The sequence below is a fragment of the Cyanistes caeruleus genome, chromosome 32 (genome assembly GCF_971803275.1).
Source record: "Cyanistes caeruleus chromosome 32, bCyaCae1.hap1.1, whole genome shotgun sequence".
NCBI classification, from domain to species: Eukaryota; Metazoa; Chordata; class Aves; order Passeriformes; family Paridae; genus Cyanistes; species Cyanistes caeruleus.
Window position 1 is genome coordinate 3,188,694 of NC_141733.1, and position 72,089 is coordinate 3,260,782.

General features: G+C 47.9%; 1 protein-coding gene across 2 annotated transcripts; it reads left to right on the forward strand.

Annotated features, from left to right (window-relative positions):
- Positions 1–20,563: 20,563 nt before the first annotated feature.
- LOC147647949 (septin-2-like) lies at positions 20,564–46,217 on the forward strand. 2 transcript variants are annotated; one of them, XM_086870458.1, is made up of 12 exons: positions 20,564–20,578; positions 21,722–21,842; positions 25,890–25,976; positions 27,134–27,257; positions 37,303–37,437; positions 37,676–37,793; positions 39,069–39,170; positions 39,464–39,609; positions 40,272–40,355; positions 42,056–42,113; positions 43,118–43,230; positions 43,634–46,217. In XM_086870458.1, exons 1-11 carry the CDS (start codon positions 20,570–20,572, stop codon positions 43,220–43,222), a joined length of 1,089 nt encoding a protein of 362 aa, XP_086726584.1. In that variant the 5' UTR covers positions 20,564–20,569; the 3' UTR covers positions 43,223–43,230; positions 43,634–46,217. The 2 variants fall into 2 exon arrangements, with proteins under 2 accessions (XP_086726584.1, XP_086726585.1); XM_086870459.1 differs by lacking the exon at positions 37,303–37,437.
- The last annotated feature ends 25,872 nt before the right edge of the window (positions 46,218–72,089 follow it).

The following is a 72,089-nucleotide window of genomic DNA, read 5'->3' on the forward strand; positions in this document are numbered from 1 at the left end:
ACACCTAAGCACACCTGGGCAGACATGGGCACTCCTCAGACTACCATGGCACCCATGGGCATATCTGGGTACATCTGGGCACTGCTGTGACGCTGCCCGCTGTGGCCCGTAACGCTTTAGGCTAGCTCTGCTCACTGGCCGCTTGCAGCGTCAGGAGTGGGGAACGGTCTGGGAGCTGTTTTCCCCAGACCGAACCTTCAGAGCCCTGGTGCCACTATAGGCTCTGCGGAATCACAGCGTCGTCGGCTTCGGCGAAGAGATGGAGGAGACCCAGAGTCTAAGCAGCTTTCCAGGAAGAAGGATTTATTAAGGGAAAGGGAACAGTGACCGGACAAGGGCTGGAAAGGTGCACAGGAACCCCAAGGCTCTGGGCAAGCAGCACCTCTGTGCGCCTCAATTTAAGGTGGGGAGGGTACAAACACAGGAACCAATCAGGGCATCTCAGGGGAGGAGTTGGGGGGAGGGCTTACAATGTTGGGGACCAATAGGAATAACCTGTGGGAGGGGCGGCAATCACAATGCCAATGGGGCCTCGAGTGAGGGATGAATGACAGGGAAGGAGCTAGAACAAGAGGTGGGGTTTACACAGATTGATGGGGTTCAGGGGCAGGAACAGGGTGATGGACAAGGTAGGTTCAGGAAAAAGGGGAGGGGTTTACAAAACTGACAAGCGGGTAAAACCATTACAACCCATGGGGGGAATAACATCAGGAGCAAACCATTTAAATTAATAACCAGAACAAAATGAGCAGGCGGCAACACTGCTGGGCGCACCTGGGACTACCTTGGCACCCCTGGGCGTATCTGGGCACATCTTGGCTCACATGGGCATATCTGGATACACTTGGACACACCTGGGCACACATGAGGTTTCATGGGCACATCTGGGCATAGCTGGCACACATGAGAACACACGGGCAAATCTCGACACACCTGAGCATATCTTCTACATCTGGGCATGCCTAGGCACACATGGGCACTCCTCAGACCACCTTGGGTCTCCTGGCCATATCTGGGCACTCCTGGGCACATCTGGTCTCACATGGGCACTGCTGGGCACGACTGGGCACTGCTGGGCACACCTGGGACCACCTTGGCACCCATGCGCCTATCTGGGCACATCTTGGCTCACATGGAGTCATCTGGATACACTTGGGCATACTTGGGCACAGCTGGGCTCACTCGGGCACTGCTGGGCACGACTGGGCACTGCTGGGCACAACTGGGACCACCTTGACAGCCATGGGCCTATCTGGGCACATCTTGGCTCACATGAGCTCATCTGGATACACTTGGGCATACCTGGGCACAGCTGGGCTCACATGGGCCAATCTGGGCACACCTGGAAACTGCACGGCACCACTGGGACCGTCTTGGCACCCCTGCACCTATCTGGGCATATCTTGGCTCTTGTCACCTCATCTGGGTACACTTGGGCACACCTAGGTTCTCATGGGCACACCTGGGACCACCTTGGTACCCTTGGCCACAGCTCAGCACATCTGGGCCCACATGGGCTCACCTGAGCACACCCAAACACATGTGGGCATAACTGGGTTGCACACATGGCTACACCTCAGACCACCTTGGCACCCCTGGCCATATCTGGGCACACCTGGGCTCACATGGGCTCATCTGGGCCAATCTGGGCACATCTAGGCACTGCTGGGCACACCTGGGACCACCTTTGCCCACCTGGGCATATCTGGGCACATCTTGGCTCACATGGGCTCATCTGGATACACTTGGGCATACCTGGGAACAGCTGAGCTCACATGGGCACTGCTAGGCACCACTGGGCACTGCTGGGCACAACTGGGACCTCCTTGGCACCCATGCGCCTATCTGGGCACATCTTGGCTCTCGTCAGCTCATCTGGGTACACTTGGGCACAGCTGGGCTCACATGGGCATATCTTGGCATTCCTGGGCACACCTGGGCTCTCCTCAGCACTCCTGGGCACACCTGTGAAATCCTCGGCACACTTGGGACTCTTTCAGAAACCCTCGGCCTGTCTGGGCACTTCTTGGCTTGCATGGGACCATCTGGGTATACCCAGGCACACCTGAGCACACCTTGACTCTCCTGGGCACACCTGGGTCACCCTGGGCACACCTAAGCACACCTGGGCAGACATGGGCACTCCTCAGACCACCTTGGCTCCCGTGGGAGCATCTGGGCACACCTGGGCACTGCTGGGCACACCTGAGACCTCCTTGGCACCCATGTGCCTATCTGGGCACATCTTGGCTCACATGGGCTCATCTGGATACACTTGGGCATACCTGGGCACAGCTGGGCTCACCTGGGCATATCTGGGCATTCCTGGGCACACCTGGGCTCTCCTCAGCACTCCTGGGCACACCTGTGAAATCCTCGGCCCGCCTGGGACTCTTTCGGAAACCCTCGGTGTGTCTGGGGGGTTCTTGGCTTACATGGGACCATCTGGGTATACCCAGGCACACCAGAGCACACCTCGACTCTCCTGGGCACACCTGGGCCACCCTGGGAACACCTAAGCACACCTGGGCAGACATGGGCACTCCTCAGACCACCTTGGCTCCCGTGGGAGCATCTGGGCACACCTGGGCTCACATGGGCCAATTTGGGCACATCTGGGCACACCTGGGCACACCTGGGACCACCTTGGCACCCCTGGGCATATCTGGGCACATCCTGGCACTTCTGGGCGCAACTGGGACCACCTTGGCCCCCCTGGACAAATCCCAGCACATCTAGGCCCACATGAGCTCACCTGAGCACAACCAAACACACATGGGCATACCTGGGCACACATGCGTGCACCTCAGACCACCTTGGCACCCCTGGCCATATCTGGGAACATCTTGGCTCACATGGGCATATCAGGGCACTCCTGGACACACCTGGGCTCTCTTCGGCACTCCTTACCACACCTGGAAATTCCTAAGCACACTTGGGTCTCCCTTGGCACCCCTCGGCCTGTCTGGGCACATCTTGGCTTACATGGGATCATCTGGCTATACCCAGGCACACCTGAGCACACCTAGGCTTTCCTGGGCACACCTGGGCCACCCTGGGCACACCTGGGCTCACATGGGCTCATCTGGGCACGCTTGGGCTCAGCTGGGCTCACATGGGCTCCACTGGGCACTCCTAGCTGTGCCTGGGCATACCAGGGCACACATGTGCCCACCTCATACCACATTGACACACCTGGGAATATCTGGGCACATCTTGGCTCACATGGGCCCATCTGGGGACATCTGTCTACACCTGGGCGCACCGAAGCACACATGGGCATACCAGGGCATATCTGGGCACACATGGGCACACCTCATACCACATTGACACACCTGGCAATATCTGGGCACATCTGGATTCACATGGGGACATCTGGGTACACCCAAGCACACCTGGGCACACCTGGGCTCTCCTGCACACACCTGGGTCACCCTGGGCACACCTAAGCACACCTGGGCAGACATGGGCACTCCTCAGACCACCATGGCACCCCTGGGCATATCTGGGCACATCTGGGCACTGCTGGGCGCACCTGAGACCACCTTGGCACCCCTGGGCATACCTGGGCACATCTTGGCTCACATGGGCATATCTGGATACACTTGGACACACCTGGGCACACATGAGGTTTCATGGGCACATCTAAGCATAGCTGGCACACATGAGAACACACGGGCAAATCTCGACACACCTGAGCATATCTTCTACATCTGGGCATGCCTAGGCACACATGGGCACTCCTCAGACCACCTTGGGTCTCCTGGCCATATCTGGGCACTCCTGGGCACATCTGGTCTCACATGGGCACTGCTGGGCACGACTGGGCACTGCTGGGCACACCTGGGACCACCTTGACAGCCATGGGCCTATCTGGGCACATCTTGACTCACATGAGCTCATCTGGATACACTTGGGCATAACTGGGCACAGCTGGGCACACCTGGAAACTGCACGGCACCACTGGGACCGTCTTGGCACCCCTGCGCCGATCTGGGCATATCTTGGCTCTCGTCAGCTCATCTGGGTACACTTGGGCACACCTAGGTTCTCATGGGCACACCTGGGACCACCTTGGCACCTTTGGCCACAGCTCAGCACATCTGGACCCACATGGGCTCCCCTGAGCACACCCAAACCCACATGGGCATACCTGGGCACACATGGCTGAACCTCAGACCACCTTGGCACCCCTGGCCATATCTGGGCACACCTGGGCTCACATGGGCTCGTCTGGGCACGCTTGGGCCCAGCTGGGCACACCTGGGCTCACCTAGGCTTTCCTGGGCACACCTGGGCCACCCTGGGCACACCTGGGCTCACATGAGCTCATCTGGGCACTCTTGGGCTCAGCTGGGCTCACATGGGCTCCACTGGGCACTCCTAGCTGTGCCTGGGCATACCAGGGCACACATGGGCACACCTCATACCACATTGACACACCTGGGCATATCTGGGCACATCTTGGCTCACATGGGCCCATCTGGGAACATCCGAGTACACCTGGGCGCACCGAAGCACACATGGGCATACCAGGGCATATCTGGGCACACATGGGCACACCTCATACCACATTGACACACCTGGCAATATCTGGGCACATCTGGATTCACATGGGGACATCTGGGTACACCCAAGCACACCTGGGCACACCTGGGCTCTCCTGCACACACCTGGGTCACCCTGGGCACACCTAAGCACACCTGGGCAGACATGGGCACTCCTCAGACCACCATGGCACCCATGGGCATATCTGGGTACATCTGGGCACTGCTGGGCGCACCTGAGACCACCATGGCACCCCTGGGCATACCTGGGCACATCTTGGCTCACATGGGCATATCTGGATACACTTGGACACACCTGGGCACACATGAGGTTTCATGGGCACATCTGGGCATAGCTGGCACACATGAGAACAGATGGGCAAAACTCGACACACCTGAGCATATCTTCTACATCTGGGCATGCCTAGGCACACATGGGCACTCCTCAGACCACCTTGGGTCTCCTGGCCATATCTGGGCACTCCTGGGCACATCTGGTCTCACATGGGCACTGCTGGGCACGACTGGGCACTGCTGGGCACACCTGGGACCACCTTGGCACCCATGCGCCTATCTGGGCACATCTTGGCTCACATGGAGTCATCTGGATACACTTGGGCATACTTGGGCACAGCTGGGCTCATTCGGGCACTGCTGGGCACAACTGGGCACTGCTGGGCACAACTGGGACCACCTTGACAGCCATGGGCCTATCTGGGCACATCTTGGCTCACATGGGCTCATCTGGATACACTTGGGCATACTTGGGCACAGCTGGCTCACATGGGCATATCTGGGCATTCCTGGGCACACCTGGGCTCTCCTCAGCACTCCTGGGCACACCTGTGAAATCCTTGGCACACCTGGGACTCTTTCAAAAACCCTCGGCCTGTCTGGGCACTTCTTGGCTTACATGGAACCATCTGGGTATACCCAGGCACACCTGAGCACACCTTGACTCTCCTGGGCACACCTGGGTCACCCTGGGCACACCTAAGCACACCTGGGCAGACATGGGCACTCCTCAGACCACCTTGGCTCCCGTGGGAGCATCTGGGCACACCTGGGCTCACATGGGCCAATTTGGGCACATCTGGGCACTGCTGGGCACACCTGGGACCACCTTGGCACCCCTGGGCATATCTGGGCACCTCCTGGCACTTCTGGGCGCAACTGAGACCACCTTGGCCCCCCTGGCCAAATCCCAGCACATCTAGGCCCACATGAGCTCACCTGAGCACAACCAAACACACATGGGCATACCTGGGCACACATGCGTGCACCTCAGACCACCTTGGCACCCCTGGCCATATCTGGGAACATCTTGGCTCTCATGGGCATATCTGGGCACTCCTGGACACACCTGGGCTCTCCTCGGCACTCCTTAGCACACCTGGGAATTCCTCAGCACACTTGGGTCTCCTTTGGCACCCCTCGGCCTGTCTGGGCACATCTTGGCTTACATGGGATCATCTGGGTATACCCAGGCACACCTGAGCACACCTAGGCTTTCCTGGGCACACCTGGGCCACCCTGGGCACACCTGGGCTCACATGGGCTCATCTGGGCACGCTTGGGCTCAGCTGGGCTCACATGGGCTCCACTGGGCGCTCCTAGCTGTGCCTGGGCATACCAGGGCACACATGGGCACACCTCATACCACATTGACACACCTGGGCATATCTGGGCACATCTTGGCTCACATGGGCCCATCTGGGAACATCCGAGTACACCTGGGTGCACCGAAGCACACATGGGCATACCAGGGCATATCTGGGCACACATGGGCACACCTCATACCACATTGACACACCTGGCAATATCTGGGCACATCTGGATTCACATGGGGACATCTGGGTACACCCAAGCACACCTGGGCATATCTGGGCACATCTGGGCACTGCTGGGTGCACCTGGGCACACCTGGGCACCCTGGGCATATCTGGGCACATCTTGGCTCGCATGGGCATATCTGGATACACTTGGAGACACCTGGGCACACATGAGGCTTCACGGGCACATCTGGGCATAGCTGGGCACACATGAGAACACACGGGCAAATCTCGACACACCTGAGCATATCTTCTACACCTGGGCATGCCTAGGCACACATGGGCACTCCGCAGACCACCTTGGGTCTCCAGGCCATATCTGGGCACTCCTGGGCACATCTGGTCTCACATGGGCACTGCTGGGCACGACTGGGCACTGCTGGTCACACCTGGGACCACCTTGACAGCCATGGGCCTATCTGGGCACATCTTGACTCACATGAGCTCATCTGGATACACTTGGGCATAACTGGGCACAGCTGGGCACACCTGGAAATTGCATGGCACCACTGGGACCGTCTTGGCACCCCTGCGCCTATCTGGGCATATCTTGGCTCTCGTCAGCTCATCTGGGTACACTTGGGCACACCTAGGTTCTCATGGGCACACCTGGGACCACCTTGGCACCCTTGGCCACAGCTCAGCACATCTGGACCCACATGGGCTCCCCTGAGCACACCCAAACACTCATGGGCATACCTGGGCACACATGGCTGAACCTCACACCACCTTGGCACCCCTGGCCATATCTGGGCACACCTGGGCTCACATGGGCTTTTCTGGGCACGCTTGGGCCCAGCTGGGCACACCTGGGCTCACCTAGGCTTTCCTGGGCACACCTGGGCCACCCTGGGCACACCTGGGCTCACATGAGCTCATCTGGGCACTCTTGGGCTCAGCTGGGCTCACATGGGCTCCACTGGGCACTCCTAGCTGTGCCTGGGCATACCAGGGCACACATGGGCACACCTCATACCACATTGACACACCTGGGCATATCTGGGCACATCTTGGCTCACATGGGCCCATCTGGGAACATCCGAGTACACCTGGGCGCACTGAAGCACACATGGGCATACCAGGGCATATCTGGGCACACATGGGCACACCTCATACCACATTGACACACCTGGCAATATCTGGGCACATCTGGATTCGCATGGGGACATCTGGGTACACCCAAGCACACCTGGGCACACCTGGGCTCTCCTGCACACACCTGGGTCACCCTGGGCACACCTAAGCACACCTGGGCAGACATGGGCACTCCTCAGACTACCATGGCACCCATGGGCATATCTGGGTACATCTGGGCACTGCTGGGCGCACCTGGGACTACCTTGGCACCCCTGGGCGTATCTGGGCACATCTTGGCTCACATGGGCATATCTGGATACACTTGGACACACCTGGGCACACATGAGGTTTCATGGGCACATCTGGGCATAGCTGGCACACATGAGAACACACGGGCAAATCTCGACACACCTGAGCATATCTTCTACATCTGGGCATGCCTAGGCACACATGGGCACTCCTCAGACCACCTTGGGTCTCCTGGCCATATCTGGGCACTCCTGGGCACATCTGGTCTCACATGGGCACTGCTGGGCACGACTGGGCACTGCTGGGCACACCTGGGACCACCTTGGCACCCATGCGCCTATCTGGGCACATCTTGGCTCACATGGAGTCATCTGGATACACTTGGGCATACTTGGGCACAGCTGGGCTCACTCGGGCACTGCTGGGCACGACTGGGCACTGCTGGGCACAACTGGGACCACCTTGACAGCCATGGGCCTATCTGGGCACATCTTGGCTCACATGAGCTCATCTGGATACACTTGGGCATACCTGGGCACAGCTGGGCTCACATGGGCCAATCTGGGCACACCTGGAAACTGCACGGCACCACTGGGACCGTCTTGGCACCCCTGCACCTATCTGGGCATATCTTGGCTCTTGTCACCTCATCTGGGTACACTTGGGCACACCTAGGTTCTCATGGGCACACCTGGGACCACCTTGGTACCCTTGGCCACAGCTCAGCACATCTGGGCCCACATGGGCTCACCTGAGCACACCCAAACACATGTGGGCATAACTGGGTTGCACACATGGCTACACCTCAGACCACCTTGGCACCCCTGGCCATATCTGGGCACACCTGGGCTCACATGGGCTCATCTGGGCCAATCTGGGCACATCTAGGCACTGCTGGGCACACCTGGGACCACCTTTGCCCACCTGGGCATATCTGGGCACATCTTGGCTCACATGGGCTCATCTGGATACACTTGGGCATACCTGGGAACAGCTGAGCTCACATGGGCACTGCTAGGCACCACTGGGCACTGCTGGGCACAACTGGGACCTCCTTGGCACCCATGCGCCTATCTGGGCACATCTTGGCTCTCGTCAGCTCATCTGGGTACACTTGGGCACAGCTGGGCTCACATGGGCATATCTTGGCATTCCTGGGCACACCTGGGCTCTCCTCAGCACTCCTGGGCACACCTGTGAAATCCTCGGCACACTTGGGACTCTTTCAGAAACCCTCGGCCTGTCTGGGCACTTCTTGGCTTGCATGGGACCATCTGGGTATACCCAGGCACACCTGAGCACACCTTGACTCTCCTGGGCACACCTGGGTCACCCTGGGCACACCTAAGCACACCTGGGCAGACATGGGCACTCCTCAGACCACCTTGGCTCCCGTGGGAGCATCTGGGCACACCTGGGCACTGCTGGGCACACCTGAGACCTCCTTGGCACCCATGTGCCTATCTGGGCACATCTTGGCTCACATGGGCTCATCTGGATACACTTGGGCATACCTGGGCACAGCTGGGCTCACCTGGGCATATCTGGGCATTCCTGGGCACACCTGGGCTCTCCTCAGCACTCCTGGGCACACCTGTGAAATCCTCGGCCCGCCTGGGACTCTTTCGGAAACCCTCGGTGTGTCTGGGGGGTTCTTGGCTTACATGGGACCATCTGGGTATACCCAGGCACACCAGAGCACACCTCGACTCTCCTGGGCACACCTGGGCCACCCTGGGAACACCTAAGCACACCTGGGCAGACATGGGCACTCCTCAGACCACCTTGGCTCCCGTGGGAGCATCTGGGCACACCTGGGCTCACATGGGCCAATTTGGGCACATCTGGGCACACCTGGGCACACCTGGGACCACCTTGGCACCCCTGGGCATATCTGGGCACATCCTGGCACTTCTGGGCGCAACTGGGACCACCTTGGCCCCCCTGGACAAATCCCAGCACATCTAGGCCCACATGAGCTCACCTGAGCACAACCAAACACACATGGGCATACCTGGGCACACATGCGTGCACCTCAGACCACCTTGGCACCCCTGGCCATATCTGGGAACATCTTGGCTCACATGGGCATATCAGGGCACTCCTGGACACACCTGGGCTCTCTTCGGCACTCCTTACCACACCTGGAAATTCCTAAGCACACTTGGGTCTCCCTTGGCACCCCTCGGCCTGTCTGGGCACATCTTGGCTTACATGGGATCATCTGGCTATACCCAGGCACACCTGAGCACACCTAGGCTTTCCTGGGCACACCTGGGCCACCCTGGGCACACCTGGGCTCACATGGGCTCATCTGGGCACGCTTGGGCTCAGCTGGGCTCACATGGGCTCCACTGGGCACTCCTAGCTGTGCCTGGGCATACCAGGGCACACATGGGCCCACCTCATACCACATTGACACACCTGGGAATATCTGGGCACATCTTGGCTCACATGGGCCCATCTGGGGACATCTGTCTACACCTGGGCGCACCGAAGCACACATGGGCATACCAGGGCATATCTGGGCACACATGGGCACACCTCATACCACATTGACACACCTGGCAATATCTGGGCACATCTGGATTCACATGGGGACATCTGGGTACACCCAAGCACACCTGGGCACACCTGGGCTCTCCTGCACACACCTGGGTCACCCTGGGCACACCTAAGCACACCTGGGCAGACATGGGCACTCCTCAGACCACCATGGCACCCCTGGGCATATCTGGGCACATCTGGGCACTGCTGGGCGCACCTGAGACCACCTTGGCACCCCTGGGCATACCTGGGCACATCTTGGCTCACATGGGCATATCTGGATACACTTGGACACACCTGGGCACACATGAGGTTTCATGGGCACATCTAAGCATAGCTGGCACACATGAGAACACACGGGCAAATCTCGACACACCTGAGCATATCTTCTACATCTGGGCATGCCTAGGCACACATGGGCACTCCTCAGACCACCTTGGGTCTCCTGGCCATATCTGGGCACTCCTGGGCACATCTGGTCTCACATGGGCACTGCTGGGCACGACTGGGCACTGCTGGGCACACCTGGGACCACCTTGACAGCCATGGGCCTATCTGGGCACATCTTGACTCACATGAGCTCATCTGGATACACTTGGGCATAACTGGGCACAGCTGGGCACACCTGGAAACTGCACGGCACCACTGGGACCGTCTTGGCACCCCTGCGCCGATCTGGGCATATCTTGGCTCTCGTCAGCTCATCTGGGTACACTTGGGCACACCTAGGTTCTCATGGGCACACCTGGGACCACCTTGGCACCTTTGGCCACAGCTCAGCACATCTGGACCCACATGGGCTCCCCTGAGCACACCCAAACCCACATGGGCATACCTGGGCACACATGGCTGAACCTCAGACCACCTTGGCACCCCTGGCCATATCTGGGCACACCTGGGCTCACATGGGCTCGTCTGGGCACGCTTGGGCCCAGCTGGGCACACCTGGGCTCACCTAGGCTTTCCTGGGCACACCTGGGCCACCCTGGGCACACCTGGGCTCACATGAGCTCATCTGGGCACTCTTGGGCTCAGCTGGGCTCACATGGGCTCCACTGGGCACTCCTAGCTGTGCCTGGGCATACCAGGGCACACATGGGCACACCTCATACCACATTGACACACCTGGGCATATCTGGGCACATCTTGGCTCACATGGGCCCATCTGGGAACATCCGAGTACACCTGGGCGCACCGAAGCACACATGGGCATACCAGGGCATATCTGGGCACACATGGGCACACCTCATACCACATTGACACACCTGGCAATATCTGGGCACATCTGGATTCACATGGGGACATCTGGGTACACCCAAGCACACCTGGGCACACCTGGGCTCTCCTGCACACACCTGGGTCACCCTGGGCACACCTAAGCACACCTGGGCAGACATGGGCACTCCTCAGACCACCATGGCACCCATGGGCATATCTGGGTACATCTGGGCACTGCTGGGCGCACCTGAGACCACCATGGCACCCCTGGGCATACCTGGGCACATCTTGGCTCACATGGGCATATCTGGATACACTTGGACACACCTGGGCACACATGAGGTTTCATGGGCACATCTGGGCATAGCTGGCACACATGAGAACAGATGGGCAAAACTCGACACACCTGAGCATATCTTCTACATCTGGGCATGCCTAGGCACACATGGGCACTCCTCAGACCACCTTGGGTCTCCTGGCCATATCTGGGCACTCCTGGGCACATCTGGTCTCACATGGGCACTGCTGGGCACGACTGGGCACTGCTGGGCACACCTGGGACCACCTTGGCACCCATGCGCCTATCTGGGCACATCTTGGCTCACATGGAGTCATCTGGATACACTTGGGCATACTTGGGCACAGCTGGGCTCATTCGGGCACTGCTGGGCACAACTGGGCACTGCTGGGCACAACTGGGACCACCTTGACAGCCATGGGCCTATCTGGGCACATCTTGGCTCACATGGGCTCATCTGGATACACTTGGGCATACTTGGGCACAGCTGGCTCACATGGGCATATCTGGGCATTCCTGGGCACACCTGGGCTCTCCTCAGCACTCCTGGGCACACCTGTGAAATCCTTGGCACACCTGGGACTCTTTCAAAAACCCTCGGCCTGTCTGGGCACTTCTTGGCTTACATGGAACCATCTGGGTATACCCAGGCACACCTGAGCACACCTTGACTCTCCTGGGCACACCTGGGTCACCCTGGGCACACCTAAGCACACCTGGGCAGACATGGGCACTCCTCAGACCACCTTGGCTCCCGTGGGAGCATCTGGGCACACCTGGGCTCACATGGGCCAATTTGGGCACATCTGGGCACTGCTGGGCACACCTGGGACCACCTTGGCACCCCTGGGCATATCTGGGCACCTCCTGGCACTTCTGGGCGCAACTGATACCACCTTGGCCCCCCTGGCCAAATCCCAGCACATCTAGGCCCACATGAGCTCACCTGAGCACAACCAAACACACATGGGCATACCTGGGCACACATGCGTGCACCTCAGACCACCTTGGCACCCCTGGCCATATCTGGGAACATCTTGGCTCTCATGGGCATATCTGGGCACTCCTGGACACACCTGGGCTCTCCTCGGCACTCCTTAGCACACCTGGGAATTCCTCAGCACACTTGGGTCTCCTTTGGCACCCCTCGGCCTGTCTGGGCACATCTTGGCTTACATGGGATCATCTGGGTATACCCAGGCACACCTGAGCACACCTAGGCTTTCCTGGGCACACCTGGGCCACCCTGGGCACACCTGGGCTCACATGGGCTCATCTGGGCACGCTTGGGCTCAGCTGGGCTCACATGGGCTCCACTGGGCGCTCCTAGCTGTGCCTGGGCATACCAGGGCACACATGGGCACACCTCATACCACATTGACACACCTGGGCATATCTGGGCACATCTTGGCTCACATGGGCCCATCTGGGAACATCCGAGTACACCTGGGTGCACCGAAGCACACATGGGCATACCAGGGCATATCTGGGCACACATGGGCACACCTCATACCACATTGACACACCTGGCAATATCTGGGCACATCTGGATTCACATGGGGACATCTGGGTACACCCAAGCACACCTGGGCATATCTGGGCACATCTGGGCACTGCTGGGTGCACCTGGGCACACCTGGGCACCCTGGGCATATCTGGGCACATCTTGGCTCGCATGGGCATATCTGGATACACTTGGAGACACCTGGGCACACATGAGGCTTCACGGGCACATCTGGGCATAGCTGGGCACACATGAGAACACACGGGCAAATCTCGACACACCTGAGCATATCTTCTACACCTGGGCATGCCTAGGCACACATGGGCACTCCGCAGACCACCTTGGGTCTCCAGGCCATATCTGGGCACTCCTGGGCACATCTGGTCTCACATGGGCACTGCTGGGCACGACTGGGCACTGCTGGTCACACCTGGGACCACCTTGACAGCCATGGGCCTATCTGGGCACATCTTGACTCACATGAGCTCATCTGGATACACTTGGGCATAACTGGGCACAGCTGGGCACACCTGGAAATTGCATGGCACCACTGGGACCGTCTTGGCACCCCTGCGCCTATCTGGGCATATCTTGGCTCTCGTCAGCTCATCTGGGTACACTTGGGCACACCTAGGTTCTCATGGGCACACCTGGGACCACCTTGGCACCCTTGGCCACAGCTCAGCACATCTGGACCCACATGGGCTCCCCTGAGCACACCCAAACACTCATGGGCATACCTGGGCACACATGGCTGAACCTCACACCACCTTGGCACCCCTGGCCATATCTGGGCACACCTGGGCTCACATGGGCTTTTCTGGGCACGCTTGGGCCCAGCTGGGCACACCTGGGCTCACCTAGGCTTTCCTGGGCACACCTGGGCCACCCTGGGCACACCTGGGCTCACATGAGCTCATCTGGGCACTCTTGGGCTCAGCTGGGCTCACATGGGCTCCACTGGGCACTCCTAGCTGTGCCTGGGCATACCAGGGCACACATGGGCACACCTCATACCACATTGACACACCTGGGCATATCTGGGCACATCTTGGCTCACATGGGCCCATCTGGGAACATCCGAGTACACCTGGGCGCACTGAAGCACACATGGGCATACCAGGGCATATCTGGGCACACATGGGCACACCTCATACCACATTGACACACCTGGCAATATCTGGGCACATCTGGATTCGCATGGGGACATCTGGGTACACCCAAGCACACCTGGGCACACCTGGGCTCTCCTGCACACACCTGGGTCACCCTGGGCACACCTAAGCACACCTGGGCAGACATGGGCACTCCTCAGACTACCATGGCACCCATGGGCATATCTGGGTACATCTGGGCACTGCTGGGCGCACCTGGGACTACCTTGGCACCCCTGGGCGTATCTGGGCACATCTTGGCTCACATGGGCATATCTGGATACACTTGGACACACCTGGGCACACATGAGGTTTCATGGGCACATCTGGGCATAGCTGGCACACATGAGAACACACGGGCAAATCTCGACACACCTGAGCATATCTTCTACATCTGGGCATGCCTAGGCACACATGGGCACTCCTCAGACCACCTTGGGTCTCCTGGCCATATCTGGGCACTCCTGGGCACATCTGGTCTCACATGGGCACTGCTGGGCACGACTGGGCACTGCTGGGCACACCTGGGACCACCTTCGCACCCATGCGCCTATCTGGGCACATCTTGGCTCACATGGAGTCATCTGGATACACTTGGGCATACTTGGGCACAGCTGGGCTCATTCGGGCACTGCTGGGCACAACTGGGCACTGCTGGGCACAACTGGGACCACCTTGACAGCCATGGGCCTATCTGGGCACATCTTGGCTCACATGGGCTCATCTGGATACACTTGGGCATACTTGGGCACAGCTGGCTCACATGGGCATATCTGGGCATTCCTGGGCACACCTGGGCTCTCCTCAGCACTCCTGGGCACAACTGTGAAATCCTTGGCACACCTGGGACTCTTTCAAAAACCCTCGGCCTGTCTGGGCACTTCTTGGCTTACATGGAACCATCTGGGTATACCCAGGCACACCTGAGCACACCTTGACTCTCCTGGGCACACCTGGGTCACCCTGGGCACACCTAAGCACACCTGGGCAGACATGGGCACTCCTCAGACCACCTTGGCTCCCGTGGGAGCATCTGGGCACACCTGGGCTCACATGGGCCAATTTGGGCACATCTGGGCACTGCTGGGCACACCTGGGACCACCTTGGCACCCCTGGGCATATCTGGGCACCTCCTGGCACTTCTGGGCGCAACTGAGACCACCTTGGCCCCCCTGGACAAATCCCAGCACATCTAGGCCCACATGAGCTCACCTGAGCACAACCAAACACACATGGGCATACCTGGGCACACATGCGTGCACCTCAGACCACCTTGGCACCCCTGGCCATATCTGGGAACATCTTGGCTCTCATGGGCATATCTGGGCACTCCTGGACACACCTGGGCTCTCCTCGGCACTCCTTAGCACACCTGGGAATTCCTCAGCACACTTGGGTCTCCTTTGGCACCCCTCGGCCTGTCTGGGCACATCTTGGCTTACATGGGATCATCTGGGTATACCCAGGCACACCTGAGCACACCTAGGCTTTCCTGGGCACACCTGGGCCACCCTGGGCACACCTGGGCTCACATGGGCTCATCTGGGCACGCTTGGGCTCAGCTGGGCTCACATGGGCTCCACTGGGCGCTCCTAGCTGTGCCTGGGCATACCAGGGCACACATGGGCACACCTCATACCACATTGACACACCTGGGCATATCTGGGCACATCTTGGCTCACATGGGCCCATCTGGGACCATCCGAGTACACCTGGGTGCACCGAAGCACACATGGGCATACCAGGGCATATCTGGGCACACATGGGCACACCTCATACCACATTGACACACCTGGCAATATCTGGGCACATCTGGATTCACATGGGGACATCTGGGTACACCCAAGCACACCTGGGCATATCTGGGCACATCTGGGCACTGCTGGGTGCACCTGGGCACACCTGGGCACCCTGGGCATATCTGGGCACATCTTGGCTCGCATGGGCATATCTGGATACACTTGGAGACACCTGGGCACACATGAGGCTTCACGGGCACATCTGGGCATAGCTGGGCACACATGAGAACACACGGGCAAATCTCGACACACCTGAGCATATCTTCTACACCTGGGCATGCCTAGGCACACATGGGCACTCCGCAGACCACCTTGGGTCTCCAGGCCATATCTGGGCACTCCTGGGCACATCTGGTCTCACATGGGCACTGCTGGGCACCACTGGGTACTGCTGGTCACACCTGCGACCACCTTGGCACCCATGCGCCTATCTGGGCACATGTTGGCTCACATGGGTTCATCTGGATACACTTGGGCATACTTGGGCACAGCTGGGCTCACTCGGGCACTGCTGGGCATGACTGGGCACTGCTGGGCACAACTGGGACCACCTTGACAATCATGGGCCTATCTGGGCACATCTTGGCTCACAGGAGCTCATCTGGATACACTTGGGCATACCTGGGCACAGCTGGGCTCACATGGGCCAATATGGGCACACCTGGAAACTGCACGGCACCACTGGGACCGTCTTGGCACCCCTGCATTTATCTGGGCCTATCTTGGCTCTCGTCAGCTCATCTGGGTACACTTGGGCACACCTAGGTTCTCATGGGCACACCTGGGACCACCTTGGCACCCCTGGCCACAGCTCAGCACATCTGGGCCCACATGGGCTCCCCTGAGCACACCCAAACACACATGGGCATACCTGGGCACACATGGCTGCACCTCAGACCACCTTGGCAGCCCTGGCCATATCTGGGCACACCTGGGATCACGTAGGCTCATCTGGGCCAATCTGGGCACATCTAGGCACTGCTGGGCACACCTGGGACCACCTTTGCCCACCTGGGCCTATCTGGGCACATCTTGGCTCACATGGGCTCATCTGGATACACTTGGGCCTACCTGGGCACACCTGGGCTTACATGGGCACTGCTGGGTAACACTGGGCACTACTGGGCACAACTGGGACCTCCTTGGCACCCATGCGCCTATCTGGGCACATCTTGGCTCACATGGGCTCATCTGGATACACTTGGGCACACCTGGGCACAGCTGGGCTCACCTGGGCATATCTTGGTATTCCTGGGCACACCTGGGCTCTCCTCAGCACTCCTGGGCACACCTGTGAAATCCTCGGCACACCTGGGACTCTTTCGGAAACCCTCGGCCTGTCTGGGTTACATGGCCTGTCTTGGCTTACATGGGTCCATCTGGGTATACCCAGGCACACCTGAGCACACCTCGACTCTCTTGGGCACACCTGGGCCACCCTGGGCACACCTAAGCACACCTGGGCAGACATGGGCACTCCTCAGACTACCATGGCACCCCGGGGCATATCTGGGCACATCTGGGCACTGCTGGGCGCACCTGAGACCACCTTGGCACCCCTGGGCATATCTGGGCACATCTTGGCTCACATGGGCATATCTGGTTACCCTTGGACACACCTGGGCACACATGAGGTTACATGTGTACACCTGGGCATAGCTGGGCACACATGAGAACACACGGGCAAATCTCGACACACCTGAGCATATCTTCTACATCTGGGCATGCCTAGGCACACATGGGCACTCCTCAGACCATTTTGGGTCTCCAGGCCATATCTGGGCACTCCTGGGCACATCTGGTCTCACATGGGCACTGCTGGGCACCACTGGGCACTGCTGGGCACAACTGGGACCTCCTTGCCATATGACCCCTGGCCATATCTGGGCACATCTTGGCTCACATGGTCATATCTGGGCACTATTGGACACACCTGGGCTCTCCTCGGCACTCCTTAGCACACCTGGGAATTCCTCAGCACACTTGGGTCTCCCTTGGCACCCCTCGGCCTGTGTGGGCACATCTTGGCTTACATGGGATCATCTGGGTATACCCAGGCACACCTGAGCACACCTAGGCTTTCCTGGGCACACCTGGGCCACCCTGGGCACACCTGGGCTCACATGGCTCATCTGGGCACGCTTGGGCTCAGCTGGGCTCACATGGGCTCCACTGGGCACTCCTAGCTGTGCCTGGGCATACCAGGGCACACATGGGCACACCTCATACCACATTGACACCCCAGGGCATATCTGGGCACATCTTGGCTCACATGGGCCCATCTGGGAACATCTGTCTACACCTGGGCGCACCGAAGCACACATGGGCATACCAGGGCATATTTGGGCACACATGGGCACACCTCATACCACATTGACACACCTGGCAATATCTGGGCACATCTGGATTCACATGGGGACATCTGGGTACACCCAAGCACACCTGGGCACACCTGGGCTCTCCTGCACACACCTGGGTCACCCTGGGCACACCTAAGCACACCTGGGCAGACATGGGCAATCCTCAGACCACCATGGCACCCCTGGGCATATCTGGGCACATCTTGGCTCACATGGGCATATCTGGATACACTTGGACATGCCTGGGCACACATGAGGCTTCATGGGCACACCTGGGCATAGCTGGCACACATGAGAACACACGGGCAAATCTCGACACACCTGAGCATATCTTCTACACCTGGGCATGCCTAGGTACACATGGGCACTCCTCAGACCACGTTGGGTCTCCTGGCCATATCTGGGCACTCCTGGGCACATCTGGTCTCACATGGGCACTGCTGGGCACGACTGGGCACTGCTGGTCACACCTGGGACCACCTTGGCACCCATGGGTCTATCTGGGCACATCTTGGCTCACATGGGCTCATCTGGATACACTTGGGCATACTTGGGCACAGCTGGGCTCATTCGGGCACTGCTGGGCATGACTGGGCACTGCTGGGCACAACTGGGACCACTTTGACAGCCGTGGGCCTATCTTGGCACATCTTTGCTCACATGGGCCCATCTGGGTACACTTGGGTATACCCGGGCACAGCTGGGCTCACATGGGCCAATCTGGGCACACCTGGAAACTGCACGGCACCACTGGGACCGTCTTGGCACCCCTGCACCTATCTGGGCATATCTTGGCTTTCGTCAGCTCATCTGGATACACTTGGGCATACCTGGGCACAGCATTGTACCCACACCCACATTGAAACAACTTTATCTTGTGCCTGACACAGGAAGTTTGGCTTCTGCTGTCTAACGCTGGGGCAATTTGCTTTGACTCCAAGATGTCTCTGCTGGGAGGAACAGACTGAGGGGTGGTGCACACTGACCAGTTTGGTGTAATTTCACACAAAGCTGAACTTGCTGACAAAATCTGCATGGAATATGGAAAGAATTGGGTCATGATAATTTCAAATCTGTAGAATTAAGGTACGAGTGAGCTAGGTAAGAGGTGACTGTGAGCTTTGGGAGTGGGAACAGGTTCCTTGTGCTAAGAGGGTGAGCCAGGGGAGGGACTAGAAAGGGGAATTGAGCTCTTATCACTTGCAGATACAGCATATGCTGTCATTTTTATGTTGCCACAGTAAATCACAATCTTTTGAAATCATGCATGTTAGTGGTTGGTGAGTCTTTGTTACGAGACATTTTTGCATAGGAATGTTAGATAAGAAATATTTTAAAAAAATTTTTTTTTGTGCCTGACTTTTATATTTCACATGCAGCTAGCTACATATGGAAGTTTTATATTGGTAAACAGAAGGTAGAATAGCTGAGTTTGCAAGCATCTCGATAAAAGAAGAAGAGAAAAAGTTTCATTTTGAAGCTCTTAGCTCTTTACAAAACACTTGAGCATTGGTGGAAATGTTGAGGAGAAAGAGGCTTGAAAAAAAATAATACATGAGTTAAGGGGTTTTTTTGGCTTTGAAGAAACTGTTTCCTCTAAAGGGCAAGGTGTTTTTTAGCAAGGTGTTTGGTTTGGTTAGTTTCCGGAAAGGATGTGAACTTTCAAGGCTTCAGAAAGGTTTGTCATGTATCTGGTGTCTTCAGCTCCCCACATTCATATTGCTTGAATTTATTGTCTGACTGTGTTTATAGGAGCAACAGTAGCTGAAAATTCTGCCCCTTGTTAGTACAGAGGAATCAAATACTCTGTGAAGAAGTTGACACTGTTTCAGAATGTGGCATCCAATCAGGGATGCTCCTTTTTCAGTTTAGTTTGCAGCAGCAGATATTACAGTGGTTTGTGGGTGACTTTTCCTCATACAATGTTTAATAAGCTGAAAAACATTACTATTTTTTCAGATTTTTTCCTATCCTTACCTGAAAATGTCCAAGGTAAGAATAACGTTTCTGTCTTTCAATGTAACAATGTGGAACACATTTTTTGTTTTTAAATATTAATCTTCAATGACAAATTGTGCAACTTGCTTCTGTTTGATGGTGAAGGGTATTCTAAATTTACTGTCTATAGGAGACATGATATTGAAAGATGAGTGATGTAAAACATAGATTAAAGTAGTTTCATGCAAGTATAAATCTCTGCAGTTAACTAACACTTTTGGAAGGATTAAATTTTGGTCAGAGTTGTGTAAAAGCTCCCTGGTGCATCTTCATTGAAACTTCTTTTCTGCGATTCTGTTTAGAGCAGGCATCATTTAAGAAAATGGTTTAGATTTCTTTTCTTTCTTTACTAATAGAATCAACTGGCTTTCCAATAAAATCCTTCATTTTCATTTCCAATAAAATCATTCATTTCATTTAAAATATTGTAACCTAAAACATTATTGTCATGCCGGGATTCATTTAATTCTCGGTCCCGAGCATTGGATATGATGGGTAAAACATCCATTTTGGCTTATTGGAGTGAAATGAATGCTAAAGGGGGCTTGAGTAATGTGTTTGAAGAGGGAAGTAAGACATGTAAAGATTTCTCTGCTATATCTGTAGCAATGAGCGTTCTAAACCTTATTGAAAATGTAAATTCCCCTTCCCCACACTTGAAGACAGCTCTCTGAAGAGTACTTCCAGCAGCTGGCTGTCACTTCACAAGTTGCTCAGGGATTTTCTTTGGATGTGCTAAAAATGGATTGGAAATGGTAATCTCTTTATTCAAGTCCATAGAATACGATGTTATTTTAACTGTTTGTGGAAACTGTTCAAAAAGTGATTAGTACCCACAATTCATACTTTGTCATACTTTGATAAATAATTATTTGGGATTTTATTTCTGTTTTACTTAAGGTGATCTTGTCTGGATAACTGAACAAGCGAAGCTTTGTTTTTTAAGCTCTAGGTCAATGTACTTGTTCTGCATTTCTTTGTGAAACTGTTGAGTAGTGGGAACCTCTGAGTAGTTTCCTCTCTGTCACATAGCTTCAAACCTTTCGAGCTAAGTGAGGAAATCAGTTATACAAACTAGTAAGTCTTGAATGGTTGCTTACTATGTCTTATTTTATTTTTATTTTATTTCATTTTTAGCAACAGCCTGCTCAGTTTACCAATCCAGAAACTCCCGGCTATGTTGGATTTGCAAACCTTCCCAATCAGGTTCACCAAAAGTCTGTGAAAAAGGGGTTTGAATTTACTCTTATGGTGGTTGGTAAGGAAATTTTATAAAGGAAGTTTTATAGTTTTTCTCATAATTAGTACTTGCTCACAGGGAATTTGAAGTTAAAATGAATGTTACTTGTGCTATTCTTAGGCTTCAGCTTGCAGCAGAAATTTTCCTGTACTGTTGCATTTGACTTTCTTTTATATTTCGTTCATTCTTCCAGCAGTTGTTTACCAGATTACAAACCATACTTGAATATATTAATAAGTTTGTGGGTGAAGAAATTTTATTGTGCACTTCAGCAGTCTTTCCTTCCTTCCTTTCTTCTCCCCTGTCTTACAGGATTCCAGCACTCCATTTAAAATGTAGTTTAAAATTGGTTTTACATTTGAATGCAGTCTTAGTTCAGTTGTGTGTTTTGATTAAGAGACCAGTATTAAGGAGACCATTCTATTTAAAATGTTGCTTACACTTCTTTAGTTCAAAAGAATCTGAACTCCAGTCTTTTCAACCCTTCCAAAGACTCTTGTAAAAGAGTGAGAATTGGACCAGTTGGTTTTGATGTGAGGTATTACTTCTTTCTTTGATTATATGTTAGCAGTTGTAATCTAAAGTGTTATTCTATTTGATAATTCATGGGGAGTCTGTGTAGGTGTCTGGAATGGAAAGAAAAGTCTAGTGTCTGCAGAGGAAATACCTTGATCCTTTGAGAAATCTTTTAAGTGGACTCCCAAATCAGGCTTGGGTGTCTTCTCTGTCTCTCTGTGAGCAATAAATTGTGAGTTTTGGAGTTTGTAATTCTTGCTTTTAAATAGGCTTTCTCAAAAAGTGAATGATAGAATAAGGCTCTTCATTACCTGGCACCACAAGACATAAATCCCATTTGTGTGCTAGATTTGCCTAAGAGAAATCTTAGGATTTCTCTTAGGCAAATAAAGAAGAGAGATCACAGTGAGAACAAGCAGGAGAGGTGAGATAGTGCATAATAGGAGGTGTTTAACTTCCTAATTGTTTTGGATTTCAGTAGTTACAGGGAGAGTCTATCCTCAAAGCTTTCATTAGTTTTGCCAAATGACAGCCCTAGCACTGATTATGTCCTACTTCTGTATTTTGTTCTTCAGTGTTGTACAGTTTGCCCTTATTTTTGTCTTCCTAGAATTTTATTCTGGTTTTTTACTGTATCTTTCATTGGATTTGATTTGGATGATACCATAAAGGATATCTCATAAAATCTAAGAGGAAAACCAAACTATAAGTAGCTGCTTCAAATTACGCTGTCAACTTTAACTCCTCAGAATTTACTATTCAGTGATTATTGGTGTAAATAAACACACTCATGGTGAGAGACTTCTCCAGGGTCAGGCTGTTCAGGTATAAGCAGTTTATTATTTAGGTAGAGGGTGGAAGAGATCTGTTTATGCTGCCAGCCACAGCGTAAACATGCTCAGAGAGGGAGAGAGAGAGTGGAGAGACGGGTTGGAGAGCATGAGGGCTGAAGGTAATTAAGGGGGTAGAGAGAGAGGGGCAAGGGGGGGTGTAAGAGCAGGGAGTAAGAGAGGAAGTTAATAGAGGGGAAGAGAGCAAGTTAAGAGAGCAGAGGAAGTTAAGAGAGGAGTGGGTAAGAGCAGAGTGGAGAAGTTAAGAGACGAGCTTAAGAGAGAGTAAGAGATGAGTGAGTCAGAGGGTAGGAGCAGGTAAAAGACAGTAAGTTAAGAGAGCGAAGTTCTTTTTAGAATACATTGTATCTTCTTCTATAGTGAATATTCTAATTCCTAGTGACTAATCAGTATACTACACACATCCTATAGAATTTACATGTAGCCTTTAAGAACTACCACATTACCATACAGTGTTACATTTTAAACTCTAAAAGCTACTTTTCAAATTCTTCTCTTGCTGCTTGACCTTTGCATTCGCTATCTGCAGAAGGGTATTGTTTCATCAACAGGGATTCTCTTTCAGCTGGCTGGTCTATTGTTCTTTGCTTATATAGTAACTAACACTCAGTATCCTATAGCTTAAAGCTAGTTTTCAATTCTATTTTGATCCTAGGTTTCATATTTTCAGAATCTTTTGCTAAACAATCATATTCATAAGATTTCCTTGTTTCATCTTCCCCAACAAGTGATCCTAAAAGTGTGAACAGTTTTGAGAAATAAAAGGTGTGCTTTCTTTTCTTTTTTTTTTTCTTTTTAGCTGTAGCTAAACTTAACTTCCAGATCTCTTTGAATTTTAATTGTAAATAGTGCCACATAAAACAATTCTGGAAGAAAGCAATGCAAAATTATATAGACCAACAGTTGTTTCTAGCCTCGTGTAAAATAGAAATAGAGGGGAAATGACATGGTGTAAGAGTAACAGAAAGGCAATTAATCCACCCATGTTGGAGTAAAGTGGAACTTTATGGTTGCTGCCTGCCAGTATTTTAAGAGATAAATGAAAACTACTGGAAGAGGACACGGAAAAAAATAATTTCATTGAAAATTTGGAGTAGTATTTTAAGATACACTAGCAGGGGGAAGCAGCTGATGTAAGATAAAATAAACTGTGCTTTAAATTGTTGATTATTTCAACAGTTTGGAATGTGAATTAATTCTCTTCAAATATGCACAGAGTTTATGTTCTCTCATGGGCTGTGTCACAGTGCCTGTTTTGAACTATCATTCTTCTTTAAGTTGCCATCCTTCTTCATTTCTGAGCAGGATAATACTTTAAAAGCTGCCTGTGCTGACAGAATCCTAATCAATGATTTTGCTTTTTCACACAGCTTTTGGTTATGGGTTTTTTTCCTGCTATTGTTTACTGTGGTATCTGAAAATATGAGCTGGAGTTTATAAGAATTTGGTTGCTTGGCTGTGTTGCTCCCAAATAAATCTCAGTCACTTATATTTATTTTTATGTTCATTCTCATTATTAAGTTATGACTTAATCTAAATTGTTGTTTCAGTTGAGTCATTAAACTGCTGTAGCCAATATAATCATTGACAGTGACTATGGAAGCTGATTTGGTTTATGTGCAATATTTACTCATACTGAAACCGTGGAATGTGGTACTGGATGAAATCAAACTTTTTTGGTTTTGCTGAAATGATTCCATGTGACTGTTGAGTTATTCTGGGTGCATGTCATCTTCACTGGTGAAGGCTGCACTGGCACAATCTGATATTGAAAGCTGCATTTTATAGGGCATTAAAAACTGGCAGCTCCTAATCAAATCTTCATTTTAAAACAATTTCCATCCTTTTATTTTCTTTTGTTCAGATGTTTTTGTCATATTTGTATTGCAGAATAGTCTGTGTTGCTCAGAGATTCCGTGGTCCATCATTTTTTGACATCTAATTTTTTAATTTAATTCTATCAACACCTGAAATAAAACTAAAATTCTAGAAAAAGATCTCTTCAGTGAACTCAACTACTGAGCATTTCAAGTTGCTGCTCTTTTTTATGCTATGAACATTTGTTCTGATTAAAATCTTGATCTTTAAGTGATTAGCTGACCTCTGAATTTTCCTCATGGCCATCAGTATCTCTGGAACAAAAATATATTTACAGTACAATTTGGTGATCTCCAAGTTCATCAGTATAAAATAATTGCTCAGTGACCATACTACTCTTGCTTTGAGTTCTTGTTTGCCATATTGGCATAAAAACCAGAAATTAATCCCACTTGATGCCTGCCTGTACAGAAGGTCAGTAATGTGTTTTTCATTGTTTAAATCGATGATAAAGCCTTGACTGGATCAAGGATTTCTCACTGGATATATTTCACATTCTGGAGCCATAACAGAAAACCATGTCTTAAAAAAAAAGGAGACATGAAATGGGAAATCTTAAGTATAAATGAGTCACAACTCCACTTGACTAGAAGCATTAATTACACATCATCTGTGAAAGCTCTGGGAAAGTGCATTACAAAGCCAAGATCTAAAAAATTTTTTCAACCTTTTTGTGCAAACTTAGCTAATCCAAAATAAAAATTTGTAGATTTTTAATTTGAAAGAAATATGAAAAAAATATGTAGTCACATAATACCATCAGGTACTCTTGAAATTATTTATGTAAATATGTTGAATTTATCTTTATATTGAATCAAAGGTGAATCTGGATTAGGAAAATCTACATTAATAAACAGCCTCTTCCTGACAGATCTCTGCCCAGAAAGGATAATCCCAGGAGCTGCTGGTAAATACATCTTTATTCAATGGTTTTTGGACTAGAATGCTTTTATCTTTGAATTTTAGTAACAGCCAGCAGTGATTTCTAGCTGTAATAGTTTCTAAGGTATTTCTTGACACTTGAGCTGTTTGATAAAACCATTTTCCCCCTCACCCAGGATGTCTCTTGGGTTTTTGTTGTTTAGTCCTTGGCTGTATTCATATTAACACCTAGAAGTTTGTTCCCTTCTTTTGCTTAAAAACAGTCATTGTGTCACAGTGAAATAAACAATCGACTAAAACAATCAGAGAATTTATTCAGTTTTTAATTTGTTGCAATTATAAACATATGAATTGTTTATACCTGCTTGCACCTTGATTCATTTGCTTTGGATTGATATTTAGTGGATGAGAATTTCACTTCCTGTTCTTCTTCATTTCCTTGTCCTATTTTTAATCTGTTAACCAAGGAATGCAATAATCCAACAAAAGAGAATATTGTAATAAAATAAAAGATGCATTTTTTCTCTTTTTGCTACCAGTTGAATGACTTGCTTTAATGGTTTTATCATGTTTGCGGATGATTACTTATAACTTCTAACCCTAGGAAAAAAATCCATTACATATAATTTTGTACTGTTCTCCAGTTACCTATGGTTTTGTCTTGTCACCCTGAAAACTAAACCTTCTGATCTTGTTTTCATAGTTTTAGTTACTTTCCCAGGAAAGTAACTATAAACATAAGTTGTTTACACTTTCCTTCTAAGAAATGTTCCTTGATGGATGTTTCACATGACCAGTGTGATTGGGAAGGTGGCAATTTAGTTATCCAATCCTTGGTCATAGTCAAGAATCTATAAATACTGGAGTCAGAAAATTACTTCTTTTTCCTGTCACACCACTGAGACGTGTTTGTGTGAATCATTCTGTGTCCGTTAGCGATGTTGTCTTGGTCCCTTTTGCCATAATTTCTACATTATTTTTAAGAAAAGTATGAAATCTCATACAATCCTCTAATAACAGCTAAAGAATTTATTTCTGAGTCTTTTTGTTATCAGGCCTTAGAACGTAATCGACAGAATAATATTTATGATGTTCTATCTGCCAATTCATCTTTGGAGCTTATCTCAGAATGACATGGTCTTGCAAATTGGATTCTGAAAGATGGAGTTTGTTGTCTTTCAGATAAGATTGAACGCACTGTGCAGATTGAAGCCTCAACAGTTGAAATTGAAGAGAGGGGCGTGAAACTGCGCCTGACAGTTGTGGATACTCCAGGATATGGAGATGCCATCAATTGTCGAGACTGGTATGTGCACAGAGAATACCTCTTGATTTATCTGTGGAGACTGACATAGATTTCTTATCTGTCCTGTGGGGGTGGAAATATGGTGTGTGTCTGTGAAACGCTGAATTTGAGGTGGGATTTTTTGTTTTCTAATTCTGAGGAAGCTTAATTTTAGTGTTATGAATTAATTCCAGTACATGTGAAGAGGCATCAATAACTTTGACACAACTTGAAATAAATTTTGTGGCACTTTTTTTTTTCTTCTTTAACTTCCATTTTGCTTGAAAGAGCTTTAAGTGAACAGTGACCTTGGCTCTTAATAATACTCTGAGAAAGTAAATCACCTACTCTTCAGTGCAAAAATCCACCCCTAGATCTTGTCCACATTCACTTGAGCATTCTCAGATTCTGTGGCTAATTTTTAAGTGCTTTTCATCATCTTAGATTTTGTTTGTTTGCTTGGGTTTGTTTTGGTTTTTTTAAAATTTACATTGTAGTAAATACTGAGAAGTAATCAGTGGCAATCAGTTTTCAGTGGTATTCCCTTTTCCCACATCTCTCAAGCCCCTGAACCTCAAGGTAACCTCTGGCTTTCCCCAGAGCTTTGGAAATCAATGCCTCCTGATAAAGTGAAAATCATGTTCAAGACCAAGTGTCCTGTCCTGGTGAGCCCAAGAGCTACTACATGAACAATCTCCTGTTTCATTTGTTCAAAACTTTGTTGTTGCTCAGAACTTCACCTGAAATAATTTTTCTTCTGGGTCACGATAGGCCTTACAATCTGAATGTACTCTGGAATATGCACCTTACAAAAACCCACAGCACTGGGAAAACCTGAGCTTCATTGCTTCTGGTCACTGGGGACAGAGCTGATGTTTTGTTGACCACATCCACTGGAGTCTGACAATGCCTATTTTGCCATTTTACTCCTAAAACCAGAATTTCCCAGGCAGGTCCCTTGACCTTACTTTGTTTTATGGCAAAACCAGCCTTCAGGAAGATCTGGATTTTCTCTCCTTGCTCAAAAACTTCCTCTGCCATGTTTCCCCACACGTTGATGTCATAAATGTACTGCAAGTGTTCTGAAGCCTTACACTTCAGAAGTAACATTGGCCCTTCTGCTCTGAGTACTTGCCCACTGGAAACTGGAGCTGTGTTTATGCTTGAAGAATTTCCTGTGGTGGTTGCACTTCCTTCTCAACTCCTGTACCCATGCTGCTGAGGCAGTGGTGGGTTTTCCATCCCACTTCCTTATGTCTTTTCTCTGGTCATGCAGGTAAAACCACAGGTTATGTCGTGTATATCCTGTCTCTTGAGGATGCTGGTGTTTGCTCACAATAGCAGAGTCTGGCCCGTACTGGTGGAGTATAGAATATTTCCTCTCTAGTTTGCTCAAGTTTTTGAAATCTGTTCTTAATCTTGGACAGTCTTTTCACAACTGAGGTGCAGGTTAGTAAGGAAAAACCCCTGATATTCATGTTGCCAGAGATGGGTCACCTGAAACTCTGTTTGCTCTCCTTCTTTCATTGGCAACAAAGCCAATGAGTTGATGTACAGAAGTGGTGCACTCTATACAAACTTCTGCCACGTGGATTGTGTACAGTGGACCTCATTTGGATCTACAGGGGACTGATGGTTATTTGGACCCCTATAGATTGCCTCCAGTACAGCTACTTCTGTCGGTACTGGATACCTTCTTCCATGGCCTTCCACCTGCCTGGTCACCATTAGATGATTCTTGAGAGAATACCTTTCCCTCACTTTTGACAGAAGTTGCCACCAGAGCTGAGGGTTTCTGTCTTCTTCCCAATCCCCTTGTCAATGCCTGTTGCTATCCAGCTCCCTGCTGGGACCCCTCTGTCCCACCCCCCGTGGTGCCTGCTCGTCTCTGGGCACAGGCGGCGGAGGGGGTCCTGGAGTGGATACAACACGGACTCAAAGTATCTAGACACAGGAGGCTCAAACTTGCTGGAATAATCCCGGGTTTATTGTCTGTCGTCCATCCGGGGCAAGAGAGAGAGCGAAATGCTCTGGATCTTATCTCTTATACCAGGGGGCAGGGGTGATTAGGGGATGCAGGGAGGTCACAGCCAATGGGAAGAGGGGGGAGGGAAAGAAGGTTTTCAGGTAGGAACTAACATTACACAAACCAGAGGTGAGTTTTACCCTTGGGAGGTACCAAGATTTCTAGATGCACTACAACACCTCACCCTTTTCTGTTATACAAAAATGAGAAACATGGATTTGAATAAGAGGTAAGTTATTTCAAAAAAAGGAAACAGAAATTTTTTTAAAACATATTCGCAGCCAAAGTATGCAGGTCAGGGGCTAGGGAGGTTTCTTCTTGCTCTCTTCAGCGGCGTCTTCTCTTGGAAGCGACAGCCACTTGCTTCTCTTCTCTTCTTGCTGGTGCTGGATTCTTTGGAATAAAAGGTTTTACCCATTTCTGAGGGATCCATCGGGGGCCTGAAGGGGTGGATACACACGCGTAGCCACGCCCCCAGGTGACAAGTTCATAAGGACCCTTGGTTTGCCAAGTTTCAGGGTCCCTGATTAACACCGGTGGATGCTGTGACAATTTAAACTGATCACCACTGTTAAAATGCCGAGTTACAGGAGGATTCATGTTTTCAAATGAGCAGTTTAGGAAGTTAATGGTGAACAGAGCTTTACAGAGTTTCTGTTGGGGAGACATCCACACTGCTTCGCTACCTTGCCTGGCTAGGACTTGTTTGAGCGTCTGGTGTGTACGCTCGATTACAGCTTGACCTGTGGGGGAGTGGGGGATGCCGGTTTTATGTTCCACTCCCCACTGCTGGACAAATTCCAGGAACTCCTTGGATTTATACGCTGGGCCATTATCTGTTTTAATTTCTTTAGGGATTCCCAATACAGAAAAGGCTTGTACTAAGTGTTGTTTAGCATGCACAGACTTTTCTCCTGCATGAGCAGAGGCATACACCGCTCCTGAGTATGTATCGATACTCACATGTACATACTTAAGACGACCAAAACTGGGAATGTGAGTGATATCTGTTTGCCACACCTCACAGCTCTTAAGGCCTCTGGGATTAACCCCGATGCCTAATGATGGCACTGCCTGGAGCTGACAATTGGGACAGGTAGCCACGATGGCTTTGGCCTGATTCCGTGTCAGCTGGAACTGACGAATCAGTCCTGGCACATTTTGATGATATTGTTGGTGACTTATTTTTGCCTGCTGAAACACATCAGGGAGACATACCTTTTCGGCTGGGGCAGCAAGGGAATCAGCCTTCCGGTTCCCCTCAGCAATTTCACCTGGCAATGAGGTGTGCGATCTTATATGCATCACATAGAAAGGTTGTTCTCTATTCGAGACCAAGTAAATCAGTTTTGAAAGCAATCTAAAGAGATGCTCATTCTCAATGTCCTTGAGAACTGCCTGCTCCGCCCTGGACACCACTCCTGCTACGTAGGCTGAGTCAGTAACCAAATTAATCGGTTCTGAAAATTTTTCAAAGGCTCTCACGACCACTGCTAGTTCAGCTATCTGGGGTGACCCCTCTACAAACTCAACATCAGCTTCCCAAAGCTGAGTCTGTGGATTTCTCCAAGTCATCACCGACTTGTTGGATGTCCCAGATGCATCAGTGAACACTGTGAGAGCTTTGAGTGGCCTCCGGCTCCTTTTCTCACGAGGAATGAGATGGAATTCCTCATGAAACAATTTGTGTGATGGTGCACGAACTGAAATTTGCCCACTATAGCTGTCCAGAGCTAACTGGAGGTTAGCATTGCTCTGCAGCAGATGCTCAAACATCTCTTTGGTCAGTCTCTCAGGGGAGTTTTTCCCTTCTCCAGAGAGCCTGACTGGGAGCAAGGCCTTTTGTGCCTTTTCAATTACAGTTTTCGCTTCTGGAGTTAGCACTCTGGGAGACAGTAATTCTCTCTCCCCTTTTAATAAATTGAGTAGGGGGCCCAGGTCTTCATTGGTGAGACCTAGCCAGGGTCTGACCCAGTTTAGTGACCCGCACAGAGAATGAAGATCTGCTAGAGTTTTAGGATTACTAATAATTTCCAATTTTTGTGGAACAACAGTCCGTGCTGTAATTTGCAGGCCCAGATATTTCCAAGGTGGCATCCTCTGAACTTTGTCTTCCTGCAATTGGAATCCAGCAGAGGTTAAAACTTTAACCACTAGGTCAAGGGTATCTTTCAGTATGTTGTTATTGGGACAGCATATTAAAATATTGTCCATGTAATGCAAAATGATAGCCTCTCTCTTTTCAGCACGCACTGAGGACAGCAATGACCCCACATACCACTGGCAGATGAAGGGGCTGGCTTTCATCCCCTGAGGTAGAACTGTCCAGTGGTACCGTTTCATTGGGGCTTCCCTGTTAATGGTAGGAATGGAAAAGGCAAACCTTGGTGCATCCTCTGGATGCAGGGGAATTAAAAAAAAGCAATCTTTAATATCCAGTACTGCTAGTAGCCAATCTTGTGGTAGCATGGTTGGGGAGGGCATTCCTGGTTGGAGAGATCCCATGTCTTGTATTTTTTTGTTTATTTCTCTTAAATCTTGAAGGAGACGCCATTTATCTTTCCCTGGCTTTTTTATTACAAACACCGGGGAATTCCAAGGGCTGGTTGTTTCTACTATGTGTCCCTTAGCCAATTCTTCTTCTACTAATTTTTCTAGCGCCCCAAGTTTTTGTTTGCTGAGAGGCCACTGGTTCACCCAAATTGGATCATTATCTAGCCAAGATAATTTTTGGACAGGACGCTCTACAGTGGCCTCTATCAAAAATCCTGAGGTGTCTCAGGAATAGTCAGTTTCACCCCCCACTGCAACATGGTATCTCTCCCCCACAGGGGGCACTTGTAGTCAATTACAAAAGGTCGGACACTAGCTATCCTACCATCCGGACCTTCGATCTGGACGATATCTCTAGCAATTTTTGCCAGTTTCATCCCTCCAACACCCTGTATTTTTCCTGCCACTGGTTGTAGTTCCCAGTGTGAGGGCCACACCTTTTCCGGTATGATGGTCACATCTGCCCCAGTGTCAATTAACCCTTCTACATGAAGATGTTCTGATTTATGTGTTAAATTGCATCCTATAATTGGCTTGTTTTCACCCACTACTTCTGCCCAGTAAACTCCCGGTGCTTTGTCATCTACTGGGACTTCTGTTGGAACAGGGATTACCTGGGCTATTACCTGCCCTTTGTCTATATAGAAAGGGGGTTGGGGGCACCTAGCTAAGAGAATGAGGTGTGTTAGGTCTCCCGTGATTGTCATGGGAGCCACTTCAATCTCTATTGGTGTGTGTGCTGTGTTTCCAATAACAAAATACCTACTATCCAGTCCAGCCATGTCTTGTGAATTATCCTGCAAATCTACTCCCACGACAGTCCAGCGGTCAGATCTGAAACAAAAAGCTTTAGAAGTTACAAGTCTGAATCGCTTTTGCGGTTGCCAGACCTTATTAGGCAAACGTTTTTCACAATTATAGTTTTGCAGTTTTTCACCCCCCTTTTCCCTTTTTACTAAAGGACAGAGATTCGTTTCCACTTCATTTATGTCTGCACGCTGAGTGGATAAGCGCTGTGATGTAAGTTTTTTGGCAAGCTGGTATCCATGTGTTTCTGTTGTTTTAAAGGACAGTTTTTAGCAAAGTGTCCTGGTTTTCTGCAATAAAAACAAATTCGCTGTTGCTGGTCAGACGTCATCTGTTCGTTCCTTGTCTCAGATGAAACTGCAGCAACAGGTCTTGGGGTGGTCCAGGGAGGTCTCTTTTCCTGCGAAAACATCTCTGCTTTCCTTGCACAGGCTGCTGACATCTGTGCAAGGGATGGAGGGGGATCCACAGGCAAACCTAAAATAATTCTACGGCAAGATTCATTAGCATTTCTCTGAGCAAGTTCCTTGACTAACTCTGTCTGTACCACAGGGTCTTCTACCTGACGGGAGACTTGTTCTCTTAATCGGTCTAAGAATTGCAGGAATCCTTCTGAGGGCATTTGTTTTACATTAATATAACTGCCCTTAGTGTCAGCTGTAGGTAGCTGTGTGAAAGCCTTTTCTGCAGCTGTAGTGATTTTATCTATCACAGCTTTTGGCAATGCCCTAGTTTGGTCCTCAGGTTTTTCCCATACTCCTTCACCACATAAATGCTCTAAAGTAATAGGATTATTTAATAAATCCACATATTGGGGATTAGTTTTTAATAATTCCACCAGTATGTTTTTTAGAAACCGCTTCCATGTGTTTTCCCATAATTCAAATTCAGATGGTGTAAGCAAACACTTAAAAAGATCTTTAATATCTGTAGGAATTAAATCATTTGAAGTTAATGTTGTTTTAACAATGCTTTTAAATATTTCACTATTATGGCCAAATTCTCTTTGTACTTTGCAAATTTCTTTTTTGTCTTGGTATGAAAACGGTTTGTAAGTACGGTTTTGTGGTCTCGTTCCAGTAAAAGTGACAGGAGCAACAGTGGGGAAAAAGGCTGAATCAAAACTATTTAGTTTTCCGTTCCCAGTTGTATTGAACTGGGAGGGGGGAGACGCTTGTCCTGCTCGGACATCGGGGAAGCTCGTATTCCCCCATCCCCCAGGGGCACCATGTGGCTCCACACTGGGAGCAGGCTGTGAGGTTCCACCCCTCCATTCCCCAGGGCGTCCCCCGGGGCCATCAGGGCAATTTGCAGCAGCGCAACCACACCCGCCTTTGGAATGTGGTGAGGCAACCTCACCTCCCTGCTCGGTCTCGGGCCCGCCCCCCGCACCGTGGGAACTGGGCGGGGCTCCGTCCCTCACCCCCCACTCGGCCCAGCCCCCAGCCCCGCCCCCGGTTTTCACCCCATCTCCGCCCTCAGCCCCGCCCCTGCAGGAGCCGGGCAGGGGGGCGCTCCCCCCCACGCCTGGCCCCGGGGTTCCACCCCCCCCCATGTCGGGTCTCGGGGTCTCCCCCCACCCCATGCCGGGTCTCGGGGTCTCCCCCCACCCCACGTAGGGTCTCAGAGGCTCGCAGCCCCCCCTCGGGGGGCAGAGCCGGGACACCCCTCTCCCTGCTCCTCTGCAGGAGCAAGGGGTGTAACTCTCTCCCTCCCCGCTCTTCCTCCCCACGGGACAGGGGCCGGAGGAACAGGGAATAGGGTTACAGCCTCGGGGGGCAGGGTCATAGGGTGGGGCCAGGCAGGGCTGGGGGGGATTATGGGTAGGAGAAAGGGGATACACAGGAGGATTCACCATGTGGCCAGGTAACACGTGGCTGGCGCCATCTTGGCTCTCAGCCATGTGGGGATAGAAAGATACATTTTCTGTAACACTGACAGGGTATAGGGAGGGAGCCTTGATGGCTTGTGAGGCAGGACTGGGTGACTGAGAGAGACACACCAGACTAGAACTTGTATTGTTTGTCTCGGGTATCTTTTCTAGTGGGGGAACAGAGGTTTTGGGGGAAAAGTTAGGAAAGTTAGGTGCTTGTTTGTCTTCTGTTTTTATTTCTCTGTTAACTAATTCTTTTCGAATTAAAAGAAAAACTGAGAGGAATTTCAGGGCCGATTTGTCTCCTCCTTCTATTTTTAAGGTTAATAAATTTCCAATTTCATCCCAGGCAGTTACTGAATCTAATTTCAACAATTCGATCTGTTTACTTTGCTGAGTCAAATATGATACAAACTGTTTTATCTTATGTTTTGAAATTTTTACATTTGTGGTTTTTAAAAAATTCTGTATTTGTTGTGTATGACTCCTTTCTTGTGTGCATAGCCGGGATCCCATTTTGGAGGTCACAGAAGCTCTGCACACAATCTGTCTATTTTCCCTACCACAGAAAACAAGGTTGCACCAAAAGGATTACAATTAAACTCACACTGTGCCGGCAGCAGGGAGAATTCCCTCTCCCACCCCCTCTCCGTCTCTGCCCACGGCTGGGGGAACCCCACACGCTCGGGTCTGCTGCCGCTGGGAAGGAGTTACACGGAACACAGTCCCCCGGGGTCTGTTTCACTCTCCACCCCTCCCAGCCCGGTGTCCGAGTTCAATCTTACCTTTTTCTGTTGTTTTCTGGCGGTGGAAAGATACTTGTTGCCCTGGAATCGGTCCTCTGGTGCTGGAGGATTTTCGACTCCTTTTCGGAAACTTTTTTTGCTGTATTTTTTTTAACTGCATCCAAAGTCTCCAAAGAACGGCTCACCCTGGCTCCGATAAGCCTTTAACGTGGGCTTGTTCAGCCCCTACGGTCGGGCGCCACTCTGTTACTATCCAGCTCCCCGCTGGGACCCCTCTGTCCCACCCCCCGTGGTGCCTGCTCGTCTCTGGGCACAGGCGGCGGAGGGGGTCCTGGAGTGGATACAACACGGACTCAAAGTATCTAGACACAGGAGGCTCAAACTTGCTGGAATAATCCCGGGTTTATTGTCTGTCGTCCATCCGGGGCAAGAGAGAGAGAGCGAAATGCTCTGGATCTTATCTCTTATACCAGGGGGCAGGGGTGATTAGGGGATGCAGGGAGGTCACAGCCAATGGGAAGGGGGGGGAGGGAAAGAAGGTTTTCAGGTAGGAACTAACATTACACAAACCAGAGGTGAGTTTTACCCTTGGGAGGTACCAAGATTTCTAGATGCACTACAACAAATGCCTACATCCCAGGACAGGGATCCCAGTTGCTTGGCTTCCCTATGGTCTGGTTCTATATGGATGGGCCACAATATCCTGGTACCAGAGCAGCCAGGTTGCCAGGATCTCCCCCAAACGGCAGCTGAAATCCATTCACATATCTTGCAGCTCACCAGCAACTCTGGTTGAAGATTATCTCTGGTCCTGCCTCTTTCTCCTGCTGTGAGGGCCCTGCTTCCCCTTCATCCTTTGCTAAGCAAACTGATTTGGTCTTGGGTTTCTTCCATGTAGGGGCAGCTGTTCATGGCACACGTTGTGGCAGTGGTTCAGCTGCAGTTGGAATGGCCATGGTGCCTGTTTCTCTGCTTTCCTCCTCCTTGCCTGAGGGTGCTGTCTAGTGATGAGCAGTGTCCAGTAAATAAAAGCCAGGGCTCAGCACACTGCAATAAGTTGCTCCTCTTTGGAGTTTCCCCCTCCTGTTAATCTGGGCCAGAACCAGGACACTAGAGGACAAAAAGTTGGGTATGAGCAGGCAGTCTCTGGAAGCCATTAGTATCCCAGACTGCATCAAAAGCAGTGTGGGGGAGAGAGTTCTGCCCTACTCCTGTTCTCCTGTGAGACCTACATCCAGTTCTGGGGGTCTAGGACAAGACAGACATGGAACTATTGGAGCAGGTGCAGAAGAGGATCATGGAAATGATCCAAGGGCTAGAACAGCAGTAAGGAGAGGCTAGGAGAGTTAGGATTCCATCTGAAAAAGGGAAGAGAAGACTCCAAGGAGACCTGACTGAGGCCTTCAAATAGGCTCGCAGGAAACATGGAAAGACACTTAATACCAGGCCCTGTAGTAGCAGAGCAAGGGGCAATGGTTTGAAACTGAGAGTAGATGTAGGTGTAGCAGAGACTTTTTTACAGTGATGGTGTTGAGGCCCCTGGCATAGGTTGCCCAGAGAAGCTGTGGCTGCCCCGTACCTGAAAGTGTTCTAGGCCAGACTGACGAGCTTAGAGCATCTTAGACTAATGGAAGGTGTCCCTGCCCAGTATCTTGGAAATAGGTGATCGTTAAAGGTCTCTTCCAATGCAAATCATTTATGATTTTAGATCATTTTGGAACAAGAACCTTAAAATGTCTTGAAAATGTGTGGTTAATGTTAATCACTATATGAACATTAACCCAAGAGAAATTTGTTGTAGAATTGAGGTTGAGTTATGTATATTTTATCTTACTATATATATGCATAAAATATGCATAGTAGTTTGTTATTCTAGAATTCAGTTAAATTTTTAAGATATGTGCTCTTCTATTTTCCCCGTTCTATAGAATCAGTAAATAAATTTTTGTCCGTCATAAGACTGGACCATCAACAGGGTATCTTAGTGGTTTAATATTACCTTTGAGAGTCCTAAAATAGTGGAACATTTGGTGATTCCTCAAATCCATGTTTATTTTACAGTTTTAAGACCATAATCTCTTACATTGATGAGCAGTTTGAGAGATACCTGCATGATGAGAGTGGAATGAACAGAAGGCATATCATAGATAATCGAGTTCATTGCTGTTTCTATTTCATTTCACCATTTGGTCATGGGTAGGTGTTTCTGTCTTTTATTTTTTTTCTTTTTTTTCCCCCATTATTTTATTTTAGAGAATTGGTTTGTGCCTGTTGACTTAAATTTTCAGAATCAGGTTGCCACTACTTGAGCAACTGCTATAACTGCTGACATTAATTGGCTGTGTTCTTTCTCTCTGTGTAAAGATAGATATTTATGTTGGAGTGAAAATAAATTGGTAATTTAGAGTAAAAATTTTCTGTATCTTAATTTTAGCCTTAAGCCTCTGGATGTTGAGTTTATGAAGGCCATACACAACAAAGTAAATATTGTACCAGTGATTGCAAAAGCTGATACACTTTCTCTGAAAGAGCGAGAGAGACTAAAGAAAAGGGTGAGTGATTTCCTGGCTTGCAGAAATGTGTTGTGCTTTGGCTATGGCAATATGGTGGCTGTAGAGAGGCATTCTCATTAACCTTACTCTGTCCTAGCTGAGAAAAATATAATCTCATGCACAGTGTAGCATCACTTAATATGTAGTTTGATGTCTTGTAAATTATTTTATGATGTATTTAACTGAGAAATTATCCTTAGAGTGTTGTTTGCAAAATAGCAATCTGGCTACATTTACAATTAGATTATGAGTGAATTTTGAAACTTTGGAAAAATATTTAAATACATTTTCTGATGATAATTGCTCTGTTACTTGTTTCATCAGTCCCAAAGCAGATGCAGTATCTGCATATAGAATGTGTATATGTGTATTTGGTTTTTTTACCTGGACAGAATTCTAATGGTTAAAAAATGGGATTTTCCGAGATGTTTCTGATTTTGAAGTTGTTTTAATTCCCCTATGTCACTCCTTCTAAAGCATTCCACTTCTGTCTTCCAAAGGCAAGACTTTTTAACACATTCAGTTGTGCATTTGCTGGGAGGAGGTGGGATTCAACAAACCGTCATGAGCTAATATCAGCTATGAAGTTTAGAAAGAAGTGTTAGAATTAACTTGTCAGAGGCATGCTCCAGTCTTAGCTCTTGCATTGAAAACTTTATGATTTTTGTCAGTTATTCTGAAAATGCTTATAACTCTCTTACCTGATCAGGGATAAAAATAGAGACTTTATATATAGAGTACTCTAATAGGTATGTTTAGAGTGCTAGAATTCTGCAGAAATAAAGATTTTTCTTTTTTAAAGAGCAAAATTTGGGGTCTGTAGCAAATGGATTCCTGCTGCAGATACCATTACTGTCATGAAGAAAAAAGTATTTCTTGTGTCTATATCTCAGTTTTCCAAACACTCCCACCTCTACTCCCAAGTAGTAATTCAGAGATAAGAGCAAGGAGATCCAGCTGTAGAAAATAAGTATGACTTGTGAGTCAATGCTTTTATTATTACAAAAAAAACCTGCAAAGATTTATCAAAACACAGTTTCCACAAAGGACAAAGTTTTTGTGAACACTGTTGTTTGTTTGTAAGTCTGTGCCAAGTAGCTTTTGTCTATCATGAAGAAATACGGCATTTAAAACCAAATGCTGATTGAGTGATTTGGATCAGTAAGATAAATCCAGATTTCTTTATAGTCTGTGTATTAAGTAATTTTATGCTAGGATTTAAAAGTACTGATTCTACATGTACATTATATTGATTTCTTTTATTGCATATCTCAGATTCTGGATGAAATAGAAGAGCATGGCATCAAGATTTATCACCTGCCTGATGCTGAATCAGATGAGGATGAAGATTTTAAAGAGCAGACCAGACTCCTGAAGGTGTGACTGGTTTAATAGGTTATATACATGGATAATATATTGTATTTTTTCAGATCACTCAGATGGCTTTAGAACAAAGCCTACAATGCGACCTAGAGTGAGTCACTGTCTCTGTCCAGGCTTCCCTAGCCTGGAAGATGGTTGCAGCAATTACTTTTATTTATTTTACACCTTTAATTTAAAAGAGTTATGAACTTATTACCATAATATGCATTGCTGAGCAGAAAAAGAGTTGTTCTTGGAGTTGTTTGTCCTGGCTCATTATAAGTAACTTTTGCACTTTTGGCTTTCAGGCCAGCATTCCATTTTGTGTAGTGGGGTCCAATCAGCTCATTGAAGCAAAAGGTAAAAAAGTTAGAGGTCGTCTCTACCCTTGGGGTGTAGTTGAAGTGGAGAATCCAGAGCATAATGACTTCCTGAAGCTGAGGACCATGCTAATGTAAGTTAGAAAATTCCAATTAAATAGTTGTTTAGAAAACAATCACCAAGATAATCAAGCACTACACTGGGGGCTTGCAGCAGTTGTGTAATCCCTGGGCACATTCAGAATTTGTGTGGGGAAGGCCATGAGCAGTCTTGACCTAGCTGAGCTAGGCCTAGTCAGGGGTTGGACCACACAGGAGTTGGACTATGCAGGACCCATAGGTTCTCTCCGATCTGAATTACTCAGTGAAAATAATGATTTGTCTGATTCTTTTGTCCAATATAGTGTTGCATTGTTACTCATATCCCCTGGAATATAAAACAGGTTGTTCTTATTTCAATGTATCTATAAGTAGATACACTTGCAAGGGAGCAGACTTGAAAAGCTGGTTGTTTTGGTTGGTTTTTTTTCCTGGTCTTTGTTACTCTGTTTTGCCTCCTCAGCTTCATCAAAGGCCTCGCCCAGGACTAGAGTTTCTGCCAGGGCAGTCTCAGGGCTGGGTGATCTGTGTCCTTTATTGCACCAATTTAACTGAAATTAGATTTTAAATTATGTATGCTAAGTGGGCATGCATGCTGAGGACATTGATCCAAGACAGTGCCGAATGTGAGAGTTGCTTAAGCAAACTGATGTGAAACAAATGATGTTTTATTTTTAAATTACTTTTCTTCCTCCAGCACCCATATGCAAGACCTTCAGGAGGTAACCCAGGATCTTCACTATGAGAACTTCTGCTCTGAGAGGCTCAAACAAGGCAACAGGTTGTCATCTCATGGTTACAAGCTGCTTCTCCCTCTTCTGAATTTGTATTTTGCTCTCTCTGTGTCTACCATTTCATTGCTAGGATTTGGTAGACCAAGGGCAGCTCTGTAACTCCAGTCAATAGGATTCTACTGACCAGTTTACAAAGAGCGTAACAAAAAATATTTGGTAAATCTGAAGAGACAGTTGTGGAGTCAGGGAGTTGTGGGAATAGATCTGTGCTTTTGTCTGAGGCTTCAACAAAGTTGGATTGGAATGTTGAAGGTATTAAAGTAGGACAGATGCCTGTGATAAATGTCTTAAAAATATGAAAATTAGATCAGAGTGGATATCTTAAAAAGAGTGTGGGGGTTTTTTTCAGAATTAACAGCTGGAATATTTGGATTGGGCCTTTAAAAAGAGATGATTGGATTTTTTTGCAATGCTTTATTAAACATGACATGCATAAATAGTAGCAGTCAAAGGGTAATGGCTGTTAGCCGTGTTTTGAGCTGGGCTGGAGAGGGCATAGCTTTTCTGAAAAGAGAACTGGGCAAAACACCCCATTTTTAAGTACAATAGCAAGGTCTGTAAAGATGAGTTGCTGAGTTGTTGTGGGAAACTGTGTTCCCTGGTTTAGTGTTCCAGCTGCATCTCTTCTTATAGCCACTAGAGGGTTCCAAATTGCACATTTTGGGGGCTTTAGGGCATTTTGCAAGTTTCCCCATCTTGCTGTTAACAGAGATTTTGTCACATGTCTAGTCAGTTTTCAGCAAAAGGTGTTTTCCTTTTGCAGTTTCATGCCTGTAGCATTGACCTACAGGCAAGATAAAATGCTCTTCTCTCCTGACTTTAAATCCTGCTTTCTGAAATTCAAGGTAAAAGTCCCCAAACTTCCCAAGTTCTGGAACCTCTTATCCAACAGGTGTGTACAAAGGCCTTAGACGTAATGTGACTTAAGGTCATCCAATTCTTAGAGGATTTCAAGTTGCTGTTAAATTTGGTATGTGAAACTAAAACATCTTTTTGTATCTTTTCTAGTTCAGTGGCCCATATATCTTTGCTTTCACATTTCTGAAGTGGTGCTAGAATGTAGTTAGGTTTACTGTAAGGGAGGGTAGATTTTATATGAATTTATTTCAAGAAGCTTGCACTTCTGCTACCAGGAGTGCTTGACAATAGATGCTTGTTGACTGTACTCACTAAGGATCTCAGAGGTTTTAAAGCGCAGCAGATTTTTTTACAATGTATTTCTCTGTTAACTTTTAAACAAACACCAGTTTGTTTGCTTTGCATGTTTGATGGCACTTGCTTGATTAGATCCATTTGTAGATCTTCCCTGTTGTGACATGGAGTAGGAGAAAGGCATTAGCAAAGTGGTAGGAAATCTTGAATAAAGCCAGGTGGGAGGCAGTGGCTTCTCCCAAGTAACAAGTGATGTGATAACAGGAAATGGTCTCAAGTTGCACCAGGGAGGTTTAGATTGAATATTAGGAGAAATTTCTTCACAGAAAGAGTGTTTGAGCACTGACATGGGCTGCCCAAGGGCAGTGCTGGGGCTGCCATCCCTAGAAGTGTTCAAACTGCTTGTGGATGTGGCACTGGAGGACATGGTTTAGTGGTGAACACAATGCTGCATCAATGCTTGGACTCAGCAATCTTAGGCGGTTTTTCCAACCTTAATGATTTTATCTTTCTAACAAAATTAATATTATTTTAGGAAAATAGAAGATGAAGAAGTAAATAAAGACAAGATTTTGCTTGAGAAGGAAGCAGAAGTAAGATGACAGAACTTTATATTCTTGGGGGAGTTTTTGTTCTTTTGTTGCTACTTTAGAGCAAATATGTATATGATCTTGGTAATTCAAGGTAAATTTCCTTGGGAAAGGAAATCCAGTTATATGCCAATATAAAGTTACTTAAGAAAATAAGAAAACAGAATGAGAAGAGGTGAGAGGAGACTCAGGATAGGATAGGGATTTTTTGGAACAAGTGGAGTCTCGTAAAACATGACTCCACTGTAGTGATCAGCAATGGATGTAACACACACTGTGCGGGCAAGGAGAACCATCCTTATGGGAGTAAGGGTTCTGCAGTTAATAACTGCAGATTGGGACAAAGTCAGTTCAACTCTGCAGCAAAAGTGGGAACGAGGTATAAATGGTCAGAAATAAATTAAATGGAAATTCTCATTCAGCCACTATGACAAATTCATAATGCGTGGCTCTAATGCTGCTTTTCTTGTTCCTCAGACCTATAAAGGTTATAGATAGGCAAGACTAGAAAAAGTGCAATGAAATTATGCTTGTGTCTCAGTGGATGGTTTGCCTGTAATACTTTTTTCCACCTAGTCATACCTAGCAAGGGAGTTGGGGAATAATCCTGACAATTTTTTTTATGACAGATACAGGAGTAGTTTGGAGGGACATTATCAGGCTGCTTTTTTTCTGATAAACTTTAGTAAGTGTAAATGCTTGTTCAGTACTTCAGAACCATAATTTTTATACATTTAACATCAGAGAATTCCATTTAGGGACCCTCAGAAGTCCCATCCCACAGTACAATAGTAAAGCCTATTTATTTCATTCAGTAAATGCCAGCCTCTTCAGTGATGAAACGCAATAAAAGAAGATGCCATAACCTGAGATCATTATCTGTCAGATAAAGAAAATGCAGATATGTGATCCCTCTTTAATAAAAATAAATATTAGAGTAGTGACAGTGAAGAATTATATTCTGAAGTGAGATTAAGCTACAGAATTCATCTGTGCTGCTTTTCCAGCTCCGTCGCATGCAGGAGATGATTGCAAGAATGCAGGCCCAGATGCAGATGCAGATGCAAAGTGGAGAAGGTGACAGCACTGCAGTTCATGGGCACCATGTGTAAAGTCTTGGGTAAGATGCTTAAATAGACACTTAAAGGGCTTCTCCTTTAGCTGCTCTCTAATGTGCTTGGTATTAAGGAGTTTTGGAAAAAGGTTTACACATGGTGTTCCATAGGTTTCAGTTTTAATTTTAATTTATGAGGATTAACTTCTGTTTGCAAAGTTAAATGGCTTGCAGTCAAATTAAACAATGTGGTGGTGTGTGTGTGTATATATGAAAAATTTTCAGAAAGGTGATACAATATATACTGCTAAGAATGATGGAAGAAGTCTTTGAAATAATTTCAACAGGTATCTTAATCTCATGATGAAGTCATTGCTTCCTTGTGACTCATAAAATGTCTGCAGTTCTTTCAGGTTTCTTAATGTGGGAAGTGCTGATCTGAAATGGTATTTTCCTGTCTTGTTTTTAGATTATTTTATCCCCTGACTCGCAGGAGACCTTCTGGAGCTGGATTGCAGTGGTGGAGGCAGAAAGGATGCCTCCATGTGGTCTGGAGCTTGCTGTAGAGTTTAATGTGGGACTGTTTTGTGGTAACATCTTGTGAGATGTATTTCATAACATGTAGTGAGTTGGTGTTTTTATATATTATACACATTTGACTTTTGTTTTCTTTAGTCCTTCTTATCTTTTAAATTTCCTATTAGGGATACAAAATAGTCATTGAAAATTTTCTAGCCTGATAAGCATTAGATAATAATATTTTTTTAATATACCTTATTAGCTCACTGCTTTTAACTTTGTATTCTATTAAGAAATAAAAAGCTGTCAGTGATTCCTTGTTCAGTGCCAGTCACCTCATTAAGCTTGCACCCCTGCAAGGTTAATTTTATAAATATAGCAGTGTTTACATGTGTGTGGAGACCAGCAGCCCTTTCTGCTCACAGCAGAGGATTTCCTTGGCCTCTGCAAAATATCAAATGAAAATTAAAGCATGCCTTGTGTCTTAGTGAAAGAAAGAAGAGGAAATGCCTCTGTGAGAGGCACACTGTACATGGCAGGCATTGTTTATTTTAGATTTAACCTTGAGGGATCTTTTACTCTATTGCAGCTAATTTTGAATAGTTTCTTGTAGGCCATCACAAATTACTCCTGCTATTTTCTGGCATTATTGTAGCCAAATAAACTTGAATAAGGCTGATTTTATTGAATGAGGTAAACTCCAAAGAGTAGTTTTCTATGCATAGATGTTTCCTATATTCAAATTATAAGAAATTCTATAATTTCTAGTAAGTATTTCCATACTATTCTTAGGGCATTGAAAAGTGTTACATGTAGTAAATATATATATATGTATTGACACACTTCTCTTTTAAAAAGTGACCTGTTCCTGACAGGATCAATGTGAACTGTGTTTTAAGTTCTTTCTCCAGAACAGAGTCAGCAGTATTACTTCAGGAATGACTGGTTTATTTTATTAGGACAAGGTCACTTTCTTAATCCTGGTAGCAAAGGAGACTCTTTTTTGCTTGGCTGGACTGGTCCTGCAGATCATGCCTCATGTTGTGTTTGTATCAAATAATAAATGCAGCACACAGCTGCCCAAGTGGTGTCTGACAGGGCAAGCAGTGACACACCCTGGGTTGTCTGCTGCTCCTGATAAAGCCAGCAATCAGATTTCTTCATCTGATCTATCACAAAACATCCTTATCTGAGCAGCTAATAAACAGATAGGTAGAATTGCAACTTCTTTTGGCTCTTTGAGCTCAGGTGCTGCTGTGACTTTTATAATTTTGTTAATATTTCTTTGAAAAAAACAATAGAATTTCTACAGCTAATGTATAATTCCAGTGGTACTTCACTAGCTAAATTAAATATAAACCTGTTAATCAACTGAAATTTTTACCTGCCTGAAACTACTGTCTTATTTGAATTTTTTTCAAAATGTGAAGTAAAACCCTGCATTGTAGCCTTTGCTGAGGAGCTCCAGCTCTTTCCAAAAGCATGTACAATCAAACACGACTCATTTGACCTTCCCTAACTTTGACAAAAGTAAAAATGAGAACCTTTTTGTATGCACAGAAGAGTTAAATCCCGTTTTGTCAAATCTCTACATATAAAACTTGGATGGAAGAACATGTGCTTCTAAATCCTTGAGATGCTTTTTCAAAAGAAAGTATAGGACCAAAGTAATGTAGCAGAGCTGTCAGAGAACATCCCCCAACACCTTATTTATTTCTATTACCATGAGCCTGTACTTGAAGAAAAACTGTGAAATGTAAAATGTCTACACAGGGGCCTGGTTGTACTTGTCACTCATGCTGTGTATATTGGGTTGATAGGGTTTTTTTCCTGTATTTTTAGCATGGGAACAAGAGCAGATTGTCCATTTGATTAGTGCTGTTGGTCACCATCTGTGAAATTATTTCAGGCAATGTGTGATTCTTTGGAATATTTACATATCTATTAAAATATTTGATTAAGATAAAGCATTTCATGTGATTCTTAAGCAAAAATTAGTTGATCTAAAAATTCAGCAGGAGAAACATTTTTGTATGCTGTTTTGGTATTTAATGGGAAAAAACAAGTTTATGGCACTGGCCATTTTTGCTGCAATACTCACGACAGGTAATTAATTACTGATTCTTTCCCAAGCCTTTGGGGCAACTGTTCATAGTGTGCCTGATGTCTCTGAAGGTCTATTTCCCCTTCACTTTTCTTGATATGGTCTTGAAATTTATGGTTTTGTGCTAAGGCATGAAAAGCCAAGACTGCTTTTCTCAAAAAAGCTGCTGGTAAAAGGAAGACATGAGTAACCAGAAAGACCTGGGGACAAAAGGTAGATTCTGTTTGGTGGCTTGCTGAACTGGCCACAGGTTTGTTTTTTTTTTTTCTGTTACTGTGTTGTGAAGGTTTTAATTTTAGGGGTAAAAGTACTTTTGAATTTTCAGAGCTTTATAGTTGATAGCAAAAATTTCTTGTTCTTGGTACAAAAACCTATTATAATCTATGTACTACAATTAGCCAAAACTGTAATAAAAATTGCTAAAAAGCTATTTTGTGTTTATTATGCTTCATTATTATATTCAATATTAATTTGTGGTAATATGTTTGAAAATTTGGTAATATGTTCCAGCCAGGACAGGATTAATTTTTGCAGCAGCCAAAAGGACAGGGTTGGTGTGGCAGTGAATGGGATTAGGCTCCATGGGTAAGCATTTTTCCATGTGAAGAACTCTCTTTTGTATAATTTCTGTTATTTAACATGGTTGCTGTTTACCGGTCCTTTTCATATCTCATTGCTGTTTCCAGTAAATTGTTCTTACAACATTTTGTGCTTCCAGTTCTCCTCTCCATCCTGATGCAGAAAAGAGAGAGAGGAAGAGGGAGTGAGTGATTGGCAGCCTGGTTTGAAGTTTCCGTGGGAACAGCTAAATTGGGGAATACCATTCCTAAACCAGGACTGCCTTAATTCAGCCCCAGTGTGGGGGCACAAAGGGGTGAGATAAGCACAGATCTGCCCAGAGCAGGTTAGAAACAGGTTTGATCCAAGCATTTTCTATATTTGGTCACAATGTTACTTGGTCTGTTAATGTGGGTGTGGACCCTAGCTGTATATATTGCCATACATGCTCCTTATGGGGAGTTTTTTCAGAGCAAGGAGAGCAATCAGGATTGTTGCTGTTTTGTGGGACACCAGTTTATGACATGATAACACTGAGGGCAGTGAGGGCCTCTTGATGAGTATTCAGTATTGCTATCCAGGGAGAACAGGAAAGGATGATTTTCCCCAGCTTTTCACCCCTTCTTCCTCCCTCAGGCCTGTTACAAGAGCTTTTGAGAGTTTTGAATTCCCTTTGTAAGTGAAGGAAAGCGTGTTCTTGTTGCTGTCTGCCAGGCCTACTCAGTGGGCTCCATGCCATGTTGAGAGTTGGGACAGATTTCTAGGGAGGTCACTCAGAGATTTGCTCCCAAGGGTGAATAGACATGCAAAACACAGGAGAAAATGGGCCAAGTTTTGGGGAAATTCTCTGATGTTTAGAAGTTCACCTCTAAACTACAGGACCCTGTGTCATGATCCACAAGGTGGGATTCGTGATGTGGTTCTTTTAGTCGGTCTTAGAGTACAAAAGATTATCAGCAAACCAAGGACTTATGCAGCAAAACACACTTTATTGAGTGCTCATCAGCACTAATATGCGATAGAGGGAAAAGAGGAGAAAGCAAAGCATAAGGAAAAGAGAGTAAGGGGATTATAGCTACCAACGTCGAAGTCCACTCAGCCGTCCAACGACGCAGAGTCTTCTGTCCGTTGGGGAGATCTCAAAGGAAGGTAAGTTTGGGGTATAATTTTATAGTCTTTTGCAAAGCGAGGGGCGCAGGGCCAAAACCAGATGAGATTGATGATCATTGTGATGAATTCCATTGTGCGGGGGGCAGGTGTAGGGTACAGAGCGATCCATGTCTTGTAAGTCATCGCCAGCAGGAACGAGGGCAGTGTCGTGGAAAACCCATTGTGCAGAGTACCACACACAAGCCTCTGCTCACCAGCAGGAACGAGAGCCGTGAGTTATGGAAAACTGTGGCGGAGGAGCCCGCCCAGCCAGAGATCCTGGCTGTCCCCTGGGGACAAGATACTTCTCTGTAAGAGAGACACAATGTATCGCTCCCAGGGGTCTTTGAGTTAGATATGTTAAACTGTTGTGCCCCGTTGGTGTTCCCCCCTGCTGTCCCACCCCAATACATGTAACTCAGGCTCCCCCCGCCCCTCTCCTCTCCTATAAATATCCCAGGTTTTCCCCTGTTCGTCGGATTAGCTGTTGCTGGCTCCCTTCACCAAAGCTCTGCCTGAATAAAGGTTTGTGCTTAGCGGAACGCTAGACCAGCTTTCTCGTCCCTTCTTCCCGTGTCACCTGCCCACCGCCGCTGAGCTGAGCTGGAATCACTCGCCTGCCTGAAGCCGCTCACACGCGCTTCGGCCCAGCCCTTTTCAGGGCTGCTTCTCTAGAGAAGTCGCGGTGCTCCGGGCTTTCCGTTGCCGCGGCAGAAAGCCTGTTGCGCAGGTTATCACGCACAAGCCTCAGCTCATCAGCAGGAACGGGCAGTGTACCGTGCAACCACCTGCAAACAATCACTTAGCAAACATCCGTCTCAGCTAGGCCCAAATCCCCAAACCAAGTCCCTTGTGATATTCAGGGACTTGGAATAGTTGTGAGACAGCTGAGGGAATCTTCGGACAGTCTCTTACAAAGCCTCATTAATATTGGGGTTCAGGCACCCCAAAACCCCTCCCAGCAGGGCTCGGTTAACCATGTTGTCCTAAGAACTGCGCCAGGAGTAATAGAGGGGTGCAAGTACCGTAATGCCTCTAATAGCTGCGCCTCCCACAATGGCCACCTTGGGCGTTACCCGTTGCTGCTGCTGCCTACCATAATGCTCCTGATAGCTTTGCACTGCCGTCACCCTCCTAGAAGAAGTGCACACCGGCTATGATCAATACCAGCTCAATACCCTAACCCTCGTCACTGCAGCGCACAGCATAACTGAGCACATCTGGGCACACCTCAACACACCTGGGCACAACTGAGGACACACCTCAGCACACCTGGGCACCCTCGGCCCCTCCAGTGACACCCCTCCTCTCGTCCAGAAGCCACAGAGCCAGGGCAAGGAGAAGAAGCCAGGGCTACCCCCAAATCTTCCTGGCATCTGCAACATGAGGATCAAGCCATAGCCCTGCCCCTTTTTGTAAGCTCTGACACCCCGCCCTTAGCCACGCCCTTCCAAAGCAGCTCCTGAGGGCGGCGAGGACAGAGACAAGCTTTGGCTCCGCCCATTGTTGTAAGCCACGCCCACCCACCACTAGCCACGCCCCCCCGGAGCAGCTCCAGAGCCAGGTGAGGAGAGAGACAAGCCCTGGCCCTGCCACTTTTTGTAATCCCCGCCCACTGACCCATAGCCACGCACCCCTGCGGAGCAACTCCTGAGGCCCGTGAGGAGAGAGACATGCACTGGTCCTGCCCCTTTCTCTAAGCCTCGCCCCCACACACATAGCCACGCCCCTCCCAAAGCCACTCTTGAGACCGGCAAAGCCCTAATGCCCTTCACTTAAGGGCCCTGCATCAGGGTGCATGTATGGATATGATTCTTCCAGCCCTTCCAGAACCGGATATTTGGGTTCAACGCATTCAAGCCCCCATAATATTGGAGTTCAGGCACCTCAAAACCCCTCCCAGCAGGGTTACCCATGTTGTCCTAAGAAGTGTGCCAGGACTAATAGAGGGGTGCAAGTACCGTAATGCCTCTAAAAGCTGCACCTCCCACAATAGCCGCCTTGGGCGTTACCCGTTGCTGCTGCTACCTACCGTAATGCTCCTAATAGCGCTGCATTGCTGTCACCCTCCTAGTAGAAGCGCACTCCGGCTATGATCAATACCAGCTCAATACCGGAACCCTCCTAACAGCAGAGCACAGCATAACTGGGCACATCTGAGCACACCTCAACACACCTGGGCACACCTGGGCACAACTGAGGACACACCTCAGCACACCTGGGCACCCTCGGCCCCTCCAGTGACACCTCTCCTCTCGTCCAGAAGCCACAGAACCAGGGCAAGGAGAAGAAGAAGCTGGGGTGATCCCCAAAGCTCCCCAGCACCTGCAAGGGGAGAGACAAGATTTGGCTCTGCCCCTTTTTGTAAGCCCCGCCCACCCACTCATAGCCATGCCCCTCCCAAACCAGCTCCACAGGCAGGTGAGGAGAGAGACAAGCCCTGGCCCCACCCCTTTTTGTAAGTCCCGCCCCTCCACTCATAGCCACGCCCCTCCTAAAGTCGCTCTTGAGATTGGGAAAGCCCTAATGCCCATCACTTAAAGGCCCTGAATCGGGGTGCAGGTACAGAAATTATTCTTCCAACCCTTCCAGAACCGGATATTGGGGTTCAACGCATTAAAGCCCTACTAATATTGGGGTTCAGGCACCCCAAAACCCCTCCCAGCAGGGCTCGGTTACCATTGCTCTCCTAAGAACTGCGCCAGGAGTAATAGAGGGGTGCAAGTACCATAATGTCTCTAAGAGCTGCGCCTCCCATAATAGCTGCCTTGGGCATAACCTGTTGCTGCTGCTGGCTACCGTAATGCTCCTAATAGCAGTGCACTGCCGTCACCCTCCTAGTAGAAGTGCACTTCAGCTATGATCAATACCAGCTCAATACCCTAACCCTCATCACTGCAGTGCACAGCATAACTGAGCACATCTGGGCACACCTCAACACACCTGGGCACAACTGGGGACACACCTCAGCACACCTGGGCACCCTTGGCCCCTCCAGTGACACTCCTCCTCTCGTCCAGAAGCCACAGAGCCAGGGCAAGGAGAAGAAGAAGCCGGGACCTCCCCCCGCATGTGCCGGGTTGGGATTATTGCCACACTGGAGTTTGCGGCCGGTCGGTGGGACCCCGGTAGAGGCGTCGATTCCAATTCCTGCCGTCGCAGGCGTGTCTGCCGCCCAGCTATGGAGCCGCTGAGCCCCGCCGTCTTTGTCCTCGCCCTGGGAAAGGCGGTGGAAAATCGGGTGGAGTGCGCGGAGTCGGTCGGCGTCGTGCATTTTTTTGTTCAGGCAAGTAAGTTAGACAGACGCACTGAGAGCGGCAGGGGCCTTCATGGTGCCACAACAAAGATGGCCACTTGGCCGGAAGTGGCTTCAGCCACAAAAAAGATGGGAGCCAGGAAGGGCAGAAGTCACGTGATGCCATGCACAAGATGGCTGCCAGGTCCTTTCTGGTTTGACCTTCCAAGGATGGCAGCCAAAAAGGCAGGAAAATGCAAGGACCCCGGGCGGTGGGTGTCTTCGCTTGACTGCCTGACAAACACCCCGACGCCGACGCCGCTCCGGCGCAATTTTCCGCGGCTTTTCCGGCTGTGCGGACACGGGCTGTGCGCTCAGCAGGGCCGGGGCCGGACACCGGCCGGCCGGCGTGCCGACAGGCAGCGGTGCCGACGCCTCCCTCTGCAGGGGTCCTTGCCACGGCCGCATTCTTGGGGTATGGCACTTGCGCCGACCTGTAGCGTGCCGCCGCTCCTCTTGCTCGGCTCTCTCCCCCCCGGCCCAGGGAAATGGAGGAAAACCCAATTGCATCGGGCCGGAATGGTTGCTCCCCAGTGCTGGGACCAAAGCGGCCCGAGGAGGTGGATGCTCTGTGTACCGGAACGGTGAGAGGTGTGGGCCGGGTGGGGGGGGTTTATCAACTGAGTATATAACTCTAAGTATAAAGATGATAAAAATAAATATTAAAAAATATTGAAGATAAAGGGGCTGCTTGGTTTTTATTTAGTTAGAGGCAGGGTTTTTAAATAAATAAGAAAAATAAAAATAAATAAAATATGTTAAGAATGAATATATAAAGGGATAGGGAAATATATATATATGTAGGCATAAAAATAAGTAAAAATAAGTAATAGAAATATATACATATATATTAATTTATAATATATAATATGATTTATATACATATAGATGGTAATATAATATATTTTAGGATATGTTATGTGTTAGGTATATCAACAAGGTATATAAATACGATAAAAAATATATTAAAATATATTTAAAAGATTAAAAGATTTTTTAATACTGTTTAAGATAAAGGGACTGTTTGGTTTTTAATAGGTTAGCGGCGGGGCTTTTAAATAAATACTACAAAAATAAAAAGATAGAAATGTATATTAAATATATAAAGATATAGACGTATGCGCACCCAGAAAAGGAAAGAAATATAAGTAATGCCAATATATACAAACAGATTTATATTAAAAATATATATTATATATATTTATTTAATATATATGTTATATATAATAAATATATGTAATTAAAATGTATATAATATATTTAACATATAATAATATATATGTATACATGTTGAAATAATATATTTTGATACTTTATATATTGTGTGTTATATATAAATGAATATAGTATATAAATTTAAACATGTGTGGTGGAAATAGACGTTAAATTTTTTTTTTTAATTTTCATTGTTTTGGTATGTTTCTTGGAGGCAATCCTCCTGTTGCAGCACTGAAAACCTGTGTGCTTCATGGTGTCTATTGCCCAGCTGGCAATGATTCCCTTGCATTTGGTGCATTAAGTCACACCGAGCTGTGTGGGATGGCAGGTGGCCACATTGCCTGACCTTTTTAGCTTTACTTTCTCACACACAACTTCCTTTCCTTTTTTATATGGAAAACAGGGAAGAGAGGGTAGTGTGATATTAGCATTTCTAGCAGATTTTCAACTGCCACTGATGCTCGTTCATCTTTGCAGTGTGGGTTTTCATGCTGACAAATCCTCTGCTTTTCCTTCTGCTCAGAGTCAGGTGGGCCTTTTATTGAACAGATTTATCTGCTATAAGGCTACGCAGAAGGATAGAAAGGAGGAACACAGGGGGAAAAAAAATAGATTCAAGGCCATGCATTGATCACCTGATGTACTCCAGAGACAAATGTGGCTATTACAGGTAACATGGAGCAGCCCTTCTGGCCTTTTCAGTTGTATTCAGAGAGATGTTTGCCTGCTGTGAATATCTGGGTGCTTGGAGTTCACTCTGATTTTAACAAGCCCATCAATAATAAAACATTGTATTGATAGAACAAGATCTACTTCTGTAAAGTTGTTGCTCCACAGAAAAGCGGCATAAAGAAGCTTTATTTGTATGGTATGTAGCTTTTTTAGGATGTTTTTTTCTTTATATGGCGTTAATTTCACATACAAGTCTGTGAACTTTGTGTTCCCCTTTAGGGGCTTGTTCTGGGGTAACGAGGAAACACGAGGCCTAAACACCTCTGGCTTGTCTGTCCAAGGATCTACCTCAATTGTGGCTCCCATCCTTCTGAAGAACTCTTCAGCACAGTGAGTTACCTTCTATAACTGTTTATTGTTGTATTGTTGTTGTGAGACCTCATTGCTGGGTGAGAAGACCAGGGGAAATTAAAGGCTGTATGCCACTGTTACTTCATCACTGAATTCTTGTACTCTGTTAAAATCATAACAAAAGGGATTTACACTGTAAGAAACACTTAACTGTAAGTTGAGGTAAAGGTCACAGTGCTAAAACCTAAGAGCAGATAGCCTTGAGCTCCTTTATATTCCCTCTCTGGCAGCTTTTGTGACTCCTACCTCTAAGGTATCATCAGATATCCCCTAGATCTTGCAGTGGAAGGGATGCTGAACCATCAGCTGTTCCGTATTCTACACCACGTGTCTTTTTACCATGCTCCTCTGAGAAGCATCTCTCCCGTCTCTGTTTCTTTGCAGACAAGAAGGGAGAAATTGGGATTGCCTTTGTTCTTTTGCCTATTAATAAAAAGGCCGCTTGTGGCTGTGTGCAGTGGCAACTGCATCACAGAATCTTAGAGGAGATTATTCACAGGTTAAGGAAATAATTCCTTTTTTTGTCACTGCTGCACTGAATTTCATATGCGTGTGTGTGTCTCGATGCCTAAGATATTTAAAGCAGGTTTTATTCTTACAGGTGTTTTGCACACTAAAGTGTCTGCCCAGGTTTTGTTTCCAAAAGTGAGGTAGAGTGCTGGGTGTTTAATTTGGTATGTTACTTGTTCTGTTGTGTAAATAACTGCAGTGTCCTCCCTGTGCCTGTGTATTGCAGGGGCAGGTGAGTGCTGGTTATAAAGGTGGTGATAATTAGGAATAAACTGTTTAACCTTGGATGAATGTTTAGAAATCATTGCTTAGATATTGCTGTGTAAAACGCTCGCTCGCGGTGACTTCTCCAGGGTCAAGCTGTTCAGGTATAAGCAATTTATTATATGGGTAAAGAGAGGGGAGACCTGTGTCCACCACCAGCCTCGGCGTCCACGTGGTCCAGGGGAGGGGAGAGAGAGTGGGGAGAGCTGGGGAGGAGAGGTTGGAAAAGGGGAGGGAGGGCGTAAGAGCAACAGAGGGAGAGCGGGGGAAACCAGGGAGGCTTAGGAGAGAGGGGGAAGACAAGAGAGGGATAAGAGGGGAAAAACCAAGAGGGTAAGAGAGGGAAAGAGTGGAAGAGGTAAGAGAGGGGGAGAGGGGAGCTGAGAGAGGGGTAAAGGGGTAAGAGAGAAGAGCCAAGAGGTACGAGGGAGGTCAAGAGGTAAGAGAGAAAAGCTAAGAGAGAGGTTAAGAGAGAGAGGTTTAAGAGCGAAAATCTAAGAGAGCGAAGTTCTTGTTACAATCCAATATATCTTTTTCAATAGTGAATATTCTAATTCCCAGTAACCAATCTCTACGAGATACACCCACTAAAGATTTTACATACAGTGTTGCACTTGAGGCTCTACAAGCTTTAAAAGTTCTTCCCTTGCTTCTTGGCCTTTGGGCTTTCTATCAGCAGAAGGACATTGTTTTATCAGCAGGGATTCTCCTTTAGCTGGCTAGGCTATTGTTCTTTGGTTATATAGTAACCAATACTCTGTATCTTATGACTCAAAGCAGACTTTCATTTCTACTTTGATTCTAGCCGTCTTTTTTCAGAATCTTCTGCCAAACAATCACATTCATAAGGTTTCCCTGTTTCACCCTCCCCAACAGGCAGCGAGTTGTGCTTCGCTCTGATAATTCCATACTCAGCCTGTTCCTCATTTCTTAAAGGTTCACTTCAGCCTTGAATCAGCAGGTCTCTAGATCCCTAGGTTTGATTTTTTAGGATGCCATTCCTGTAAGATCTTCCCCTGTGAAGACCTGAGTATGTCCAGTCTGACCTCCAGATTAATGAAGGGAGAGGAGCTCTCATTGATTCAAGAGTGAAGCAAGGCCTCCATTCTTGGCCTCGGGATGTTTCAAATGGGGAGGGATCAGTGTCCTGACTTCTCTCCCATGGATGCTAAATCTGAACCACAGTGCCTGTACAAATTACAGGCCGCATAGCTCCTCAGGCTGCCTGAGAAAGTAGCCTGGGAAAAATATGAGTAGGAATTAAAACAATCCTCGGAGACAGAAAACAACTGCCAGGTGCTGTTTGTCTGTCCTCTTGTTTTCTCTTGCAGGAGAAAGTCAGGGGGGTAGTGTGCCCCTGACCAATGATGGTGATGTAGCACTTTGCTAACCAATAAGAGTTTCCTTTCTGTACTTTTCCATGTATCTGTCTATAAGGCAAGCCTAGAGCAATAAACTAAAGAATTCTCGTGTTGAAACTCCCTTGAGAGTTTATGTCGTTTTTTATCGCCGTTCCCAATCGGAACGACATCTGGTGACCCCGACGTGATGTGCAGCCGACCCTCCGAGGTCTGGTAACCGACGTGACTTCTGCTAATCCCCTGAGGGTAAGCAGCGAGCGGGGAAAAAGCCAGCCCTTCCCCCTAGAGGGGTAAGTGGAATTCTCCCGGGCTTTCCTAGAGAAAGCTGGTTCTGGAAACCAATGGAATAGTACAGCCTGCCTGTGAGTGGGCTTGGAACGGCTGTCTTGGCGAAGCAGAGCTCAAAATCCTGGGTCTGAGCCGATAGCGTGTGCATAATTGCATTCGCGAAGCCGCCAAGATCAAGTCCTCATAATGGGGAACTGTACTTCAGCTGATGAACAGCTTGCCTACCTTGCATGGCAGGATGCCCTGCCCCGCATGGGACTTAGTGTTTCTGAAGATACCATACGCGCTTTATTTCAGTGGGTGAAAGAGCAAAGTTTTGTTGTAACTATGGACAATGCCTTTGATCTCGAGATTTGGCTGTCGATAGGAGACTATTTATGGTCGAAATTGACTAACAGAGATACCAGCGTGTGTGGCCTGGCAGCCACCTGGGGAGTGCTTTTTAAGGCGCTAGAACGGAGCCAGTCTGAGAATAGTGAGGCCAGGATAGAAGACTTAGAAGGCTTAGAGTGCCTCTTTTGTGCGACATGAGAGACCGAGAGATGAAACCGTAGATGAACTGCATGGTGCTCTTTCGGCTCTGCCCGGACCCTCGGAGGACTTTGGCGGCGAGCGAGAGCAATCTGCGGACCGAAGATCTCCCTCTCCAAAACAGTTTGAGCGCCCACCATCCGCGGAGCTCGGCGTGCGGACTTTGCCAGCAAAGGGGCCTCTCTTTGCCCCCCACCCCGTGCCCGGCACGCGGGGCGCCGCCGAAGGGTCCGAGCGCGGGTCCAGAACACCGCGGGCTGCCGCTGCCAGGGGGCCCGGGCGAACCAATTCCCCTCTGTACCAACGCGGTGGGGCACGCGGCTCCCCCCGGCAGAGAAGCGGTGGGGGGAGGGGAAACAGCAACCTCGCACTCCCCCTGTGCCTGCCTGCTGCCACCGGCCGCGGCCCGGGCGGCTGCCAGCCGGCCGCGAAAACCCCAAAAAAGCCGAGCCCAAGCCCAGATCTAGGGTCGGGGCCAGGCCCGTGGCGGGCATCGCCCCCCCCCGCCCCGCGTCCGAAGTGCCAGCGAAAAAGCGGCGAGGGGGGGGCCGGCGGCCTCGCTCGCCCCGCGCGTGCGCGAGACGCACTCACCCTCGCGCTCCCCCCGCGCTCCAGCGGGGAGGTGCGGGGAGACGAGGCGGCTGAACCTCGCTCCCTCCGCACTTGCCGTTCTGCAGAGCGCCGACAAGCCCTCCAGCGGCCTGGGCCGCGCCGAAGTCCTGCAGTCCCTGCGGGACCCACCTTTGAAGTCTTGTGTTTACAGAGCTGACAACCAGCCATGAAGAGATAGTAACTTTGAGTTCCCTGAACCTCCCAGAATTCATGAACTACTGTTTTAACAGCCAAGAATCATCCCAAAAAGAGTCTACATCCTATCCATCCTTAGTGAAACCTCCATAAACTTCCTCGTTCAGCACAATCCAGTCAAAAAACCCGACAAACAACAACAGCAGCCATGTAAACTTTATAAATCCCTCGAAAAACCCTTCAATTATAATTGAAGAGAAAATCCAATTGAAAAAAAAAAAAAGGGATAAAAAGGGGGGATCAAAGCATCATAAATTGCATTGTGCATTGTTTTTATCACTTTGGTGTTTTTTCAAACTACTCTATTGACAAGTTAGACTGTCAATTCGAACAGACTAACAGTGTTGTATATCGTGTGTGTATTAATTCACTGAATTAGAAATATTAGACTCAACCATCAAGTCCTTGCAAGGAGAACAATTCTTAAACATCAAAATGTAAACCAAAATTCTAGATCAGCATCCATTCAAAGTTCTAGCAAAGAAACCTCTTGTGCTGTGTTTGTTCTCTCTCCTGCAAGGGCCCAGCAGGACATGACAAACACTGCCTTTTTAATTTTTCTAACAGAAAGGGTAAATTATGGATGCTAAATCTGAACCACAGTGCCTGTACAGATTACAGGCCGCATAGCTCCTCAGGCTGCCTGAGAAAGTAGCCTGGGAAAAATATGAGAAGGAATTAAAACAATCCTCAGACACAGAAAACAACTGCCAGGTGCTGTTTGTCTGTCCTCTTGTTTTCCCTTGCAGGAGAAAGTCAGGGGGGTAGTGTGCCCCTGACCAATGATGGTGATGTAGCACTTTGCTAACCAATAAGAGTTTCCTTTCTGTACTTTTCCATGTATCTGTCTATAAGACAAGCCTAGAGCAATAAACTAAAGAATTCTCGTGTTGAAACTCCCTTGAGAGTTTATGTCGTTCTTTATAGCCGTTCCCAATCGGAACGACACTCTCCCTCAGAGACAGGGTTCCTGGACGAGGTGACCCAGGACAGCTTTGTGCTGGGCCTGGGCTATGACCGCCCTTACCACCTGGAGCCCGCGGTGAGGGAGCCCATGAGCATCCAGCTGTACCAGCACCTCAACCTCAAGAGCTGCATCTGGACCTTTGACACTTATTATGACATGACCGAGTTAACTGGTGTGTGTGGGGGCTCTGTCACCACTGAGTTCCAGGTGAGAGGCCCATCCAGAGTTCTCCAGGTATCCCAGATCTGTCACAGTTCTCAGGCACAGCTCTGCGTTGTGTGGAGCTGCTGCTCTGCCCTGCACAGGTGGAGCGTGGCTTCCCCCCCCGCCCCCTCACCTGGAAGAAAACAGTGCTGTGTGCATTTATTTAATTTATTTTCCATTTCATTCATTTTCCATTTATTTTATTCTCTAAATCTTCAGAGTGCCAGGAAAATACTGGTTTTTTTCATGTAGGGCCATATTGGAAATACAAAACGTTCTCAGCTCGGCTCTCTTTTACAATTTTGACTGTGTTCTCGGCCAAGTGAAATGAGCAGAGGACAGAGCAGAGGCAGATCAGTCCATGCTCCACAACATGGGATATTTTAGCTCATTTCCTAATTAAGAGACCAAAAGCCAAAAATGTTCCTCTAGAAACGAGTGGCTTTCCTTATTTGGGGTGTCTCACTTCCCTCTCCTGGCTGCATTATCCATTTGCAGCCCACTCCATTTCCCCCAAGTTCTTCCATTAAATTCCCAGCCACATTGCTTGGACCAGCATCATCTCTGTTAATTCCTGCCAGCCTGGAACTAGTTCATGAAGTTTCCTTTTATAGCTCCTATTGTTTGCACAAACCCAGAGGAGCCGCCTGGCCGGAGAAACTGCCCAGTGGAGCATGTGGAGCCTGGCCCCAGCCAGGCTGGAACATCTCCCCGAATTCTCCAGGGCCTGCAAAGTACAGCTGCACTCTGCAGATAATAAATGGAGAGCTCTGGGAGGCCTGATCAAACAGAATTGCTCATTTTTAATTCACAGCCTTGGAAATCAGGGGGGTTTTGAGGCGAAATTGTGCCCAGAGTTCCTTTGTCCCATGGTCCCAGGGAGCCTTAGCACTGCCCCTGGATTACAACGCAGGTTTGTCTGAGGTACCTGCACGTAAAGAACATCCAGAGTCACCTCTGACTTCACTGGAAGGTGCACAACCCCCTTTTTGGGGTTTTATTGCCAGGTAAGTGACTCTGCCCAGCCCTTCCTGACAGTCCACGTCCCTCTTTACATGTCCTACATCTATGTGGCGGCACCGAGGGGCTGGGCTTCCCTGGAGCACCACACCGAGATGGAGTTTTCCTTCTTCTAAGACACCGTTCTCTGGAGGACAGGTGAGCCTGAGGCACTCCAAGGGCTATGGAAGAAGTGGTTCCTTCATGTTTTCCCCTTAGCTCCTGCACTGCCCCCAGAGTCCTGAGGGAGCGGGGAACTCGGAATATTGCCTTCCTCTGTGCTTGCGGGGGGTTTAGGCAGCCGATGGCTGACGGAGGGAGCGTGCAGCTGGCTCACTGGAGGGTGATCCCAGCTGAACCCTGCCTTATGGAGGTGTCCCAAACACTTCTGGGGCTGGCAGAGCCCAGCAGAGGAGAGCGAGGGTGCTGTGTGGGCTCCCAGTGGCGCTGTCCTTGCAGGGATCCAGACGGACAGCGCGCTCTCGGCCTGCCTGCAGATAATCCCCATCTACATCCGCGAGGACGGCCGGCCGGTCATCGAGTTCAAGACGCAGGCCAAGTTCAGAGGTGAGGGCAGTGATCCTGGCAGGGACACAGAGCAGGGTCACACAGAGCTCTGCTCTGATGGCACAGGCAGCGGAACGAGTCCCCGTCCCCGCTGGGAGCCCCTCTGCCCCTGCGAGGTGGGGCCTCTCCACGCTCTGCCTCCCATCACCTCCTTGTCCTCCCCCAGGGCTGTTTGTCATGGAGCACCACAGCCTGCCAGATGTCAGGTCCTCTTTGGTAACTCCAGAGCACCTGGGAGGCATCGAATTTGCCCTGCAGCTGCTGTGGAGCGCTCAGACTTTTGATTCTCCCTACCAGCTCTGGAGAGCAACCAGCTCCTACAACTGAGGTGAGGGTTGGGGGTGCAGTCCCCACCAGCAGATTCCCCCACAGCACCACGTTCTCCCTGGCACCCCTCCAGCAGCCACGCCAGCAATAGCACGGAATGCTCAGGAGCTTGGCCAGAGCTGGAGCACTGTTGTACTGAGAGAAAAATCAGCTCAGCCTCTTGGAAAGGAATTTTTCCAGCAGTGAAGCCTGTGGATAGACAGATCCCAGAGTCACACTTGTCCCTCGGGGACTGCTGGATGACATTGCTGGGGCAAGGGAGAGGTGCTGCCCTGGGTGAAGAGCTTTGAGCTGTGCTTGGTGGCTGCAGGGTCTCCTCTCTGTTCCCAGGAAGATTTACTCTGGAGAATACACCGTCTTCCTGATCCTCTGCACGGTGCAGCCCACGCAGCCGTGGGCAGAGCTTGGAGCCAAGCCCCTGCCCTGCACGGCTCACGCTCCCGAGCGGTAAGAGGGCAGGAGGGCAGGCTCGGCCCCTTTGGGGTGCACACCTGTCCAAACCTCATCTCCCCTTTGTGTCCTTCCTTGTCCCAGTTGCAGGTTTTTGATCCCGATCTCCTTCCAGCAGACAAACCGCCCACTTACAGTTGTTTACTCCCTGAACACAGAGTTTCAGCTCTGTAACAACGAGAAGGTTTTTCTAATGGACCGCACCAAATCAGAAAGGTCTCTGGCAGAAATGGATTACAAGGGGGCTTTTCCAAGGGTAGGATTTACCTCTCCTCTTCTGCTTGTGCCCAGTGTTCCTGCTTTCACAGCTTCCATTCCCTGGAGAGGAAAGGGCAAAACCCACATGTAGCTTTGCCTCTTCTACAGCAGTAATTGACATCTTACAGCCCTGTGAAAGAACAGCGTGCTCTGGCACCACGTTTTGTCAGTCCCACACACCGAGCCCTTCCCAAACAACTCAAACCCTTCTGAACATGGACACTTGGCTCTAGCAGCGTTTTCCTGCTTGGGAAATTTCACCTGCCCCTCTTTGTCCTGACCTCCCCAGGGCAGATCCTGTACGGGCGTGTGCTCTGGCACCCCGAACAAAACCTCAACGCCGCTTACAAGCTGCAGCTGGAGAAGGTCTACCTGTGCACAGGCAGGGCTGGCTACGTGCCCCTCTTCGACCCCACAGGCACTGTCTACAACCAGGGGCCCCAGTACAGCTGCATCCAGCCCCACAAGTACCTGAAACACCGATTCCTCCTCCTGGTGAGTGCTCTGCTCCTGCTTCTTCCCGTTTGGGATTTGCTCTGGCAACCAGCAGGTGGTGGCTGCAAAGGGATGAGGAAGGGAGCCTGTGGGGGATGTTTTGTGCTGCTGCTGCTGCAAGCTGTGAACACCAGATCAGTGTTTTCCCACGCTTTGAGTGTGTTCCTGAATCGGTGCCCACGTGTAGGTGTGGAGATGGGGCATTCAGACTAGATCCCTGGCACAGGTGTTTGGTGGGGCTCTGGCTTCCAGCCTCCCTTGGGAAAGCAGACAGCATCCCTCACGACACTTCTATGACTTTCCAGGACCAAAACCAGCCAGAAGTGACGGATAAGTATTTCCACGATGTGCCTTTTGACGCCCACTTTGCTTCCAAGCTGTCCGAGTTCCACTCGGTGAGCAGCATGCCCGGAGTTGATGGATTTACTCTCAAGGTGGATGCTGTCTACAAGGTATATAGTACCCAGTGCTTTTAGTAGCCCAAAATGGACTTCTCTGTCCAGGACCTCCCAAACACTTGGTGAATTGTAGACTCTGGGCCTTCAGAATTCACCTCTGATACAAGAAATGAAGATTAGGATGTTAGACCCGTAATTTCATTTTTTTTTTTCCCTGAGGCACTCATGAGAAAGCTCTTTAAAAACACATTATTCATGTTCCTGAACAAATTAATGCCATTGCAAAGGCAGGACACCTCATTGGGTGATCCATGCTCCCGAAGAGCTCCCCTTGAACACCGAGGTGGAGCTGCCCCAGGGCGCCCCAAAGGCGGCGGGCGGCCGCTGCTGCACCATCAGGAACCTTCATCCACCGAGGGACAGTGGCGGCCTCGGCCAGGGCCAGGGCAGGAAAGTGAAGCAGGTGCACTTGGAAGTCAAAGTCCACAGCAATTTGCACGACGGCACAGAAGTTTAATGGAGCACACGCATTGGGAAAAGCTTTTTATAAACAGTAAAATAAAGATAATCCAAAACTGAAAAGGCCCACAGGTATTTTTTTAGTCTGGTGAGGAGGGGCAGCTGTCAGTTCCCCCTGCTCCCGTCTTAGCGACTGCACCGCTGCCCTCCCTCCGTGCTGCTCCAGCTCTCCTGGGCTTAACTGGGCAGTGTGGGGAAGCCATCTCCCAAACCCTGGCATTTGGGACCGCTGAGCCAGCTGAGGAGCAGCCGGGTTCCTCTTTGTCCTTCGGAAGAGAGTAAAGCTAAAATAAAAAACCAGCTGTGATTGGGGTGTCCCTTCTTGCGCCGCCCCGCCGGTCCCCCTCATCCCCCTGGGGCACGGTGGGCCGGAGCCCCACGGAGCTGCTGCACCGGGGAAGGGAAGGAGGGAGATGCGGGCGCCCAGCTCGGCTCGGGCCCTGCCACGGCCTCGGGGCCGGCGGAGCCGGGGGGCCGGGCCGGGAGCGCTCCGGGGCTGTGGGACCGGCCATGCCCAGGCGGGCGCGCCACGTCTGCACCGGGACCTTGTTGTAGTTAGGGCCTGGCGCTGCAGAAGAACTCGGGATGTAACGGAAAGTTAGCAGACCCCCTCTCTGCTAAGATAGTAAGTTCTCTTGCAATTAGCCAATAGCACCTAGGTGTGACATATGCAGATGGGAGTAACACAGTGAACCCAGGCTATAAAATGTTAAGTTTCCCTGTAATAAATCGCCATTTTTGCCATCCATCACATTGATGCAGTGGGATATGGACTGCGAGGTTGGGATAGCCGCCTGTGCTGGAGCCGATCGGGGTGCTTATCTTGCTTAAACCCAACAGGACCTGCAGCGCTCCAGCAGCCGGCACCGCCCTCCAGAGGCGATCCCGGGCCCGGTACCGATCCGCCCCACAGGGGAGAGGCGGCACCGCCCGGGACCCCAGGGCGGACACCGGCAGGACCCACACCCCCCATCCTAGCTCCAGCTGTGGGCTCCGTCATCTGCTTTTGGTCAGCCCCGTCCCGGCATCGTGCCAGGAGAGGGAGTTGAGTCCAGGCGAGGGAGTGCCCAGTCCCCTCAACCCCAATCCGGACGTGCTCCACCGCCCCCCGAGACCCGCCACCCGGGGCCGGCCGGGGGAGAGGCGGCACTGCTCCGCCGGCGGACACCGGCAGGACTCTGCCCCGCTGCAGACCCTGTCCCGAGCCGTGGCCCCGCAGCAGCACGCAGGGCTCGGAGCGGAGCCCGCCGGGAGCAGCCCCCGGGCTGGGGCTCGCCCAGTGCCGAGCGAGAGTCCTGGGCCAGCGGCACGGGGGGCAGGGCCGCATGAGGAGCGGGGCCACGGGGTACAGCCCGAGCACACCTGGGAACTGCCGGGGGTCCCAGGCGGCGCCGCCTCTCCCCCATCGGGCGGATCGAGGCGGCATCGGGCCCGGCATCGGTCTCGGGTCTGGGATTGGTCTAGGGTCCGGGCCCGGGATGGCGGCAGTGGTTCCCGTTGTGGACGTGGAGCCCCCCTGTGGGCCCGGGACAGCGGCACGAGGGGGGCGGGGCCAGGGAGGAGCGGGGCCGGCACAGGTGCGAGGGGCGGGGGCACAGAGTGCGGGGCGGGGCCACGGGGCGCGTACGCAGCTCAGGACAGCAGAGCATGTGCGTGGCGTGGGGCCGCCTCAGGTGTGCGGGGCTGGGCCGGCACAGGTGCGAGGGGCTCCAGAGCTGCTGCGCGAGGGCGGTACCGAGGGCATTTAAACCCTGGAAGGGCAGCGGCCACCATTTTCTCCCCAGTGCCGGGAGGAGCCGGCTGCGGCTGGTCCAATGAGGCGCTTCTCTCTCCTCTCTGTTTTTCTCTTCTTTCTGCTTTTCCCTTCCTTCTGCTTCTCTCTCCTCTCTGCTTCTCTCTCCTTTCTGCTTTTATCTCTCCTTTCTCTCCTCTGCTTTTCTCTCTGCTTCTTTCTCCTCTGTTTTTCTCCCTCCTCTCTGCTTCTCTCCTCTCTCTGCTTCTCTCTCCTCTCTGCTTTTCTCTTCCTTCTGCTTTTCTCTCCTCTCTGCTTTTCTCTGTTTTTCTTTCTCCTGTTTTTCTCTCTCCTCTCTGCTTTTCTCTCCTCTCTTTTTCTCTCTCCCATCTCCTTCTCTCCCCTCTCTGCTCTTGTCCCCTGTCTCCCCCTCACACCGCCTGCTCCCTCTCTCCCCTCACCTCCCCGTCCACCCCCTCCTGCCCAACCTGACCCCCGCCTCTGTTCCTCCTCTGTCTCTTCCTCCCGCTCCCTCCTCACCTGACCCAACCTGGCTCTGCCCTCCATTCCCCTTCTGTCCCCGCTCCCTTCCCCTGCTCCTTCTTTCTCCCCTCCGCTGTCCCTGCCCCAGCCGCCCCGGCCTCTCCCTGTCTGCCGTACGGTCCTGTTTATCTGTGTCCCCCTTCTCCCCTCCTTGTCGGTCCTATCGCCCCTCTGTCTCTGCCACCCCTTCTCTGTCCCTTGTCCCTTTCTGTCTTCCCCCGCAGCCGCGGGGCTCGGGCGCCGGATAATAAAGCCCCGAGGGCCGGAGCCGGCGCCCCCGGCGGGAATCCCCTCACGGGGCCGGAGCCCGCGGTGCGGGTCCCCCCACGCACAACACGGCCCCACACTGCCAGGTGTCCCCATATCACACTGGGGGCTCCTGGGGAGCCCGGGGCTGGGGGGGGGGGCTTAGGGTGGGCCCCCTCCTCCGGAAGGGTCTGGGGTGGGTTAGCGAGGGTTGGGGGAGATGGGGGGGGGGTTTGGGTTGGAGGGGGTTTGGGAAGGGCCCCCTCGTTAGGAGGGGCTCCTGGGTGGAGGGGGCAGGGGGGTTTATCGTATAGATTTTCTATATTTATACACACAGATATAATGCATAACAGATATTAAAATATATAACCATCTATCCATATAGTTTTCATACTGATTGTTAATCTACTTGTCCAGAAATTGATTACTTGTATTTATTTCTTTTTTATGGCTATCTATCTATCTATCTATCTATCTATCTATCTATCTCCCTCTCTTTATTTCATAGTTATAGATTTCTGTATTTTCATTTCTATATTATTCATTTAAATGCCACGCCTGTAACCAAATAAAAAACAAAAAGTTCCTTGATTTAAATATTTTTAATATCTATTTCTACAATATGGATCTTCTTTATTTATACACACAGATATAATGCATGACAGATATTAAAGTACATTACCATCTATCCGTATAGTTTTCATATTGAATACTAACCTGCTTGACTAGATTTACATAATTTGTATTTATTTCTTTTTTATAGCTCTGTCTATCTATCTATCTACCTATCTATCTATCTATCTATCTATCCATCTATCTATCTATCTATCTATCTATCTATCTCCCTATATTTATTTCTTTATTATAGATGTATATATTTTCATTTCTATATTATTCATTTAAATGCCATGCCTGTAACCAAATAAAAAACAAAAAGCCCTTTGATTTAAATATTTTTAATATCTATTTCTGTAATACTGATCTTCTGTACTTATATACATAGATATATTGCATAATAGATATTAAAATTTATTCTATTAACATCTATCCATATAGTTTTCATACGGAATATTAATCTTCTTATCTAGATTAAAATACTTGTATTTATTTGTTTTTTATAGCTATATATATAAATATATGTATATCTCCCTATATTTATTTTTTTATTATAGATGTGTATATTTTGCTTTCCATATTATTTATTGAAAAACCCTGCTTGTAACCCAATAAAACCAAGAATCCACTTGATTTAAATATTTTAATATCTATTTCTATCATATTGAACTTCTTTATTTATACACACAGATATAATACATAGCAGATATTATATTATATTAGGACCTATCCATATAGTTTTCATACTGAATATTAATCTACTTGTCTAGATTTAGGTAACTTGTATTTATTTCTTTTTTATGTCTACATATATATATATATATATATCCCCCTATATTTATTTTTTATAGATTTCTATATTTTCATTTCTATATTAAACAATTAAAGGACCTGCTTCTAAGCCTCTAACGAAATAAAAAACAAAAAGTCCCTTGATTTAAATATTTATAATATTTATTTCTATCATATTGAACTTCTTTATTTGTAAATAGATACAATACAGAACAGATATTAAATTATATTATATTAGCATCTATCCATATAGTTTTCATCCTGAATATTAATCTACTTGTCTAGATTTGGATTACTTGTATTTATTTCTTTTTTATGGCTTTCTGTCTCTCTATATATATCACCCTATATACATTTCTTTATTATAGATGTATATATTTTCCCTTCTATATTATTCATTTAAATGCCACGCCTGTAACCAAATAAAAAACAAAATGTCCCTCTATTTAAATATTTTTAATATCTATTTCTATCATATCAATCTTCTATGTTTATACACACAGATATAATGTGTAACATATATTAAAGTACATTACCATCTATCCGTATAGTTTTCATATTGAATATTAACCAGCTTGTCTAGATTTAGATAATTTGCATTTATTTCTTTTTTATGGCTATATCTATCTATCTATCTATCTATCTATCTATCTATCTATCTATATGTCCCTATATTTATTTCTTTATTATAGATTTTTATATTTTTATTTCTAAATAATTCATTTAAATGCCATGCCTGTAACCAAATAAAAAACAAAAAGCCCCTTCATTGAAATACTTTTAGTATATATTTCCATTGTATTAATCTTCTAGATTTATACACATAGATATAATGCATAATAGATATTAAAATATGTTAACGTCTATCCATATATTTTTCATATTGAATATTAATCTACTTGTCTAGTTTTAGATTACTTGTATTTATTTGTTTTTATTTATATATATATGTCCCTATTTTTATTTCTTTATTATAGATGTGTATATTTTCATGTCTATATTATTTATTTAAAAGCCCTGCTTCTAATCAAATAAAAAACAAAAAGCCACTTGATTTAAATATTTTTAATATCTATTTCTATCATATTGATCTTCTATATTTATACACACAGGTATAATTCATAACAGACATTAAAATAAATTAACATATATCCATGTAGTTTTTACATTGAATATTAATCTACTTGTCTAGATTTAGACTACTTGTATTTATTTTTTTTTATCTCTCTCTAGATATATCTACCTAGCTCCCCTATATTTATTTCTTTATTATAGATGTGTATATTTTCATTTCGATATTATTCATCTAAAAGCCCTTCCTGTAACCAAATAAAAACCAAAAAGCCCCTTCACCTTAAATGGTGATTTAAATACTTTTACTGCCTATTTTTATCAATTATCAATATTGATATTTTTTTCAATTTATCAAATATCAATTTTTATATTTTTATATGAATGTATATTCATATTTATATACCATACTGAACTAGGTAGAACACACAAGGTATCCTATATTAAAAGATATTTCTATTAACAACTCCACATCTATTATTCATACTGTATATTCAATATAAACCTATTTGTATCTATTTATAACACTTAAATATCTTTATATATTTAACATATATTTGTGTATTGGAGATTTGATTTTAAAGCCCTGCCTCTCCCCAAATGAAAAGAAGCAAGCCTTTGTTTTAAACTAGATTGAAATAATCCTTTTTGAACTTATAGATTTGTTTTCTATTTTGTAGATATTCTTGTATTAATTCTATGGAATATAGGTCAAAGCATATTACAAAAACATGCATAATATTACTTCCCTTTGAGATGTATATATTTACTGACATTATTTAGATGACATATTAACTAGTTACATGTCCTTCTATTTTTACATGTATATATTTATGTATTTCTCTTTCTAATGTTCTGCTTTCTGAAATTTGCATTTCTTTCTCTTGGAAACTCTACCAATTCATTCAACTAACACGTCAGAATGACAAAAATATAAAGCCCTAGTGAACCCCGAGTGCAGAACGCGCTCGTCTCTATGGAACTTAGGCACAGAAATTTCTCACGGTGCATTTTAATACCTCATGGATGCACAGATGTGTTTTATACACTCCCATTTTACAGTGAAGTAAGAGGTGGAAAAACAAAACCCACTTTCTTAACCCTAAGCCATTCCTGACATAACAAAACCCTAACGACGGAGTGCACAGAGAGGGGGTTCTTTCCAAGGGGATTTAGAGAGGTCAATTCCTGTCCCTTGCCAATACGTACCGTAAAAACCAGAATAACTCCACAGGTTTTTGGATTCTGCATCCAGCCCTCCCAGGGAATTTCCTGGCACCTCGGGGTCCTCTCTGGGGAAGGGTACCCAGCACGAGCCCTCCCCATTCCCCGCTCACCTTGCTCCTCCAGCGCAGCGTGTCCCTCCCTCTGGCGGGGACCTCGGTGTGCCCCAAGGGACACGGGAGCCCCCCAGTCTCCACCCCGTCCCCCTCAGCCTTTGCTCCTCACCCCCAAAGAAGGCAGAGAACAACTCCAACTGAAACTCCACAAAAAATGTGACGGCGTTCTATATTTCTGGTTCAAAATGGCTGCGCCCTGTATTTCCGGCAAAAACTTTGCGGTGTCCTGTATTTCCGGTTCAAAATGGCTTCGCCCATGTCTTTGTGGGTATCGAGTGCTGCGTGCCTCTTTGGGGTTTTGAAACGCTGCACCACGGCCAGAAATCGTGCTGAACCGTCGCACGGCAATGCAGCATTTCATTACGTTTTTTCGCCACTTCGCGGCGCCGCGTTCTGGGTTGCTTTGGGTGGTTTGTTTACTGGATAGGATGGCGGCGTGCATGGGCAGAGCATATGCGGGGCGGTTACCATGGCTACCGGGACGTACTTCCGGTCAATATAGCGGCGCCCATGTCGCGGGTTCGTACCGTCGCCGAGCCACCACCGGAGCACTTCCAGAGCCACCGGCGGTTGTGATCGGTTTCGCGATTTCGCGACGGGTTTTTTGACGTGGCGGGCTCGGCCAGATGTGTGGCGGGTCTGCCGCTTGCTGTACCATAGGGTTTTTTGTTTTATTTGTGGATATTTTATTAAAAATTTTGATAACGTGATTCCAGTAAACATGGCGGCTGTGTGACGTCATCAGAGGTGGTTCCGAAGGGCGGAGGGGCGTGACCGACAGCTTGGGGGTGGTGATGTAGGCGGAGTGGCGTGACGGACAGCTTGGGGACGGTGACAGGGGCGGAGCAGCCTGACAGACAGCTGGGGATGGTGCTGAGGGGCGGAGCCCCTTGACGGACAGCTGGGAGGTGGTGCTTGGTGGGCCTCGTGTGGCGACCGGGGGCGGTGCTCATCACTGTGGTGGCGCGTTGGGAGTGGGGGTGTGGACTTGGGGGTCTTTGTTCAGGGGAGGGCTGCAGAATAGGGGGAAGTGTTAGGGGCTGGGGCTTGCACTGCATGGGGAAGTGCTTGGGGATGGGGGGTGTATGGGAGGGGTGAGTGAGTTTCCGCCATTCTCTAATACCACAGTAGCGATACCACCAATTTCGTACTTTCTCTGGCACCAAAGCCATGACAGACCCAGTTTTCCCCTCTGTCTAACATCAAAGCAGCTACTTAACCAATTTTTGAATTTCTGTGACACTGCATCATTTTAAATCCTTATTTAATCCCCATTGTGGCAACAGAGCTGTGACAGCCTCAGTGTTCTTCTCACTGCGACAACACAGCTGTAAAAATACCAATTTCCACCTGTCTCTCTCAACACAGCAGTGAGCAACCTAGTTTTTCACTCTCTGTGACATCACAGCAGTGACAGCTTCAATTTCATCTTTTATTGTCTGCACAGCAGTTCTACCCAGTTTTCGATTCTCTGTGACGTCACAGCAGGGACAGACCCAATATATGCCTTTCTGGAACACCACAGCAGTGACAGAGCCAGTATTCCCCACTGTGACACCACAAGTGTTGTAGATCATATTTCCGCCTATTTGTAACACCACGACTGCGACAGCTCAAATTTCAACCCCTCTTTGACTCCACAGCAATGACAGACCAAATTTCCACAGTGGTGACAAACGAAATTTCCGCCCCACGGTGTAAACTCAGCAGTGATAACCACAGTGTTCCCCTTCCTAAACACCATCGCTGTAACGATCCCAATTTAAGTCTCTCTGTGATACAACATAAGTGACAGACCCAGTATCCCTCACTTTTTGAAATCACATATGTGACAGGCCCCATTTCCGCCTTTCTGTGGCAATACAACATGGACAACCCGACATTAATCCACTCTGTGACGCCACAGCTGTGACAGGCAGAGGACAAGCATGCACACCTTGGCAAACGCAGGCGTACCGGTGCACAACTATGCACCCCGAGGACCACCCCGACATACCCCGGCACAACCCAACAAACATGGGAACACGAGGGTACAGTGGTGGAGTTCTGGGTGATAATGAATTAGGTGGCTTTTGCTAGATGTTTTTTAATATTTGAAAGGTTTTTTATTTATTTTTTTTAAGATGGTTTTTAATACTTTATTGTATTTTTTTTTATTTGTACTTGGTGCATGGTAGGGGATATGATATATTTACTGAATATTATGTTTTTTAGTTTAGGTGTTGATAAGGTTCTTTTGAAATGAGTTTTATGGTTTGCTTTAATTTTTTAGGGGTATTATGTTTTTAAAGGACTTGTTTTTTAAGGTTTAGGATGATGTTTTGAGTAGCAGTGTGAGGTATAGGGTAGGTTTTTATTTATTTAGTGATTTTTTTTATTATTGTGAGTATGTAGTGTTTATTTTGGTGTGTTTGGGGTACAGTAATGTAGTTAATTTGTTAGGTTTTTTATATTTCTATTTGGATTATTGTTATAGGGGGTTTAATTGTTTGATTGAAGCATATATTTTAAACTTATTGATAATGTGAGCAATATTGTTTATGGCTAAATTTATTTTTTGGTTTTGTGTTTATTTGGAGATGGTATTTTTATTTTGATGATGCGAGGTATTATGAGATTATTGAGTTAGGAACAATTTGGTTTTGTATGGTTAATTGAAGTTTATTTTTGATCTTTTTTTTTTGTAGTTGCATGTACCTGTTCATTGCTTTGGTGGTTTTTATTAGTTGTATTTTTGGGGATATGAATATTTATATGATGGATTTTTACAGGTAGTTTGTTTTTGTAGTGATTTCTTAATTTTTAGTAGTTTAATCTTTTTTATTGTTAATGAGGTCTCTAGTTATTTTTTTTTAGCATTGATTATTATTTATGAATTAGAAGGTAGAGATTTGGTTAGGTTTTTTTAGTAAGGCTCATTGAATGGTTTTGCGTTTAGTAAGTTGTCAAAGTTTTTTTTAAGATTTGGTTGTGTTAAGTTTTATATAGTTTTTTGTGTTTTGTTTTACTTTTATGATGTGGTATGAATTATTAGTAAAAAGAGTGTAGTGGGGTTTTTTGCTGCTCTTCTAATAAACTGGGTATAATTACTAATACACTTTTAAAACATGTTACTGGGATTGTGATGTAGGGGAGGACAAAGAAACTAAAAACTAAAGCTACTAGGTACAAACTTCAGTACTTTTAAAAAGTTTTTATCAATCATTATTACTGAGCTTAGCATAACAGCTATTTTAATCTGTGCCCTTTTACTGTGAAAGTTATGTAGTAGGGACAATATTTGAGTTATTTTTGGGTAAGAAAATAAACTTAGAAACAAGAAAGGCATTAAAACCTCAAAAAAAGCTCAGAGACTAGAACTACATGAAGGCCTCCACCCTGAGAGACATGAAATTAATTAACACCATTACAAAGTCCTTTATCTCAGCACACAGTAAGTACCAACAGAATGTAATCAGTATAGGTTTTTCTTACTCTTTTGAACCCCATATTGGGCAGAAAATAATTCAATGCTTAGAAAGCTAAGACAAAAGTCAAAGTGCTGCAGGGTAACTTCACAGCTCCAGACATCTTGTGTCCATCTAGGAATGCCCGCTAGACTCCAACTACACCCTACACCACAAATTTCAAATTACAGGGGCCTGGCATCTGGCCTTTTACACCTACAGCCAGGCTGGGCAGCAGGGCAGAGCAGCTCCGGGACAACTACACCCAG

Bases quoted from the DNA above. Each gene is read 5' to 3' on its own strand.
- LOC147647949 (XM_086870458.1), top strand. The intron at 27,258-37,302 runs GTATGTGCACAG...TTTATTTTACAG, and splicing joins GCCATCAATTGTCGAGACTG to TTTTAAGACCATAATCTCTT. The intron at 40,356-42,055 runs GTTGTCATCTCA...ATATTATTTTAG, and splicing joins AGGCTCAAACAAGGCAACAG to GAAAATAGAAGATGAAGAAG.